Genomic DNA, 63148 nt, shown 5'->3' with positions numbered 1-63148 from the left:
CAAGGTTCCCATACACAGATATCCTGAAAACAACTGTTAACATGACGAGGGATTTTGTAATTGGGCTTGTGGGACACTGGCTTTGTCTGCAATGACTGCAAATTCCTTTTGGAAATTATCCCAAATGCTAATGAAAAGAAGCACCGCAACATGCAGCCGAGACCCCGTTTACAGTGTGAGGCCGGGCCCCGCAATTTTGTCCGTTTACTCTGCCGGGCTCGGCCGTGCTTTTGATTCAAACCTTTCAATATTTTGTCGTAGTGGCGCTCTGCTTGTAAACAAATGTAATTTGGTATTGTCTGGTTTTCAGACCCTTTGCCAAATGAATTCCGTGGTGACGAAGTCGCCGTTCGGGCAAAGGCATTTGCCGAAGGGAAAAATCCTTTGCAGGACAAACCACCTTAAACTATACTAGTTTTTGACGTTGAGGGGGTTAATATCCTGAATAGCGAAAGATACAGGCAGAGGGTTTGGAAGCCAGACTAAAATTGGCCGCGCAATTGGCCGCGCATTTGGCCCAGTTCGCGTTTACACCAAGAAAAGGCCGGGCTCGGCCGCGGCTTGGCCGCGGCCGAGACCACCTCCAGAGCGAGGCCAAATGCGAGGCCAATTTTGGCCTTGCATTTGGCCTTTTGCGCGTTTACACTGAAGCGGGGCTGGGCACGGCCGCGGCCAAGCCGTGGCCGAGCCTCGCACTGTAAACAGGGTCTAAGTGATAAGGGCATGATGGGAGAGATACGGTGGTGTTTCATGGCAGTTTTCATCTTTCAAAGTTATAATCATTTCTTGTCCGTGCTCTCTTCACCTTGCTTACTTTCTAAGTTATCTAGGATCTGATCTACCATTAGTTTTTTTTATGGAACAATTTGTAATATCCAAGAGAACATGTCTATGTCAACATACCGGTAAGTGACCAAAATGCAACAGTATGTTTAGAGAACTTTCCATAGTCTTGCATTTCCTGCAGAATAATCACAGTCTCAAAAGAGTATCAAGTACAGTGTATCTCTCATTTCTAAAGCAGTACTTAATATCATCGCTGATTGTGTAATTCACACATTTCATTTGTTCCGTCAACAGTCACAATAGGAAGATCATGTGTATTGTAGATGCAACTTAATTTCATTGTGGCAAGGACTTAATGTCAATACTGACATCAGATATGACAAAGTGACAAAAGAGTTGAGCACATTTGTTTTCCTGTGCTTATACACCCTGCCTATTTCCAATCTGTATTTTTGGTTGCACAACAATCTTTGTGGTACAGTGTATAAGAAGTGGTGAAGGTTTATTGTTACCCCAAAATATACAGGGAAAAATGGTAACTGACATGGACAATTTCTGAGACACCTTGCTGTTTATGTATCATGGCTGATGTCACCATGAAGCTTCAAGGGGTGTGCAATTGTACAAGACTGAGGATAATACCAAATGATGTGAAATCATGGCTTCACATATTACAGGGGAAAAGGCTTTCTTTCTCATTTATTGACAGAAGTTTCCCCTACGTTTTTTAATGTTCATGTTCGAATGGAATATTCAGTGCCAGATTTATGACATTTGGATGGATTCCAACATGTAACGGTACCTTTTTAATTCCCCAAGTGCTATTTGTGCATGACTTTTTCTGTATCTGTATTCGATCATGTATTCAGCTCTCTTTGTATGTATTGTATGTAACTATTTGTACAAAAAGATTATTTGCCGATTAATTTATTCAAAATAAGTGTTATATCAAATGTTTATGTAACATACTATTTTATGAGTCATATCCTTAAGACCAATCATAGAATTTTTAAAGACCTTTTGTAATGAAAATGTACAGATATTAAAGACCATGGTGTTGACATGTTTCGATTCAGATATGATTCCATTGTTTGTTTTTTTCTGTTCTGATTTTTTTTTTCTTGATGTGAACATTGGAGGACTATTTACTGATACTAAAGGAACATTTGTATGCTGTTTGTTCAGCGTACAAAAGATAATCAGTCATTCATGTACAATGTAGCTTTTGTCTCATTTGTAAACCTGCAATCATACAAACACTCAAATACTTCTCAGAAAGGTATGTCAGACATGGAAGACGATGCAAAACATACACAAATCCAATGCTCATCCTCTGAGGTTTCAATGCAAACACTTAATAGACTGGAATGTTTCAAATTTGTCTGGTTTTATAATTTTTGACAAGAAGTAATCACAGAAATCCATCTGTAAAGTGAAAATTGAAGCCATGCTGAATGACATTTAAGAAAGTTATAATCATGTGAATGCCATTTGCTTCTAACTAGTAACTGGAGACATCCATCATAACATGGCACATTATATGACACATGTCACTATATGACAGTTAAAGGGATGATATAGTTCTGGCTGAGATGAGGATTCAGGTTTTAACTTTTTGTGAGACAATTGGAAATGACTTACCGGTATATGAAATATTAAAGATCATACAATTCTAAGAGCAGTTCAGTTTATTTGATGAAAATTGGTTTTGAAATGGCTGAGATATCCAAAAACAAAGTAAAACAAAGTGGTCCTAATAAAAGGTGGGACCCACCTTTTAATAGGAACACTTTGTATTTGGATATCTCAGTCATTTCAAAACCAATTTTCATCAAATAAACTTTGAACTCCTCTTTGAATCATTATGGTCTTTAATATTTCATATAAGTGGTTTTCAATAATCTCACAAAAAGTTAAAACCTGAATCCTCATCTCACCCAGAACTATGGGACAGAAATATTATGAACAGTCTGAGCAGGCATGAACTAAATTGTCAGATCTCAGAAATCAGAACCATCATTACTGGATGCAAACATGGAGCATTCGTATGCTTTACTGTAATAGTGGATATTTTTGCACGACTAATTTTTCGCACTCGGCCGGGTAAGCTGAGTTTTGCATGTTTTTAATTTTGCTGAAAAAGGACATCAACTACTGAAACATACATTGTATATGGCAAGCATAAATATTTGTGTGCTTTTATTTTTGCGCTAGTTTCTGGTTGCATGAAATGCGCAAAAATTTCAACACCGCGAAAATTTCCACTTTTACAGTACAGAGCAGCTCAGTGCCAGGGTAGAGATATTGCAATACACAGTCTGGATTCTGTATTGAGTTGTGGTACACGAAAGAGCCTAGTTTGTAAGTCATTTTGCAGTTCACCTTCAGTGGATGGCATTCCAGTTGTGCTCATTATTTGGATTCAAGCATATCATTTGCAGAAGAATATTTCAAACCACGTTCCCACTCTTGTATCAGTACTGGTAGATTCTCTCTGCTACAGTATGACTTTATAACTTCTTGGTGATTTTCAAATAGAGGAGTTTTGAAAGTTCTGCTTCCAGAGGAACTCGGGGTGGTACGCAGGTCCTTCCACGCAGTTCTTAGTACATGTGTAGACCAAAAGGGTCCCCCAGTCTATGCTGTCCCCAAGACTGTCCACATCCAGATGCCTCAAGAGCTGGGGCAAGACCTGCACAGCCAACAAAAATCCACCAAACATGGTAGTACATCGTATATATACTAAACTGATAGTATAAACATTCAAATGAATGATGCTAAAAGATTTATAAATCTATATCTTGTCCCACTGCAAGTTTCCTGGAGGTTTCAGGGACTGCGGGTGCTGAAATCCTTAATTTTATTTTGCTCAGAACTCACAGTGACCATCAGATATAAGTTTGCAAGTGAACACAACTTTGAGAAGTTTGTAGGTTATTGGGCCTTAATGTTGTCACCATACACACAGATTATGCAAAATGTTGTTTGGTATCATTTGCATAAAGCAAAAATGCAGAAATCTACAAAATTTGGATTTTCATTCTTTTTATAATACAGTATGTGTAATCATTATTATTATTATTCCTACCACCTGACCTGGTTTCAAAGAGGTCCTTCCAAACTAACATGACCCATTATTAAGAGCTCTTTGAAGAAGTGCTTCTAGGAATATTACTCAAATAGTTTTTTTTTTTTTTTTTTTTTTTTTTTTTTTTTGGGGGGGGTGTTTTTTTTCTTGTGTGTTTAACCAGATTACTGTACTACAACTGCATATTGTAGATTTTAAAGCAAACTCCAAAGGAATCTTCAGAATAGTATTTTCAGGTATATATTGAATATTGCATGATATCATCACTTTCAGGCCAAAAAAAAAAAAGAAGAAAGAAAATAAGTAAGTGAAAAGTTTGAAGTTTGTCATTTACAATAATTAATCGCTTTAAACACTGGTGAAGAACTTTCTTGGGAAAAAAAAAAAATATAAAAACCTTTACCTGAAACTCAAACTGCCTTCGAGCTCCACACTGACATGGTGGAATATCCTCTTCTGCTGCTTGCTGGAGTGCAGATACATGCAACGGCTCTCCTCCCTTTTGATAGCGCAGTACCTGTTAGTTTAATAAAATATATTTAATGCACTCTTGTCACTGCTGTTTTGCAAACGGCTCATGCTCATTCATAATGATGACAGGATGATTAACATTACTTGAATTCTTATCACTTTTAGCAGCTATTCTTTGCACAGATGTGTTACACCGTATAGCTATCCCCATGATTTTGTGTAATTTATCAATTGAATATGAGGAATGACATGGAATTGTCTTACTCCTATGGTATGGGAGGTGATCCCTCTAAATGACAATTATTTCTTTTCTGAAAAAAAAAAAACATTTGCAAAAGGTGACTGTGTAAAAGAAAGGAGTTTATGTGAAAGAGAAATAAATAATCTAGTGGCCATTTACAAGAATATTTTACTGTAAACAATTTTTTGAAGATAACAGTGGTAAGAGAACATAAAAACATCAATGTACTTTGGTATATCAAATTATCATTTTAATAAAGAAAGCTGACCGGTAAATACCAAGAGTCCATCAAAAATACTTCTCATCAATGGGCATTTTCATTAAATTTGGCAAAGTACAGTAATATAAGTTTCATGTCACCTAAATGATATGCGGGAACCATGTTAAATATAAAAATAAATGCACAATGTATTCTCTTCACCCAACAAAAGAATGTTCATCACATTCCACGCGATGCATTCTTCAAGGCAGACAGACTTTTTTGCCACAATGTCAAAACCCAATCTATCATTTGGGGTTTGTGTGTTAACAAAGCATTATTGGGACAACCAATATCCAGGGAACATCAGTGTCATGACCAAACCATTATGATAACAGATGGTTTGACATCCATGTACATCCGCCATCTCTTCAGTGAATATCATGACATACATGTACGTTTTCTTGTACTTTAATTCAAATGGTGTTCTTTTGTAAATTGTGGCAATTGCATCCATAACAACCACAGGGAATCTAGTCAGTAGCTGTATCTTACCTGGTCTGGATCACTGGCTATTCTCTTTTTAAAAGCCATAAATTGTCTGTCATCATCTGTTTCTCCCTTTGCCATTGACTCCAGATCTGCTTCCTTGAAGTTATTCCTCTTTAGTTCGCTGATCAAATTTTCTGTACGCTTCACCCTTTGCATTTCTGCAGACACGAGAGCAGAATCCCTTTCTTTGTCATCTGTCCTTCCTTCATCCTCCTCATCACTCTCTTCTTCATTTTCTTCTTCTGTCACAAGTTCATACTCGGGGAAGAGAAACTTGTTGGAAGTGGCAGAAATGATGCCTGTGAAATTTGTATGAGTTACAGCAAAATTATCAGATATATTCTCACATTATATGAACCCAATTCTTAAACAGATGAAGATGTATCAGTAAATGACTTACAGATGAAGATGTACAGTATCTGGATCTGTAAATGACTTGTTGAAGTTTATACTGTTAACATGTCTATACAAAATATTAGCTATAACTGGGAATCACATAATCAAACCAAGCATTTATCACTATGTATAAACTCAAGCAAGGGGTCATACAATGTACAGTTGACTCCTCAGGAACAGGCAGTTTTCTTTTGTTATGCCTTTTACAGTATCAAAATTTTGTTAGAACTTAAATACCGGGTAAACACCACCAAAAAATACAGGTAGAGCTGATCATGTTGGGGCCTGAATTTATGCTTCCTTGTAACCAGAATTTTGTTATAACAATGTTTGTTTTAACGAGAGTGCACTGTAGATGACAGAAGTATAGAACCAAAGATGATCACGAACACTGAAGTTGATTATGAAGGATGTCTACTGTGAATACTGAACTCTGAACAAGATAGGCTTTAGGCACCCTACATGTAATTGTATTGTCAAAGTCATGAAGTTGCATAGACAGATGACTGATTTACATACAATTAAATTTCTTTGTGCAGAGTCAGTCAGATAAGGGTCTACTAAGCTAACGTTAGACACTATGAGTATGAAAAACATGTATATCCGTAATTGATGTACATGAATGTCCACAATTGTCAGAATGAATCTATCAAACGTTTAACACAATATAAAGTTTACCTGTAGGCTGTACATAATGTCAACTAAACACTTTTAGTACCTTGTCCTTTCCCACACGTAGTCTTGTGTCCTGATTTCCAGTCTTGAATTTGGTGATCCTTTGAGCAATATGCTGTTGTATGACAACGTCCACATTTTGTTGTTCCTGCATTGCAACCACAGACTGCGCATAAATTGACTCCAAACTGCTCTGGAGAAATTAAGTCCTCGGGCAGGATCTCTATTTCGTCATCCGGAGGCTCGTAACTGAAGTACGGATTTCTCCTTGGCAACTGGCATCTAAGAACAGTGAAAGGAGTATTACGCTCTTGATGGCATGCTGGGTTTCTGCAACAGAAGATGTAAACGTAGCGGTGAAAGCAACTCTCAATTTCTACCTCTGTTAGTTCTGTGTTTGCGCACGTGTCCTGTTCATCAGGTGGAGAATACACTTCCAGTAAAAATGTCATCACTTTGCCACATTGTCCGCACGACAGGGTGTTGACACCTGGCACATCTGTCAGATTCAACCAGGCCGGTTTTCCACCGACTTTACTGGGGAAAAATTGGCTGGTGAGACGCCATTTGGCCGTCTTCTCCACAAAGCCTAGTTCGACTAGATTGGCTTTGTCTGTTGTATGTATATAGATAGAATATGAATAGACTGTAATGTAATTTCATAAGGCACAGTTTCTAAAAAAAATAATTTTTAGATTTATATTATTTTTTAAATATTATTCATAACCTATATTTGGAATATATATCGTATAATTTAATCATAAAAACAAATAGAATTTCCTCTAAGGTGGTTGACGAGTTATTTTTAGAACTGACGACCAAGAAAAACACTGGAAAAAAACTCGCGGACGTACACAGAAGGTTAAATTTACTGCGGGCGAATACTGAGCTAATTTGACCCTACTTCTATTCTCTAGCCACTACAACCAAAATATGGAGCTACCAACATCATCATCTTTTCGTCTTAATACTGGTGATCTTATCCAGCAGGTAAGATTGGTCTTTATACGCATAAATGAAAGAATATATGGGGCCTAAATGTAGTTGCGATGGGACGTCCGTCTGTAGTGTAAACAGGCGTAGGGTGCGACCCGTATTAGTCCCGTACGCTGTAAATTGTGTGTTATCCAAAGGTATATGATTATGATTGCCCCTATCTCAGTATCTGATCTCCATCTTCATCGCATCGTTTGTAATAGAATCTACGATTGTCTTGTCTTTGTTGTTTGTACTGCACCAATCGCTGCTTGGCTATAAATGTATAAATGCATAGATCCAAGTAGTATAGGGTTCCATATAATTATAGATCTAAATTTAGAGGGAAGATGTCGACTAATCATAAAGCCGATTGGATTTTCTACTATCTATTCTAGTCTACTCTATTCTAGTCATTGAATAGGAAAGACATGGTCTACAATTTACGTTTCCTTTTGATTCCATTAAAAAAAAGGGATGACATATGTAGTGAAAATTTATTTGCAGGTTGGTGGCAAAGTTATGAAAGACAGAAGGGTCCTATGTAATTTAACAGGTCTAGATAGAGTAAAATATCCCGTTTGCGGCAGTTTAAGCATTGTTAAAGGGTTTTTCCAACTTGTAAACAAATCAGGCAAATTATTTTCAACCATTTCATATATCATAGACAAGATTATTCATTAACGCAATTGTTTTCATAAAAGAAATTTACCATTGACCAACGCAGTTTTCATGATTTAACCAGGGCAAAACCCGGCACAATTTTTGCCGATAAGGGCGATATGCGACGTAGTATTTCTGCTTGCGGCACGATGTACAATCCCTATGTAATACGTGCGTGCTCCGCGATCTTTAGCTGAACGCCTTCACATGTCTCGCAAACATTGGGTAAGCACCAATTCCCATTGCGAAAGCACATGAAAATAGCGGGCGCACATGCATTGGCCGCAAACAAGATCGCAATTCTGGCGGTGTTGTTGATGTCTTTCTCGTGTTTTTCTCATTTTTTTTCGATGGTAACATCCACTTTCTGAAAAAAATGGCGGCCCACATCGGCTCACGAAAGTTCTATTTTACGTGAGGATATATTTTCAAAATCCATGAACATCGAGAAAACGACAAAAAATCCAGTTTCTTGGACCATTGTTTCTTAGCTGTTATGTTAAGAAGTACTGAAAATTTCATTTTGGATGCGATATGTTGTCATTTAGGTGAGAAAATTTCACTTTCGTCAGAGATCGTGCCCATTTTATCGGTTGGTTTTTGTTGATTGCTAGTGTGTTAGTATATGTGTAGTGTGCATGTAACAGTGCAGTGCTGTGTTTAGCGGTATATTACCGTGTATGTTGTACCTGCCGCGAACAGCTGCACGGCCGCATACTGCTGCACTTACTCTATAAGTTTTGAGTTCTACTGTAGATATGCCAAATATTTCATGAGGTTTTTTTTTTCATGAATTTCGCGTGTCAGCTGCTATTCATGAAATTAAAAATGCAAAATTATTGACTCTAACGCCGACAAGAATGTGACTTATGCGTACATGTATATATTTTACCGTTCAGTACAGGACTCCACGATCCTCCGCAAATTTAACCACTCCGAAATTGTCAGGAAGTCCCGATTCGCGAAAATTTAGGCTCGTGAAATATATAGAGGTTTATGGCGTATAGACATTCTGTTTTGAAAAAACATGGAAAACTTAACAGTCGTATCATCTCCCACCATTCTGTTTTGTTGGATTCTATATGTTATTTCTGTATTTTTTTTCATTTACTTCTTTACGCAACGCCAACTTAAACGTGGATTCAAAGTGCACACTGTTTTTAGCCAGGCTGAAATTAGAGATGGTCTAACCAAGGAGGTTCAAGAGATGGAGTAACAACAGTGTAATACCCTTTGATCCCATCTTCAAAGCCGCCACTCAGAAATAGTTGAAGCATGTGCCAAACAGGATCTGCCGTGCAGATATGAAGACAATTGACTCGTGTCTCATGTTGCTTAAAGGGGAAGGCTAGTAACTGATCAGTGGGAATCAGTGGAAATGCTGGGAGATGATTGTTCCAATCCTTATGGGATTCATTCAAGAGTACATTGTATATCTATTGTTGAGTGAAAATTATTTGCTTCAGAATGGTCTCATATTCAAGTAATGTGCAGTTTAATGCCCCGTCACTGACCAGGGACGCTTACCTGGAAACATTAAACTGCACATTACTTGAATATGAGACCATTCTGAAGCAAATAATTTTCACACGACAATAGATATATAATGTACTCTTGAATGAATCCCATAAGGATTGGAACAATCATCTCCCAGCATTTCCACTGATTCCCACTGATCAGTTACTAGCCTTCCCCTTTAATCACCAGCCACTTTCAAAGGAAGATATATCTTTGTGATGGTAATTACTTTTCGCTATTCCTTCTTATAAAAGGTAGGTGGTACATACATGAGGATAGAAATTGAGCAAAAAATGCTGAAATGAAGATGAAAATTACTCGACTGAGCATACCTGGGCACTTATCTGATATATCTATCAATAAAGAATTATACTTGAAGATTATTCCATATTAGTTTCATTTGTGGAAAAACCAGCTTTCCAGGATGGTACAATTTTAAACATTTTCACATGATACAGCTCTGATTTACACTTCTGCGCAAATTTCTGGACAGAATTGACTTTTGTTTTACATGCTTTATTATTAAGTGAAATTTCATTTCATTTAATAAATTAATAAGCAAAATATGGCCAACATTATGATAACGTTCAAAATGAATCTTCAGATTGCTCAGCAAGAAGGCGGCGTCGAACATCGATCATCAAAGGCACAAGTGCACCTGTGGAATTCTTTTGTACATCAATAGAAATCTGACAACTGTTTGAATAATTACAGCCAGTTAGAACTCCATGTATAAAACCTCATTGGTCTAACTCAACCCCAGCTCTACTACATGTAGCATGGGGTTAGCAGAAAAAATACACTGGGCAGCAAAAGAAAATACATGTACCCACTTCTGTCAAAGGCCGCACACAAAAATTCACCCCCTAGAAATAAACAATTTTTGTACACAGGTATGCTGCAATATCCATTAGTAATCACATACCCAATAGCAAGTGATTATCTTTATTACAAAAAAAAATGACATGCACTGCATCTTGGTCACTGAATCAAAAGTCACCAAATGAAACAGAATGAGCCTTACAAGTTGTAAATGCAAAAATCAATGTCACAGGACATAAAAAAGCAGACACAAACATCAATTTTCAATAATGTATATGTCCTCCTCGTGTCTGGACACATTCCAGGCATCTCTAACTTATGCTCTGGACAAGCTGTCTGGTGTAGTCCTGGGGAAGTTCCGTCCATTCCTCCTGCAGAGCTTGGATCAATGTTTGCCGATTGACAGGAGGCTGTTCCCTTAATCGCTGTTCATTTGTCAGATGTGGCATAATTTTCCTGATGGAAGCTTGCACAGACCAGAGTAAAGTAATGTCCGGTCTAAAGAGCTAACTGATTTTATTCTGAGAATTAGCATAATCAGGAAGGATAGCATCCCTAATTACAGAATACACTCAATCATTTTGACAAAACAGGTGTTCACTTTGACATATTGGTTGTTTAGAAATGTTGTCCATTCAGTGGCCATTTTTTTGCGTGGTGGAAATTGCTTTTGTGCAGTGGCGGATCCAGAGGGGGGCGCAACCGGCACACACCCCCCCCCCCTTTATTTTTCGTGAAAAACAAAAGAAATAAAAAGACAAAATATGAAATGAAACCCGGAAGTGCCACCAGAAATATTAGTCACGCCCCCCCTTTACAGAATTCCTGGATCCGCCCCTGTTGTGTACGACTTTTGATTCAATGACGAAGATGCTGTGCATGTCAAGTTCTTCTTTGTTATGAAGGCATTCACTTCCTTATGTGCATGTGATTGGTTAGGGGCATTGTAGCACACCTGTGTGCAAAAATTGTTTATTTCTAGGGGCTGAATTTTTGTGTGCGGCCTTTGACAGAAGTGGGTATCGGGTACTTTCTTTTGCTCTCCAGTGTAGATCTACCTGCTGTAGGATGCTAGGAATGACCTTTTTATTTTGTACTCAAGACCACACTATAGATCTACAAGAAAAGAACAGTCTACATGGAATCGTGAAAATGTCCAGTTGATTTGCACACAAGAGTTTGAGTTTTTTTCTCCAATTATTTACAATTATTAGTAAAAGCTAACTGGAGTGAAATGGCTAATGGTAATACCTATTTTTCCAAAGTACTGTTACAAAGGCTTTTTAAGAGGCATGAGATGAAGTATGGTTGTTACTTCACATCAAGTTTTGGAGTGTAGTAATTAGATATCCAAGAAATTGAAGCACAATACTGTGTCAAATGTACCTCTCGCTTTACAGCTGTACTTGCATATTAAAATCTAAGGAGGGACTACAAGAATACAATTGCTTAAATTTGTGCGCACTGTATAATGACCCTATTTCTGCAGCCATACAGGAAGCAAACAGTGATAATTTTTACTTTTTCATTCATTAAAATTGAAATGTGATTCTGAAGCCTGAGAAGATTATTTGGTCTCATGTTTTGATATGTTTTGTTTTATTTTTGTCCTCAAATAGTGTAGATTGATGATATAATATAGTATGGACCAATTGATGTTTTACACTGCTTATCACACACTGCTGTACATGTAGATCGGACTGCTGGCTTGGCTGAACAAAGGAGATGAAGGGAAGAAGCTGTACCAAACCATCGCAGGGTTTCGTGTTGGGCATGAGCTGTGGGCTAGGCTGAGTGGACAGGATGAACTTGAAGCATACAGGGTAGGAAACATTGCATGATGCATATTAACCCTGTGATGTGATGTCTAAAGATACAGTGCACTCCCGTTATAACGAAATGCTCGGGACCGGCAGTTGTCTTTCGTTATAACGAAATTTCGTTATAACCGAACAAATACAATATATAACGAAAACAAGGAAACCACGTATATATATCATATTCTGTTCGCTGAATACTCATCATACACTGGAAAGCTATGTGAAATGTGATGGGATAACTGTATTACAATAATAAACGCAAGTTCCCCTCAGAAACTGTGCGTGACACAAGGAGCGAACACACAGTGGTGTGAAGCGTTCACCCATGCAGAGACGATATAATATGCTTGTTCCACTACGTATTTTCGAAAGCAATTCGCATTTCGTTATAACGGAGCACATTTCTTTTGTTTTTCTTTGTCTATGGCGCTCGGAAAAGACTTCGTTATAACAGGAATTTCGCTATAACCGTGTTTGTTATAAGCGAACTTTGTACCATAGACTTTAATGGTGATAATTTTGGGACCAGAAGATTTACTTCGTTATAACGAAATTTCGTTATAACCGTGTTCGTTGTAACGGGAGTGCACTGTACTGTGATTCCCTGTAGAGTTTATACATGGTACACCCTATAGTAGATGAATCTTGTCTTTTCTAGCAGAGTCTGTCTGACTGTCTGTCTGCATCATTAAAGGACAAGTTCACCTTTATAAACATAAGGATTGAGAGAATGTAGCAATATTAGTAGAACACATCATTGAAAGTTTGAGGAAAATCAGACAATCCGTTCAAAAGTTATGAATTTTTAAAATTTTTGTGCAGCAACCGCTGGATGAGAAGACTACTGCAGTGTATGAATAACTTGCGTACAACAATATAAGGAAAATATAAAGAGAATTTCACAAAATTCCATCTTTTGAAAAAAGTACACATTCCCCTGACTCGTTACCGACAAATGTTATGGGCAATATTATTCCCTCTGCCTTTAGAAAGAGGCAAGTCAAGAGCTCTTTTATTATGCGAAAAAAGTGAAAATATGTTGAATTTTCTTTTACATTTTCTTTATACTGTTGTACGCATATGACTCACAAGCTGTAGTAGTCTCCTCATCCAGCGGTTCCAACACAAAAATTTTAAAAATTCATAACTTTTGCATCGATTGTCCAATTTTCCTCAAACTTTCACTGATGTGTTCTACTAATATTGTTGCATTCTCTCAATCCTTATGTTTATGAAGGTGAACTTGTCCTTTAAGTCATGTTTTCCAAAGTTTATGTGTGGTGTATCATAATTGTATCCTTTCTGTTGTTTGGTCTCATCATTTCTGCTCAGGCACAATTCATCGGTGCAGTTGTGGACTACGTCAAGAAGCATCCCAAAGCCAGCCAAGATGATATAGCCAAGGAGGTAGCAAAACAAATCGAGATATTCACCAGAAATGTTGAAAATATGTAACCACCGGTTCAGTGTATAGTTGTAGTATAATAAGTAATATTCAGCTGCAATGTCGATAATTCACAAAATGAGAATGACCGGCGTCAAAGTTTGACAGGACTTCCTCTTTGAGCTTGTAGCAAGATGAGGTCACCTTAATTGCTCTTCAGTATGCCAGTGATGTATGGCTGTATATCAAAGTGGATGTGTGTTTTTAATGGACAGTACAGATGATATACAAGTGTAAATGTATACCCAAGGGTATTGCCAACTTGGTTTTCCATGTGTATCATGTGGTACGTGTACATGAGCAAAGAAACAAGATGAGAGACCAGCAATACTCTCTGTATCAGCTGTGACAGCTGGTACTATTTACAAGTTACTATCATTGATACTTGGTGTGCTAGACAAGCTTGTGAGAATCACTTTCAAGAAAGAGCTTTAAAATCATAGTTATCTAAACACAGATGTAGCCATGTTTACTGAAGGGGACTACTACACTGTACACTTGTACACTCATGTGACAACATGTGCATTCCTTTCGAGGGAGTATCATAATGCATTGCAATTGCATATTCATCATAATAGGGGAGAAACCAAACAATTCCATTGCAATACTTTTTGTTTTTAATGGTAGACCGTAAACTCTTGACATATTGGTCAGCTGTCATAAGGGCATATAAACTTAATAGTGATAACAATGATGAATGCAAAATATTAATTTTCCAGAGAAAGCCAAGTTGATATCTTCTACTATTCACACAGCTTGACTGTCCTTCAAATTGATGATGGTCAGTTTGTTGGTCAATACATGTTTACGAGCTGTCTCTGCCTTTTACCCACCTACTTAAAAGTAAAGTGTCCCTTATTGCAGCACATTTATCATCTTGTGCAAACCTATTGACCATTTCATTTAGGGTGTTTTAATGTACGTTGCAAAAATCAAAGGTAACTATAGCAACAATTTTTAGCCTATTGGCTGTTTGCCTAGCTGCTGCTTTGGTACCCATGATTATTACAACTTGCAATAATTCTAAACCTCTTAAAGAAGTTCAACCCCTATGGTGCTGAAAGGTATAACATCCCAGGAGAGTGTGATTTATTGTATCATTAGTTGGAGTGAGGGAAAGCGTCAATGCATATTAAGACATTCGCTGTGTATGTCAACAGAGATTGTCGGAAGCCTTCCTGGTACTGTCATTGCGTATCTCATTACTGATACATTCTAAGAATTATCCTGCCTGTGTAATGTCATACAGTGTATATCACTTCTCACAGCAGTGAAAATGAACACACAGTGTAAAAAGCTATCGAGAAGTGCTATTCATATGTCTGTGAATTTTGCCCCAGTGAGGGATTCAACATTGTATATTGTATTTTCATTTTATAGTTGATGGGTTGAAGTTTTCATCATCTTTGAACAAGAAACAATGGAACATTGTGTGTTGAATATTCAAAACACACCATTGCAATGCTATTCAATGCATTCTCACATAGTACAGTCAAATTACATGAAGTTCATGCACATTGTGGATATATAAATGAAAGTTTATAAAAGTTACTTTGAAACAAGCACATTAATGTGGGGATATATTGTATGATATACAAGTACATTTTATAGTGAGACATATCATGATTACTGATTACTTTATGCATGTAGTATGACCAAGTGTTTTGTGTGCTATGCCTCTGTCGGATAGAATTTGTATTCATAAGTAGAATCAAAAGGTTAAAAGGATTGAAACTGGAAGAATGGGTGATCTGTAGTGATTATTCTGCATGTTCTTACTATGAAGAAAGTACTATTTTGAATGACAATAGTTAAAAAATACAATACATATTAAAAATTTGAGCAAAATATCTTTAGAAGAAATTGCAACCATTTGAATGTTATTAAATCAGTTGGCATGTTGTCGAATTGGCAATCAAGATAACTACTATAGTCCATGTCATTGTAGATACGCATATAACATTACAAAAGTAATACTGCTTTTTTATAATGAAATGCCATCGATTTCACCCTGCCTTCATGATTCTGATCTACATGTAGGCCTTTATTCCTACCCAATGTACCTGACATTCTAGTGTACACCAAACTGCATTATTCACATCTTGGAAAACACCACAAACATTATCTGTGTGTGAGTTTGGGTGTAAAGCAAGCTGGGTAACAGTGTCTTTTGAAAAAGTTGGGTTTTTTTGTTACCTTCATGACTATATGTGAATGATTTACTGACATTCAAAATGTTTTAATTGCCTCTACAGTCTAGTTTTAATCAAATTTTACCCACTAAACTCTTTCTTGGAGACAGTTTTTTCCCTTCCAAGTCGTGGGCTAATTTTGTTGCAGAAGTTATTGCCTTGTCATTTGACTGACGCCTCTGCATATCCTGTAAATGTAGCTGGTTAAATTCATTCCATCTGCACAAAGTCATAAAGAAATCAAACAGAATTTGTCAATTTGGGGGAGCAAGAGAAATTTTCATCTTCTAAATGTTGCCAATTTAAGAATCACATAAATGTGGGAATTGAGGCTTTTACAAAATCTGTAGTTGACATATTTGTGTATAATGTACTAACCAGAAATGGTTCATATGATACAAATTTATTTCCAATACCTTAAGAAACACAGTAAATAGTGAATAGTGAAATAAAAACAAAATGATTAGGCACCAAACCACAGTAAGATGGGTTGTTTTTGTTTTTTTGTGTGTTTCAAATGAACTCATTCAAGAAGTTCTGTAGGTGGTAATACCCAATGGGAAGCAAGCAATGTGTTCAACATTGTTATGTATGCACAATTCATTTCCTGTACAAATGTACTTTGTATGTTAAGTTTAAAAATATATAGACCAATGTGTATAATATTTTTATGGCCTATTCACACATCATCTCAGTGAATTTTATGTCTTTCATAATTTGCTTGTGATGGCTGTAATTATGATTGTTATAATAGTTTTTTTTATATATCTGTGTAAGTACTTTTGTGTAATAATGTTGTACCAAGGAGGTAGAAGTCTTTTCCACCTCCCTGGTTGTACTGCATCATTTTGTTGAAAATTAAAGGTATATAAACCTATTATGCAGTCGTCTTGTCACAAATATGTCTACATGTACATGTAGTTGTTCTTGTCATATTCGTCATCCAGCACAAACACACACACACACACACACACACACACACACACACACACACACAAAGAATTGTTACGGCTGTCATTAGGTGATTTGTGATCATCATACATCAACAGAAAGCAGTGGACAGCCACTAGCCCGCGTAGCTTGCCCGGAACGGTGTGACATGGCCTTAACCACAGTGGAGTACATTACAGCATGCAGCAACATGCACTGATGTTACTTGATGGCATGCAGACAGTTTTTGCTGCGACAGAAAGATGGCTACAATCAAAACATGTCTCGCGAAGAGTTGCACTTTTATTAATACCCATAAATTACTGGGTAAGTATTGTGATCAGGAATATAACAAATGTAAGTTAATGAGTTCACAACATGGACATGATTCATACAGTCTAAACCTTTTGCATTCACAGCATTTTGAATTTTAGGATACTTGACAGGCTGTTCAGCGAAAATTAACATTAACATTACCAAACAGATGCACAAAAGAGAGACTGGATTGATAAGTACACACTGTACCTGTGTACAAATGAGCAGAGAAAAAGAAATAAAACAGTACATTATCCAAGACAGTTGAATGCTAACTTGCTTTGAGAGAAATAGATACCTAACTGTATGGGTGGGATATGTTATCTATACCACGCAGAACCTTTGGTGCATGTTTCACACACATGTTCACATACAATTATGTCAACCCTGTATCATTCACGATGATCAAAAAAAGTACATCTTATGTGAGGGAAGGTTGATACATGTACTCAAACTGCCCCTACACACAAACGAAAAAAAATTGACGATAATGAAACTTTCACATACACATTTTGACTTGAGAAAAGCTGATGCAAACAACGTACACCACACATACTGCTACATGTATGTTTAATACTACACTTAACTTAATCTACAAGTTATACACACTCTGTGGCATTAAGACTCATTTGCAAAGACGTCCTCTGCTGTATTCCAAACATCACTGCAAAGTAAGTTTACTTCAGTTGTCAATGAGAAGTATAAATTAAAGAGAAAAATCAAATAAGGTGAAGAGAGAGGCCTACTTTGCTAACATCATGCGGTAATTGTAGAAGTGTGTAAGTCATAATTGTTTACATTCTTCACTGCATATATCAATGCAAAACCTCTTCATAGGTCACACAGGTTTCAGTTCAATGTGATTGACTGTAAGAGAGAAACATCACACACAGAATTGAGGTGAATCCTATTACATGTACCATTACGAGATTACATAATTCTATCTATCATTCACTTAAATGGGAAATCAAGGTGTAAGCTTTCTTATTTTAGTAGTTATGAGCACAAGAGGGCAGTATTTAAATCAAGTTATGCAAAAACTTTACATGACAATCTACAATGTGCGATGACTCGTCCACTCCAGAGATAGCTTTATGGCACTAGAATTTGGCTTGTATTCAACCATCTTAATTCAATCCAGGGGCACAACTACATCAAGCATATACATGTAGGTACACAAACAATCAAGGTTTCCTTTTATTGTATATTTTACAGTATACTGTAAAAGTGGAAATTTTCGCGGTGTTGAAATTTTTCGCAAATTTCGCACACAACCTGAAACTAGCATGAAAATAAAAGCACACAAATATTTTTGCTTGCCATATGTTCCGGTAGTTGATGTCTTGATTCTGCGGAATTAAAAACATGCGAAAATCTTCTTACCCCGCCAAGCGCGAAAAATTAGTCGCCCGAAAATATCCACTTTTACAGTATTCCTTGTGAAGCTGATAGTGACGACAGCTTGTAGTAGATTATGGTATCACTGTCAAAACTTGTACAAAATAATAATTTATAAAAACTCCTGTCCAACACAAATAACTAATCTCACTGACAGCAAAACAATCAATTTCTCCCCTTGTACATGCACTTTGTGCCAATATCACATTTAGAAGCAAAATTGATTTAGGAAGACAGCAAAAAAAGGTGAATATTTCTCTCCTGATCCAGGTCTCAATTTGGTAGAAAAACATTATCAAAGACTTTCAACTGACAACTAAAGATATCTAGATGAATATTTGCAGTCTAAGCAGCTAGGCAAACGGCAATAATCTACCCAAAATATTTTTCTTGGTAATCATAGTACTACCACATGAAATAAAAAAAATAATAAAATGAAAATTGCTTGAGATGAAAAAAACAAACAAAAGGGAAGAGAAATCTGTACTTTTATCAATTTTCTTCCACAGGACACTGGCAGAAATGCATGAACTCCCATACAGGCCGATACAGCGGCATTGAATGCACACATTTACCAGTCTCTGATATGTCTACTAGTGAAATTCAAGGTATCTTTTCTTTTCACAACAATCACCATGAATATAAGTTTACATCTACATTTGAAAAAGAAAAAAAAAGAAAGAAAAATGAGCCAGAACAGAAGATAATAAATAATATTTCAAATGTATCTACTTCCTTACTGTGTTTTTGTTTTTCTTTTGTGTGGGGTGGGAGAAGTTGGACAATTTCAAGTATAACACTGTATACTACTGAAAATAAACATACATGAAATATTGATATATTTCATATCACAGCATGGAGCATATTTAAAAGACCTGTAATATGTAGTTGATTGCGTGCAACATTTTGATTTCATCATATACTAAATGCAAAATAAACAAAGCTACGACTACTCTTATGATATGAAAATATTCTTGTTATTGGAAGTATGCTATTATCATGCAATTTTCAAGAGCAAATAGAGTAGCAGCTTTCCAGACCTGAAACATAATATCCTTTTCATTTCTTCTATAATAGCAAAGTCAAAATCAATCCATTTCATCGTGCACTTTTCTGTATACATATTTTGAAAATAACTGGAATATATTGTACAGCACATACATGTATCACATATAACTTTGATAGACGGTATACATATAGTACCCTCAAGTACAATTCTCATCAAAATTTACACACCTAGTATTAAGATATAGACCATTTATATACATAAGAGCACAATCTGTCGCATGACAAAAACAAATAAATAAATAAATCACTCGAAAGGCATAAAAGAAGTATGATAAACCACAGCTAATCAAACAAATTCACTTTGCCGTGACAAAGTTCCTAAAAAAATACAATGAGACATACATAGAATAAAACCAGAGGTCAAAAGAGCAGGTGACACACAGAAAGTAAAACAACAGACATGACCCCCAGCAGCACACAGGGACAACATGATTGAGTTGTGCATATAAAATACACAAATTACTGTCAACAGACTCTAAATATATCACATGCAAGTGCAGTCACACACACAGTCTTCATACTGGATAATCGTTACCAATTTTTTTTCCCCCCTTCATTTGTCTTGAGCTTCAGAGCTTCCTCAATAGATTTAAATATCAATCAAACACATATATAGCTAGGTACATACTTCTTTTGTTCCAATTTGTTTCCCTATGAATATCTCCGGCTGATCTGTTGTGGCCTTGCAAGTGCAGCTGAAGAATATTTGCCAGCATTATGAAAGTAAATGCATGCAAATTCTGCAGCCACTTTGTTCTTGTGTGAAACAAAGCACGTTGGAGCATAAAAAGTCCTATATCACTGGGCTCTCGACATTAAACAATATGGAAGCAATGCAAAAGATGGACATTAAGAAGAATTTTCTGAAGAATTGCACCAATTGATAACTTATTTGCCTTGCCAGTCACCCTGGTCTGGACTTTTTAATAGCCCTGCTCTGGTTTAGGCTTAACTATTGGTGTAAAATGAAGAATTACAAATTAAGGGGAAACAATTCATCCCTCCCCCCCCCCTAAAAAAAAGAAAAGAAAAGATTAAATCTTACGTTAATATGTCTCAACACTTGATTACAAGAATTAACAGCGACAAACATTGGAACCCACAATATACATATTCAACTGCACATGAAAATATTTCATTTCATTTCATTTCTGCTTCCTATTTCTCCATATCAAAATATTGCACTTCATATGAGTTGTCACATTAAAGGGATTACTGTATCACTTGCACTGCCTGAAAACTATTGCTCCAGCAGCTCCAATCCTTTTAGACATAAAAATTCAATTATTCAAATAATCACAAATAGCAGTCATTTTTGTTCTACAATTCTAGCATTTTAGGGCTTGGAATCATTTCTCATAAAAATTTGGATTTTTCTTTATCACCTGACATTTTAGCTTTCACAGAATATTTTCCCTATTCAAAGAGTGACATTTCTGAACAACATATTTCTCTTATTGACAAGAATATCTGTCAAATGATTTATTTTCTTATTGATTTTATGTCTTCCTTTATTATTAAAAACAAGGCAATCGCCAAATTGTGTCTCGCCCATTCGCGTACAAGGAATTAATATTTTTTATAACTCCCAGAAGTTAATTGACCTGCTTATGACCTTTGACCTTGTGGTGACCTTCAATACCCTAAGGGACATTTACCATCCAAGTTTGGTCACAAACGGACAAAGGGATCAAAAGTAATGAGCCATAATCGAAACGCGCCATAAAAACTTAACATTGGGTCCTAAAAATTTGTTGACCCCTTTCTGTGACCTTTGACCTTGTGATGACCTTTAACTCCCCAGGGGACATCTACCGTCCAAGTTTGGTCACAAACGGACATAGGGATCAAGAGTTATGAGCCACAATCAAAACGCGCCCTAAAAACATAACATTGGGCCCTAAAAGTTTGTTGACCCCTGTCTGTGACCTTTGACCTGTGACGACCTTCACCTCTCCAAGGGACATGTTCCATCCAAGTTTGGGCACAAACGGACAAAGGGATCAAAAGTTATGAGCCATAAACAAAATGCACCCTAAAAACTTAACATTGGGCCCTAAAAGTTCGTTGACCTCTGTCTGTAACCTTTGACCTTGTGGTTACCTTCAACTTCCCAAGAGACATCTACCATCACCCAAGTTTGATTGCCATTGTAGCAACATGTGCTGAGTTATGTGTGATAAGAGAGTCTTGCAAGTAAACTTTAACGTATGACCTCAAATGACCTTTGACCTTATCATGTGACCTCTTATGGCACCATAACATGAAGGTACCCCCAGTGCATCTATGACCCAAGTTAGGTTGTAATCCAAGCAACTTATGTGAAGTTATTTGTCAAAAGAGAGTCTTGCAGGTAAACTTTAACATAGAAAAGAGGGTCTTGCACATACCCTTTTAATATATGACCTCAAATGACCTTTGACCTCATCACATGACCTCTGACAACACCATAACATGAAGATACCCCTAGTGCTTCTATCACCCAAGTGTGGCTGCCATTGCTGTAACAGTTGCCAAGTTATGCATCATAAGAGAGTCTTGCAGGTAAACTTTAACATTTGTGACGGACGACGGACGACGGACGGACGACGGACGACGGACGGACGACGGACGGACGACGGACGACGGACGGACGACGGACGGACGACGGACGGACGCCATTTGGATCCCTTAGTCTCGCCTTCACCTCCGGTGGGCGAGACAAAAAGTGACTGTACAGGGAAACTTCACAGTGATTTGGGGAGATTGACTATCCAAACCTAACTTAAGCTTCAAGACCTAAGTAGGTTATAGCGATGGCAAGATTATATAAGCACATGCCAATAATGACTGTCACGATGAAATTTTGACGTTGGCACAGAAATACACAGAAAACTCTGCACCTATAAAAATCTCTACCCCAGTACAACAAGTTGGATGCCGCCATACACCATTAACTTGAAGATAACTGACCCCTGAGCTGACTCTTACTTTATAGCCAGGCCAGTCATTTCCTTTCGAACATATCCTTTGTGCAAAATATACATTCAATGGGAAACTCACCCAACAGCAATGCTACACATTTTCAAGAAGCAGTGAGACAAACATGATAGATTGGCCAAAAAAAAAGAAAAATGATCAAAATCAGATAAATGGGTAGAAATTTTTATCTCTTGAAAACAAGGTCTTATCAGCACCTGCAAGCAGTTGGTTGTCATGTCGCGTTAACAGCATTCCAACACCGAAAATCATCAAAATGACCTTTCTGAGACAAAACAACCTTTCTGATGACATTTCACCATTATGAATACCGGTACAGCCATTACTTCCTCTATTGGCCTAATCTAATTCAAACATTTACTGCTCCGTTTCTTTAATTTCACTGTCGTTGTTATTCTTTTAAATAACACCAAGGAAGTATGGGTGCGTGTTACCTAGTTGACAATACATTCTTTAGCATGACTTGTTATGACAGGGTCCTGTTATATGAAGTTATAATTGATTTAATGGTTCATTTCTGTCATGGTCCATGGCCCATTCCTGTCTATGGCACCCTGTGTGGTAAGGAAATTTATAATCAATCATAGCTTTTGATAAAATGGGGCCCAGGAGACATAAATATTAATGAGTACACTCATGATACAAAACTGCTGTGCAGAAGTCATTTGGCACAAGAACCACCATGATATAGTGCCTGTCTCTGCAGCAAATAGAGGAATAGGAGTCGGGGAAGGAGATGGGCAAGGGGAGGGGTCTGGGGAGGGGTGTGAGAAGGGGTGTGGTCGGGGAAGGGGCTGGGTCAGAGGGTGCCAGGGTCAGTGGTGCTTGAGGTTTTTGGTGGTGATTTCCCAGAGCTGGCTGTCCAAGTTGATGTCACATGACGCCATGATCAGCTCGTTGCCACGGTGATCCACGCATAAGCCGCTGCTGGACTGGCGAATCAGGCCATTGGACTGGAAATGTTGAAGAATAAATAAACAGAAATGAAATTCAGCATTAATGTCATGCTGCAAAACATCAAGACATACCGTGATTCACGCAAGCCTATATTAAAGCACAGGGATATAGGAAAAGCTCCATTTCTATTACCATATTTATTGAAAAGATATTGAGTGAGGAACAATGAGAAAGATCACTCTATATCACTAGTACTCTCCTTTTTATCCATGTAGGAATTCATATACTCTGTGACTAAAGAACAATATTACATGAATTAAGTATAATGCACAGCTTAGGGAGAATGGCAGCATTTGTTCATTTCAAAACCATTTCACCATATAAAAATATCCTGAATAACCCAAAGATTCACTTTGAAAATAGAGTTCAAAACTTTCTCCTTTCTACCGCGTTAATAAGCCCTACCTCATGAAACACCAACAAAGAATAATACAAAATCAAATTCAAATTCAATTTTCTTCTTTTTCCCACCAAGTTGTTTGTATTGCAACTGATTAACAAACTGCCCTTCATCAATGTAAATAAACATCAATCATCAAGTACTTTAGGAGAAGCTATGATAAAAATCATGGGCATACATACTCAGGTTGGACTCAAACAAACGACCTCTTGTTTAACCCGCTGAGGAGGGACTGATTTTGCTGTAACATGCATTTTCCATAGACACCTGCCTGAGTATTCTCTGGACTTGTCTTCAACGGGTTAATAGACAGGTGTCATTCTTTTATCATGGCTACTACCAGGACACTAAATAATCGATATCTATTTACCAGTACGTGATGAAAGACACTTTGTCAATCAGTTGCCATACAAAATTGAAATAATGAGCTGCAGCACCAGTCACAGCATTGTGGCTTCTGGGACTTGGTAGGTTAACCCTCTCAGTGTCAACGCGCCAAATATGCACAAATTTCACACACACATAGCTATGGACAATATATTAATGTGAAATGCAGAGGGTTAAATCACTCACCTCATCATATGACCAGCCCCCTCCTGATCCATCACACCTTCGTATCCGAATCTCCTTGTACTTGTTGAAGGCGCACTGGTCGTGGATGCGCAGCTGACCGTTGTCAGTCACCCGGAAGAGCTGGTTGCCCCCGGCGCCGTGACAGTACGACATCCCGATCCGCCCACCGTCCTTCGAGCCCAAGGAATCGACGCACATCGGCCCCCTCCTGGTTCGAATCTGAATGAAAAGAAATAAAATGGCAGGCACACGAGCCAAAATCAACAATATGTCAAAGGAATTTGTCATGTGCCTGAGGAGTAATGTTACCCACATCAAAAGAATTAATCCAGAAATGGGTTGGCAGCATCAATTTCCCCCAATTTTAACAAGAACATGCAGTTCCTTCAAAATAACGATTCTTGCGTTGAGTTGTTTTTATTGCAATGGATTGACAAATTACCCTTTATCAACGGAAATGAACAGTGATTATTCAGTATCTGTACTCCATCTGATTATCTTATTATTCCATTTTATTCTATCATGGCTCCTACTAAAACACTGAATAACTGGTATATGTTCATATTAGTGAAGGGCAAAGTTTTCAATAAGTTGCAAACAGGCAGTTTCATTCACTACATACTGGGGAGAGGGTCTGGTTTGTCATGGATGATACAAGCACTAATTGCTTTGCTGTTTGCAATTTTTTGACGACTTTGGATAAAGTAATATCTGTCATTCATTGCTCAGTGTTTCCATTACTTTCTTTGGGGAAAATTGTATGTATGTGATTGTATTATGATTGCTTTGCTTATCATTATCATATGCAAAACATGCCACAACAGGCCTAAGAGGATACATACACTCACCATTCATTACTGATGTGGCGGTGTCTACAATGGTTTACTTCCGACTTTAATAGGGATGCAAAAATCTTCATTTGTTTTGACTGCACCTCTCGGAAGCATCCATTTCTGCACAATTGCATACTATGCCCTGTAAATTTGACATCAGACGTGATTTTTGTGGAGCAACATTTCTGGTTTCCTTTATTTGAAATGTGTTTTGAATTCTCACTTTGCCACATGTGGCTGGAGGGCTTATGTTTACCGTGGCTCTTCTCCTAGATTGCCTCTCATATCCACATTTCTCCACTGTACAAACAAAAGATGAGAGACCAATATTGACGTACCTCTCCCCAGTGCTTATTTGCGTGGGGCAGCGGATATTTGTCCACGATGTCTGGTGCAATCTCCGACATGAACCAGCTGAACGACTTGCATTTCTTTTCCCTCCGGAACGCCAGCTGCTTCTCCAGGTTGCCCGGCGACACCAGTAATGATTCCGGTTTACTGCGGTAGAAATACTCCTTGTAATCGTCGAACCAGACCTCCACCACTCGCCGCAAATTCTACAATGGAGAGAAAAAATTAAAAATTTTGATATGAAAACATTGCAGCAGTAGGTGCTGATGTGGAGGTTGATATACAGCCATGGATGGCCAACTGCTGGTCCTACAAACGTAGACTACCTTATAGTTGGACAGGCTGCAGTTTTGCATGGTAGACTTTCAGCTTTGTGCAATAGTGTGTGGAATGCTGGGTGTAATTGAACACTTGTATAATTCTATTTTCAGATCACTGCATCAGGGCAATATTGTACTGTCCAGATATCAAACAAGTCAACAATATATATAACAAGAAGTGACATTTTTGTTTTGTTTTGCTTTGTTTCTGTTCTGTTTGTTGTTGTACTTCTTGCCTTTTCATACAGGAGACTCTACATTATTGCATTCCAGGTATGCATAACACTCAGTTCCAAAACAGAACAAGCCATACACAAGTCTGCTAATATTCGAAAAATCAATGATGAGCAATATTGAACTACTTGTAAATTGCCTTCCAAGTCTTGACTTACTCATACCTTGTTTGCTAAACACACGACATAAAAATGCAGTGACACGCAAACTACTTTGGCCAAGAATACCCCCATCCAGTGGGACTCAAACTAAAGATCAAATGGATAAGTCTATCACTACCATTGGTTATCTACTTGTGAATCATCTCATCAGTATTTTTAGGTGGCGACTGTGATAGGGTTAAAAGCTGCACCCCTTCCCACTCTATAACTACTTCCCAACTACAAAGAACAAAACTGAAGACAAGAGATTGCCATTGAATAGAAATACTGAAAAATAGAAAGATAAAAAAAAAACACAAGCATGTCCGGAAATAAGAGCCTGTGATAACTCTAAATCAGAATTCTGAATCGCTGCCTTAGACCTGAAAGCTTAGGTATGAGTCCACTCACTCTTTCACTTAGCACCAGCATACTGCCATTTGGAGCTGAGTAGGGCACCTTTCCCAAGATCCTGTAGACGTGTCCAACCCGTGAGCAGGGGACCCACAGGAGTGAACCACCACACATCCAAATCTAGAGAGGAGGCAGAAATCCATTCATCATTCCAAGTACAAACATGACAGCATAAATCATTTGTTGATCTCACACAGTTGGATCTCAGGAAACAGAGCGGATAGCTGACTATAAACAAGATACCAGTATGAAATCAGAGGACACAGGACATAGCACGAACCAGAATGAAAATTTAATGAGTTGATTCTTTTTTGTTAAGATTACTGATATTGTGTTCAAAATACTTTTGATCTGCTGACCTCATGGAAGCTTAGAGCTATCCTGTCCATAGGTCTAAGACAGGCTAACCACTGATATCTGTACAGAATACTTTTATACAAATTTATACTAATTTTGGTTTTATCATTTTACCTCCACCAGCGTATATCTAATCTTATTTGAAGAAAAAACACAAACAACAAACTCCAGAACACAAAGGATAAACTGTGAAATGAATAAACTGGTATTTGAAGTATGTGTTGAAAAATCTGCTGTGGTTGAGAATGCCCTTTAATTGCCCTCACTGATCAGTGAGTTTACACATGATGCTATACAGTGGATTATTTTTCAAATAGTGCAATGAATGATTCTGTAATCATTGTCTCTATCCATTAGTTGTGCAATGTTTGAGTGGTATGAGTCTTTAAATCCTAATAACCTGGACACTCATATGCCATCTAAGCTAAAACAGTATGTAGTGTTAGCAGATCAACCCAACGCACAGCAATATCTTCTGCAGCAGAAAATCAAGGAGACAGAAATTAACTCTCCAAACTGACCTGATAATGACCCTTCTACTTCCTACACTGTGACTTCACACAAGACTACCGATACCAACACAGAATGGTGAAAAAAACAAAACAAGAACAAATTTGCATGATAGCCCTATAACTTCTTTGCCAAAGATAGCAAGTCAAAAACAGACAAGGTCTAATTTCTGTGCATACGTGTTGTGCAGGTGTGCATAGATGCAGGTGTGCGTACGTGTCAAGTTTAACATACTTTGAAGGAAAGTTCAAAGTTTTCTCCACCCCAGATTTCCAGTCCCTCGTCGTACGCCCCCAGCTCAAAGAAGTACTTCCTGTCCATGGCAAACAGACCCCCGGCCATTGCTGGTGACCTGTGGGACAAGATATGACATCAGTTAGGACAAAGACTACTATTAATGTTGAGGATGGGCTGATTTTGCGATAACACGCATTTCCCATAGACACCTGCCCGAGTATACTCGGGCCTAGTCTTCAAAGGGTTAACGTAAAGGATTAAAAGCTAAACTGGCTCCCTTCATTTTTAGCCTGAGTTTCAAGTGGTAAGTGAAGAGCATTTCCCTTCTAGCTCCAGCACTTTGACAATAACAGGTAGTCTGGGGTCAGGGAGACAGCAGTATACTGCTATCAATGTGGGAATTTCTTTCCAGCAGCTACAGGGTGATCTTTATGGAAAGCAAAACCACGGAATGACTTAATTCAGAGATTGTGCAAGCTGTTTTTTTTTTCTAGTGAAAATGAAAATAGCGAAAACTGATGAATAAATCAGTAAATCAGTAAATATATAAATGAACAGATAGATAAAAATCAAGCAAATAAGCATGTGAATGAATAAATAAATAAATAAACAAATAAATTAATAAATACTGAATAAATCAAGTGTCATGAATTGATAAATTTTTTGAAGCATGCCTAAGTTTCGCTCTACCTGTAGGGTTCTGTGGGATGATGTCTTCGGCGTTTCTCAAAGTCTGGTAGGGGGAAGTGCTTCCAGTAGAGGCTCCAGTCGAACCCCCCTCGGTCCTGGTCCCCGGTCCCCTGGGGGTACACCCTGTAGTCCATGTTGTCAATCACGTCGATGATGGGGCACACCGCCGTCGTCCTGGCAACAGACCACGGGAGGGAGCTCTGTTAGGTTCGTCGGGGTTAACGGGGTTTGACGGCACCTCGGTATGAGTCAGGCTCAGAAATTTTGTGCCATTGTGGGGGACTGACTCTGACTCATCACACGTCTTGAACGAGGTATTGCATTGAGAACAGCTACAACCTGCTGACAACATATTCTGCTCATTGTTCTAAAATTATTCACAGGGGCTTTGCAGTTTGGGATAGCTTTTTTCTTTCTTTCTTTCTTTCTTTCTTTTCATGAAAGGATTTAAATTTCTAGGAAGAACTCTTGGGAGTCTTGCAAATCAGGGCTGAGCTTTTAGGCCATAATAACTTGGACGCTCTTTGATGCTTCAGACAATAACAGCTGAAGATGAATATCTCTTCTTTCATCCAGAGCTGTCCAGAGAAAGCCAAGACGTACCTGTTGACAGCGATCGGTGTGACGAGGGGTGGTAGCCAGTTGATCCCCACCTCACAGTGAGCATCCAGCCACAAGAGGACGTCTCCTGTGGCGTGCCGAGCTCCGATGATCCTGGTTCGAATCAGTCCCTCCCGACGAGCGTTCCTCACCAGCTTGATTTTACCTCCAAACACAGGGTCATTAATGTAGTTCTCTAGCCTCCACTTCAGGTGTTCTGTCAAATAGAATTCAAATGTTACTGCCATCATGTACATCTCAAGAAGCTCTCAGGACTATGTCATCCTGAAACAAGACTGCACAGTTCCTACCACTAAGAAGTCCCTTAAACTCTGATTCACATGTTCAAACAAATTAGAATTGATTAAAGTTGCATCACTAAAGCAGCCTTTCAGGATTGTCACTTCACATGACTTGACAATTCAGTAGAAGGTAAAACACTACAAAGGACACATAGCTACTACAAATGCAGATTTTTACATCACTTTACATGAAAGCACATTGTTTTCTGTTATCAAATTGTGCCTGACTGCTTCATAAAACATTACATAGATAAAACTTAATCCTGATTTTTCTCTTGTGTTTGAAAAAAATAAATTCAATTATTTCATTAAAGGGGATGGCTAGTAACTGATCAGTGGGAATGCTGGGGGATGATTGTTCCAATCCTTGTGGGATTCATTTAAGAGTACATTATGTATTTATTGTTGTGTGAAAATTATTTGCTTCAGAATGGTCTCATATTCAAGAAATGTGCAGTTTAATGTTTCCAGGTTAGCATGCCTGTACAGTGACGGGGCGATTAAAATGCACATTACTTGAATATGAGACAATTCTGAAGCAAATAACTTTCACACAACAATAGATATATAATGTACTCTTAAATGAATCCCACAAGGATTGGAACAATCATCCCCCAGCATTTCCACTGATTCCCACTGATCAGTTACTAGCCATCCCCTTTAAGTGCTGTCACGCTTTGACTTTGATGAGCTGTCATTCATCATATCATATGGTGAAATCTAAAAATAAAGAAGGTAATGGACAAACAGAAGATAATCACATGAATAATCATTATCATCATGATTATGAATAATCATATACCTTTCATCTCTGCTATTTTAAGAGAGAAAAACAATAACAAATGTTGCAAACTGATGCGCTTTCCAAAACTACATCACATTGAATTTTCTTGAACAGTCCTCTCAAAGATTGAAAAAAAAAAGAAGGATTAACCGTAATGCTTACACACAGGATCTTTTCAATTTTTTTAGTGGCTCTCAGTCAAAACTCTGTGTTGCATGGGGGCTGGGACTCATTTGTGACACCACCCTTTGCCCAGAGATATATATATCATTACCCATACCTGCAGACTTCTGGCAATTTCCTCTTTTTGTTCACTCTTTGAAAATGATTTTGTTTGCAATACATTATCTGGCTCTCATTCATCTCCTTTGTATTCATTTTTTAAATCCATTACCAATCCTGTCATCACAAAAGCATGTAAACTGGGAGGTCAAAGGTCAAGTGATGCGAGTAACATTGCTCATGGCGATGCGAGAACTCTCTTACCTTAAAGGTAAACAGCGCAAAAGGAGCTGTCTCAATCAAAACATGTCAAGAATAAGCCTCATATCAAAGAACAGTTGTATGACAGAGCCACAATGTGTTCCTATGTTTCTTCTATGAAGAATTTCCTGTAAATAGAGCTCTTCAGCTCTTAATGTGCAAAGTTGTCTTTTGCAAATTATCATGCAATTTAATCATTATGTCTCAAGACAACAGCACAAATGGGTCTGGCATAGGGAACCTCATAAGCAAATTTGTCCCCCCCCCAAAAAAAAAACAAAAACACAACAACAACAACAACAACAAACCAAAACAAAACAAAACAAAACAAACAAACAACGACAACAACAACAAACAAACAAACAAACAAAACACCCCAAAATACATGTATACATATAACAATCCCTTATCCCTGCACATCATTTGTCACCAGCAGAAACAGTAAGTACACTGTATGATAGAAAAGACTTTTCATGTAAAAGAATAGATAGATATTAGATAGATTGATACATAGATTGATAGTTAGATGATAGATAGATAGATAGATACATAGATAGATACATTTTGTAGATAGATAGATAGATAGATAGATAGTATAAATAAATAAATCAAGAAATATCTGGCACAAGCCATTTTCCTGACGTATCTATGGATTTATTTCCTCTGAGGACCCAGTGAAGAGTTACTCCATCAATCTGTTCAAACTAAGTGCATTTCAATACAGTGTATTTCGAACTATTTCTGAAACCATAAAATTTGACTAGTACTCCAAATAATCTTGAGAAAAATGGATAACCACAAAGATCCCCCAACAGGACACTTGTCTTTAAAACTTAACGACGAATTGAATTCATATACCACCGTGTACTCAACCATCATTCAGACTCTTAAGTCACAATGTCATGATTTCCCCCACAGCAAAAAGAAGATTATCCTGAAATGATACCATACAGTGTATCTTTTTTCTGCTTTTTTTGTGGGGGTGGGGTACAGTGAGAGGGAAGAATTTCCATTAGGGGAAGTACAGACGCTATCTTTTGTAAGAAATTTTATCTGAATTGAAAGAATCCCTTTTCTCCCTCTGAATCTCGACCCTTACATCTTTTCAATCAATACTGGCTTTTTCTGTTCCAATATCAGGGATGCCGGTGGGGATATCGTACGGTGATATCTTGACTGCAAGCTTTGCGTTTTGCCCAGTCATTTATTCTATGTATCATATTTTGCTACCGTACAGCAGAAAGTATAGAAGACACTCCTGCAATTATTATGGCTAACTCCAAAAAGGCGACCAGCAATGGATTAGAAGTGGGTATGGGGGGAAAAAAGATGCTGGAAAAAATGTTACTTTAAATACTACAGTAGGAATCAAAGAGGCCCAACATGAACACGGTTGGTGGTGGGGGGGGGGGGGGATGGAGCCACAGTCTAAGTAAAATCCAATATGTTGATAGTTTTACAGGGAAACCATCCTTCTATTGATTCTGACCAAGAAGCAATTTCCCGGCGGACCCCAAACGACGAGCGGCTATGGGAGGATGGGTTCACAGCGCATCTGCTGCCTGGTGACATTTAACGCGACACCACTTTCGCTAAGAAGCGAGAGTTCAGATTACGATATCACCATCCCACAGGATCTATGACACCGTCCATCATTCTATGGCCTCACTAAAGCCATCTTTCATCTGGGATGAGATAAACTCTGGTTTTGCCAGACGTCACAATCTGAACCAATTGCGGACACATGAATCCATTGGCTCTGCAATTTTTGAGCCGAAGAGTAAGCCAATAGTTTGCCTCAACCCAAAACACTTACTGTGGGCTGTTTAGGCATTACCACTAAGCCCAAGTTTGACACCATCACAAGCTGTCATGAATACCATGAGTTTCAGGTACAATCCAGAATATATCCTGACATACAGCTGTATTGGGTGGACTAATGCCCTAGCAACCTACTGTGAAGATACAATTTATAGTTCGAAGGGGGCTTATTTAGAATGCAGGAAGAAATTATTGCGTAATGCAGCGACATGGGAACAGGTGTAAGGATGATGACACACTGGAAAAGTTTGCAAATCTATAAAACTTCAAATCTACCAAGATGATTTAGCCTGATAATGTAAAACTAGAAACATTCACAGCATGAAACTTGCGCATTGCAACCGACAGCTTCTTTATGGCATGAAACTTCTGTGAATTGCTGACCATGATGGTGTACAGTATTACACTGTCATTTTACTTTCATGAATCTTGACTCCTTGCAAAATTTGTGAAAGTTTGATGTTTCAGGCAAAAATTTCCAGTTAGACAGTAATAAACAGGGATTTGTGACCTTTTCTGAGCTGTTGTTTGTCTCTTTGTTCAGGCCATTCCAATACCTATTGCACACATGATACTGTGTGTGCACACCTAAAAAGCTGTTACATTTAACCTTTTATTCATATGCATTATAAATTAAAATACAGCTTTTCATTTAGCTAAATTATGTGGCTTTCACATCTTAAAACACCTACAAAGATATGATCATTATAACTTCAAAACAAACATACAGCAGTTACTCCCTTGTTTGGTTGTCAGAAAACAAAGGTAAATGCTGAGATGTGAGACCTAAGAAATTTTGAGCTCAATGTTTAAAACATCCACTGTAGACCATCACCAACACAGCTTGATTCTGCCATCTTCAAGAGCAGAGAACCTTGTATCATGGGAGGATCAGCATAATTAATTTGCCACTTTTATTGGTACCCTTACAGGAAACTTATTTCCATATATATACTTGATATGCTAAAAATGGCCCTATTTCCCAGTGATAAGGAATCCTTTCTACTATTCTAGTGTCTCCACCTTTAGCTTCCTGCTGCACCTCAAGTGCATGCTCATCAAATACGCACAGCACGGAGCACATCGTATGCAAACAGACCGTATCTGGGCAATTACCCCCAGAGGGCAATTACCCCCCCCCCCCCCCCCCCCCCCCCCCCCCCCCCCCCCCCCCCCCCACCCCCCCCCCCCCCCCCCCCCTCCGGCTAAATACTGGTTAGTGGTAAGGTTAGAGTAAAGATTAGGGTTAGGGTTAGGTTTAGGGTTAGGAGTTTGGGTTAGGGTTAGAATTAAGTTCAGGATTAGGATTAGGATTAGGATTAGGGCCAGGGGAAGGGTCCAGGGTAATTGCCCAGGGGGTAATTGCCCTACACCCAAACAGACATGCAAATAAGATTGGAATCTGTCATGTTCTTCTTGTGTTTTGCTCAGCATCTTCAATTTTGCAGCTTAAATTTATATACTTTGCAGAGTTCTCAAGAGTGGCAAAATGCAAACAAAAACAAAGATGTGCTATGAAATATTGTAATCAATTATTTGTAAGATCGCAACTGCCGATCTGTATTCTAACAGACATGTCGGAAAGAGGAACCAGCCGGAAATTAGTTGCTAGTGGTGCATACACGTGCGTGCCATGGGGCTACAGTTTACACGGAAGACCATACTATAGAGAGGGCGATAGAGCAGTGAGATCAATATGCAACAGCTGGAGAAATAAATCAATACATATTACAGTCGAGAAGAAAATCACAGCGAGTCGCACCTCCCATTACGTAGCAGACCAGCATATTCAGTGCAGGATGCCGGTACTTTCCTTTACACTGCACTATCATTCATTTTTGTCCACACACAGGTATTGATACAGGACAGTTCTAGAGAGTTAAAAGTCTGTCTAAGTTTGTCTGAGAAGAAAGAGTAAAATCTTACAAGCACAACAGTGAATACATGATCAGAATCAGATTAAAATTAGGGAACTCATGAAATTGTGAAGCTTCCCTAATTTTCACATAAGAGTTCTTGAACATTTAATATACAACTATGTGAATGAGTGAGTTGATGATGTCATCACCTCATGACTTAACATACAATTTTCACATGAAATCCTTACATTTACACTTTATAATTTTAGCAGTAGCAATAGTAGTATAGCAGAAATAGCAGCAGCAGTAGTATTTAGGAGTAAAAGTGTTGCTTCTGGAATATTTATACACTACTTTTTTTACAAATAACTGCAACTACTATCTAAATCCTCTTACAACTATTGTGACTGCTTTTTTAATTGCTTTCACAACTACAACTTTTTTTTTTTCAAATGATAGAATTTAAGGAAGATTTCTCGAAGCAACATAATTATACAGAGGATGGATGAAATACATAATTATTACTTCAACACAATATAAAGCCATTTCTTTGGTACAGACAATTTAAAGAAATATCTGTGTTTTTTCTCTTTTTAAAAAAAAAATATTCAAGTAACTCCTTACTAGCAAAAATATGATGAATGAATATAGTACAATTATAATGTTTTCTACTATCAATGCACACTCATTATGAATGCTATACTATTATCCAATGGATATCATGCCGAAGACTATTTATAACATTTTTATTTCTATCATGCGCGCAAGGGTACACAATAATGCAGACAAACAACTACAACTTGAAATTCTGTGAGAAAAATAAAACAATGTGGCAATATGGTACTCTAATATTTGGAGCAATTCCAGCGAACCACCTCACAATGCCATCAATCAATCTCAGCCACCTGTGGCACAAGCTTTCAGTCAGCAGTCATCCACTTCTCTTAAACCCTTTCAGTCCTGCAGGCAACATGACCACATGTAATATCAATAGGATTTTATGTATATGGCTTTGAGTGGGTTAATACTTTCTCTCTCTCTCACACACACACACTCCTCAGTTGGTGGTGGGGGAATTATATGCTCACCTTTTGTACTGAAATCATCAACAAGGACCACCTCGTGAAGTAGCTGGGGTGGGGTGCGGTTGAAGACACTGTGGACAGTGCGCATGAGGGTAGACCAGCCCTCGTTGTGGAACACGATGATGACACTGGTGGTCGGCAGCGACTCCGGGTAGTGCCAGTGTCTACATCTGAAATTATCGCAAATTAAGTCATCACAATGACAATGATTATGATGATGATAATAATAAACAAAACAACATTAATAATATTAGTGATAATACAATAGTAACAATAAAGATAGTAACAACAACAGCTACAATAAGATTTATGATTTAACAAATAAAAGTAAATGATGATACAACTACTACTACTACTACTAATGATAATAATAGTAATAATAATAATAATAATAATAGTAATAATAATAATGATAATAATAACAATGAAAATAAGTCATAATAATGATCACTATATCAGCATGGAAAATGATGACACAAAATTATGCAGTCACAGCTAACGATGAAATTGTTGAATGTGTCAGGACACTTTAACTTGCACACTGAATGTAAAATGCCTGAGACATGCAGAGAGGAATAAACAATTTTTGAAGACACAACTCACAACTAGTCCTGTATATTCAGTTGTTGCAGCTATTGACAATCGGACATTGTATAAAATATTTTTCCTCTGACCAAAATGTTAAAACTAAGTATTACTAATTTTTCTTGACGAAAATATTGTCAAACAGGAGAACTAGTTCTAAAAGGTTGAATATCTACAAAACAAGAGATGGACAAACAGCACTTGCTGCAAGTCTATTTTGAAAATAAGCTACATCTACGAATCCTAACTCAATTCTTAAAAATACCCTCAGGGCATGAAAATGATCCTTCCAGATTTCTCACTTTGACAGTCTCTTTCTTCTGATTCCTCAAATCTCTTTTCCAGGAATTTTTCTCTTTTTTGTACACATTTTTTGTGGAGCATGTTTTGAGTGCTAAAAATAAACCATTGTAATTTTCCTCCGACCATCGTTTGCCTTTAACCGTACTCTAATACTTCCTGGGCAACTGTCAATGGCCTGCCAATGGTTGTCATGGAAACGGGTGAGAATTGAGCTGCCTTCAAAAATTGATACATCCTTTGGAATCTTATTTGTGTGGCATGATTCCACGGGGTATTGTGTACATGCCTTCATCCCTTCTGCTCATGGTTCATTCACTTACGAAGCAGCTAAACAGCATGATCTGAAGCTATTCTGAGAATCAAGGCCAACTATGTTCAGTAAAATGACACTCCACGGTTGACTTTAGTGAATAGAAATACTCAAAAAATAAACATCAATGTATTTTCATTAAAATAGAAAATAAAACAAAATTTTATTGAGCTTAAAACTGCATGATGCGATGTACAGATGTCACCACTAACATTTCTCCCATAGGTTTGTACAGTCATATTGCAAAAATCTGATGTTGTGCAGTGTTAGGTTGAAAACTTCCACCCAACTACAACCTCCTCCCCATTAAAAGGCATTGCTACATTAACACAACGTTACAATACTTGAATACTACTTCAGAATAAAATTCATTATTTGTAAATCAGATTTCACTGCTGGGAATTAATTAAAAATTGTGTAGTGATCAATAAAAGACTCAGTAAAGGCAATGTCATGTTACTGCTACCTACAACACATTCTCACAAAAACATGAGAGTTTTGATTTGAAACAAAACTCTTTTTCCATAGTTTTCATCAAAGTCACTATATTTGATATGTTTGTTCTCTCTGTGGATGAAAACATGACGACATGTGCTAACAGTTTTTCCTCCTGAAAAAATTAATTTAAGCACCGAATCAAGTTTTAAACAAAACTCACTCAAATAACTTGGCAGATCAGGGTAATACCTTTCTACGCTTCAAAGATGTTTTATTCAAATGAGAGCAGACATTGCAATTAACCATTTCTGTGTTAATGAGTCAAATGTGCAAAAAAAAAAAAAACCACAACAACAATCACATACAAACCTATGGCGAGGAAATAAGTGTGGCTGCAGAGGTTTAGGATTAAACTGTTAAATTTAGAAACCAAACTATGAAAGGATTCCAGTCCATTGCTGTCCATCTGTATGATGTCGCAATTTGTTCAACTGATTGACATGGGTTCGACATTCCAATTAAGGCTTTCCAAAGGTTACATTTTGTTGTTCTACAATCTTTTGATAATGTCATGATAATGTAACACTGTTTAGCTTAGACCATGTGGGACACGCAACCATCAAGTGTTCCTTCATGCTTGAACAAAAAAGGCAATCGCTTTCAAAACAACCAGCCCCCATTCTCTTTAACCCTTTGAGGACGGTTTGATTTTGCTACAATACGCATTTCCCATACACGCTTGCCTGAGTATACTCGGGACTCGACCTCAACGGGTTAAAGGTGAGACTTTGATTACAGCTAAAGGGCAAACCTATCTTCCGACTTACAACCTCCCCCTCCCCCCTCCCCCCCCCCCCAAACCTAACCAAGGAAAGAAAGGACAAGAAGGAATCTTGACCAAGCACTTTTAGAGTGCACTTCACAAAACCACAATTGAAGACTGATAAACTGCAGCTCCACAGTGTGAGGCTCACAGTGTACTGAATAAGTTTCATGGGAGGCAACTTTAGTTGAGGTCACACATGGTCTCCTTTGGTGCACTCACTCATTGTTTGTTCATGCATGGGTAAAGAACTTCCAACTTCACAGACACAAAGTGCAATTTGGGACAAGCCACAGAACCGGGGTTAACAGGTGACTGCATTGGGCACCATGCGGATGAAGAACATATAAAATAGGTCAGACTATCTCCATCTATGTCATCTGACTCCCCGCTCCTTTCTCACCAAAATGTGCAGACGGTCCTCAGAGAGGGCCTCGTTCTCCCTTTTCAAATCCCTCCCCGCAAAGCACCATCACTCTTTTATTAAACACAATCGACAGATTATCCTTGGGGTCCGCCAACGCGCCACGGGTGGTGTTGTCTTTCCTCCATCATGCATATTGGACTGGTAAGAAAAAAATGGCTTCTTTGCCATAGCATACTAGATGTTTTACTCAGATACTGCCATCATTAGGGGCACCAAAAATTCACTAGGAATGATTCCAGCATACCCAATGTAAAATCATATGAAGAACTGATTTCACTGCCTCTCTCTTTGAAATGTATAAAACCATGATGACCTAACCCGTTGAGAACGAGTCCCAGTATACGCAGGCATGTGTCTATGGAAAATGCATGTTGTAGTAAAGTCAGCCAGTCCTCAACAGGTTAATATAGACAAGGAAAGAAGCAGAAACAAAAGTAAACAGGTGCGGTCCACAGGAATGCCCATCCGAAGATGGGTGAAAAGGAAGGAACATTTTTACTCCTAGATAACACCAAATTTGCAAACATGAGGATTACAATGCTGATAATGCCAAATGTACTACGCAAGAATTTTGGTGAAGAATTGGTGAAGAATTCTGAGGGTGAAGGACTACATTACATTGTCATCAACACTGTAAAAGTGGTTTCTTTCGCGGTGGTTTTATTTTCGCGCTTTTTGCACTCTGAGGTTCAACCACGAATTTAACATCACCCCAAAATGTTTTGAAAAAACGCACGAAATTAACCACGCAAGGAAATGTTTTGAACTTGCCGCTTGTTACAATGCTATTGTGCACATGCACACACGAAGATTCCGCGCATTGAGTGTATTGATGGTAAACACACACACAGCGATATCGTGCAATGTAGGTACAAGCATGTTATAAAGTACTCAAGAGACGGGATTTCAGGTAAGCCTGCATTTAATTCTAATTTCTATTTGATAGATAAAAGAATAATTGGATTATAGTTTTGGTTTTCATGTGCAAAATAAAACAGTTTTTGCTGACTGTGAAGTCACAGATTTTGCCGACCGCGAATTTAAACACACGCGAAAAAGTCAGCACCGATGGAAACTGCGGAAGTATCTGTACGCGGAAGAAACCACCTTTATAGTACAAAATTTCTCCAAAGATCTCCATCTCTCAGACATGTCATCTTTTTTATTTACAATTACAGTCAAACCTGTCCATAACAGCTACCCCAGGGAGACAAAAAAGCGGCTGTTGTAGACAAGTGGCCACTATACATTGTAGACAGGGTCGTTAACATGGCTTTTCTCTTGGGGGGAATTGTGTTTAGTGGTCACATACAGCAGGTGGTTGCTATAAACAGGTTTGACTGCATATTTCATTGTACTCACTGTGGACTCCTGAGGTCAGGGATATTCCTGTCCAGTGAGATCTTGTCGCTGACGTACTGGTTGAAGCCATACTCCTGTATCAGCTGGTCCACTTTGCTCTTCTCTTCAGGGAGCGTTTTGACTGGAACTCCCCCCTCTCCCGGTCCAGACTTTGAAGAACGGGACATGGGCTCATAGTTCCCTACACAGCAAGATTCAGTGAACTGAAGGTAAATCAAGTATCCTGACACTTCAAATGACACAAGCTTCAGACTTTATATTAAAGCATCTCATCTTAATGATGTCGGTTACTATAATACAAATATCAAGAAATCAGAGATATAGGAATCAGTTAAGAAAGGTTGTCAATGAGTAAAAGCCATTCACTTCATACAAGTGTCATTTTAATGATGAAATGAGACATACATGGGACTAAGGACAAAGGTAACAACTGCTTACACACAATACCAAGTGCTGTCAACTGAAGACACACAGAAATAGGCAATGGGCCAATGCCAGTAAAACTGTGTAAATAAATTTCATTACTTCAAATTTCTATAGTAATTTGCACAGTGATAAAATCAATATTTCATGATTACTGTATTTTCAACACGATCAAATATGAAATGAAACATTTAGTCTGCATGTGTGGTTCCACAACATAAATCTTCAACTCCATGTACGGTACTACTACTACCTGATGGAACTCACCTAAGGTTCCAGGCCTGAAGAATGCACCTACTACCGATGGTGCCTCCATGGCAGCATGATGGCCATTATCCCGCTCTCCTCCTGAAACGTCATGGTCAAAGCGCTATGATAAAAATTAGGAACAAAAGGTCAAGATTAAAAAGTACTGTCATTTTCTCAGATCGCCAGAGGTTAGTAGAACATGTCATGATAAAACTCTACTCCGACATAAACTGTGCTTTTGTATTTGTTTTGTTTTTTTACTTTTGTTATTTGTTTCTGTCCTGCCTGTTTTGTAATATCTGTTAACATTTCAAATTTCTTCATATTTGCCCTTTGTAAGTTTTTTAGTCAATTGCATAAGTGGTTCACTGTAAAAAAGCTCTGCTTTTCGGTGGACCCATCAACTTTTTATCCCCAAAGGCCCGAATTCACGAAGGAGGTACAAATGAAACCATGGTTTTAAAACCATGGACAAAAACCATGGAGCGCCAAGTGTCGCACGGAATATTTCGTTATGAAATTGGTTATTTCGTCAACAAAATGACAGCTTCGTTAACAAAATGATCATTTCATGGACAAAATGTTCATTTAGTTACAAAATGTTGTCATCTCATTACAGAAGAATCATTTCATCGACAAAATGACTGATTTTGTAACGAAATATTCCATGCGACACTTCGCGCTCCATGGTTTTTGTCCATGGTTTAAACCATGGTTTCATTTGTACCACCTTTGTGAATTCAGGCCTAAGAGCATAGATAATGTGACAAGTTTGGTTTGAAACTGTGTATGTACAGGCTTTCAATTTACTGATTACCTCATTTTTACTGATACAGTCAACTAGACTGTGTACTGAAGATTATCGGTAATATTTTTAGATTATGTTACAATGCTCTCTTGAAGAAGAAAATGAAATGAAAATAAATTGAACTAAACTGAACTGAATTAAATCTAATTGCTCCAAGTATAGATAAAATGAAATCTATGTTAACTCTTTTTTCTTTTTCTTTTATATTGCACTGTCCATATGAGAAATATAACCTGGGATAATAAATGAGATATGAGCTGCTATATATTGTCATTAAATTTATGAGTAAATCACTCCAAACAAAGTTTATTAGATTCTCACCAGATCTAACAAGATTAATTGCTTTAAATAGATGCAGAGGATTTTGAAAACATTTGTCAAACTATGTACCAGTTTCCTGTAACAGTATAACGTCCATGACACAACATGAGTTCACAACCTTTTCTCAGACAGTTCAGTGAGTAATAGCTGCGTAATATTTCCTACACTCTGACTTGATCACATGTTACTAAGTCATCCTATTATTATCTAGGACTCAAGCAAGCCTTTACTGATGTGGGTGGGAGGTAGTCCAAAGGAGAAATTAACTAATGGAGGTTTTGCACAAAGTCATGTGTTCCAGATCTCAGTGATTAAGAGTGGCTTCTCTTCAAAGTAGGTTGGTCTCATGACAGGGACGGGAATGTCTCGAGGTCTTTGATGAAAATATGTAAAAATTTCATGGAAAGTTTCCAGTTCTCCATGCCAAAGCTTCCTAGCAGAAGCTGAAATTTTCTGGTTTCGTCCAATCGAACACATGCACACACACACACACACACACACACACACACACACACATGATTATACATGACCATGAAATGTCATGCAAATCATAAGATCAACATGATGAAGTGCTATGGAGATGAGAATAAAGCTCTTCCCTCCTGGTAAAAATAGAATGGACTACATGTATACCTGGTACCACAAAACAACAAAAAGTATCAAACATATTACACATTGCATACTGTGCATTACTTATACAGGGAGAACAAAGTTTTAAAAAGCTACACAATTATTTCATATTACATTGTAGTAGAACCTGGAGTGCTTTCACATTGGCAAAAAATATCGTTTGTTAACCCGTTGAGGACGAGTCCCGAGTATACTCGGGCAGGTGTCTATGGGAAATGCGTGTTGTAGCAAAATCAAACCGTCCTCAACGGGTTAATTAATCTAGGAAACATTTTTGGAGCAAAACATAGACTTTTTGCAGACGTGTCTGCATGCAATTTATATACTTGTCTAGAGCTCCTATACACGTTTCATACTGTATTTAAGCTGTTATTTTCGCGAGGGTTTAGTTCTGGCAAAGTTTGCGAATCACAGTTGGATCACGAATCAAACAAAACACAGAAATGTCGCCATGCTCTAGGGTAATAGTGTATTCATGATAGCATAGTCAATTCGCGAAAAACTAAGTCTGTGACCTCCTCATGCGTGAAAATAACGTACGCAAAAATAACAGCATATACCGGTATACAGGAAGTCACATTCTGAAAATGGACAGACCTTGAAATTATCAATGACAAAGTTGTCATGTGGAATGTCTATTAGCAGTCAGCTGTCATGAAGGATATTCATCTCGGTGCTAAATAAAGTTGTACAACCATAGGGAATGTTTCTGAAACATGGTTTCAGACGAGTTATCCGCTAAATCTGAAACCCACACTGACGAGGCAACAGCCTGGTGATCTCTGTAGAGGAAACGGTTTGTGTTTCAACACCATTATTGATATTTGAACAGCTGACACAACAATCTCACACACATACACAAAAGGAGCTCACAGACTTTGATCTGCCAGACTTTCAACTGTGGTTCATACTAGAAGTGATATTTTCGATACAACTGAAATTTCTAACACTGCAGGAATACAAAATATGTCATACATGCATGACTAACGAGTTGGACTACTATTGATACTGATGCCATTGGAGGGAGCATCTTTTAGGTAAATGGGTTAAAAAAAAAAAGATTAGACAGTCAATTCCATGAGTAACACTCCACTTGTGGCACCTTGGGTGTTTCAAGACTTCAAGAGGATAATATGTTTTTGGTGCTTCCAAATGTGTTGTCTTTTCTTTCTGCACATGTTTGTGGACATACTGACATGGTCCATGCAGACATACATACACATTGTCAATTTGTATATACACTACATGTCTACACAATGAATATTGACTGTTATTTAAAACAAAAATGATAGAAATTCAAGGTCTTCAGGCCACTGTCACTTCGACATACCATACAAGTGGCTCTTTCCACTAAGTTCATGGAAAGTACAGTGTATTCATTTTAATCTCCACATTTGAGGCATCATTTGGGGTTTCATATTAACTAGTCAATGCAGAGAATAGATAAATGAGTACACATTGTATAAAGAGTGCCATTGGTCACTTTTATTATACTTGCCCTACTGTACATTCTGGTAGCCATGCCTCCTATTATTACACAATACTTCAAACATCATATGAAGTAATAAAACATACTTGCATGTTCAGACAGTTTTCGAAAGCTGGAGATCTGCAGTAGAACTGATAAAAATCAATTTTATGTACCATGAGATTCACACCCAGGTAGATCAAGATTTTATACATCATAAAGTAAAACTATCCCACACAGTTGTCACAACAAATTGCAGTTTCAAGATTACTGTAAAACATGATATATTTGCGGCACGAAATTTTTGCGAACTGGAGCCGACGACCTTTTTCGTGGCATGAAATTTTCGCGAATTGCCACTGGCGTTCAATGCATACAGTGTAGACAAGAAATTTTGCATTTTAATTTCGCGAATCTTGGCGCTCGCAAAATTCGCGAAATTAAAATGCATGCGAGCATTACTTGTTTTACATTAATGCATCTCAAATTTATTCAGTTATGCTGTCACACAGATCTCAGTGATTAAGAGTGGCTTCTCTTCAAAGTAGGTTGATTTCATGACAGGGACGGGAGTGTCTCGAGGTCTTTGATGAAAATATGTAAAAATTTCATGGAAAGTTTCCAGTTCTCCATGCAAAAGCTTTCTGGCAGAAGCTAAAATTTTCTGTTTCAGTCCAATTAAACACATGCAAACACACACACACACACACACACATGATTATACATGACCACGAAATTTTTGCGAACTGGAGCCGACGGCCTTTTTCGTGGCATGAAATTTTCGCGAATTGCCACTGGCGTTCAATGCATATAGTGTAGACAAGAAATTTTGCATTCGCGAATCTTGGCGCTCGCAAAATTCGCGTAATTAAAATGCATGCGAACATTCCTCGTTTTACATTAATGCATCTCAAATTTATTCAGTCATGCTGTCATACAGTGTATATGCCAAACTATTTAAACACCGGTGTACAAAGAAAGAAGTAATAAATGTGAAGAACAACCTTTTACATTCAATTTTTGGCAAGTCACTTATAAAAAATATAAAAAAGAGAGACTACCGGTATCTACCAGAGGAGTAATTTCATACCACCTATTACAAGGACTAGAAGAGTTGCTCTTCTTTTGATTTTTGTGTCAGACCCCCAAATTACTGTACAGTGCTCGCAAGAACCGTTACCATATAATGTGAAATTGCGATTGTGCGTGTCATTCAAAGAGAAGTTTTGATGAAACATGAATACAATGTATGTCACAAATGATTAGATATATGTAAGAAAGGAATAAAGTTCAACACTATGGCTTTGAGTCTACTTTATCTGCTGTTACTAAGTTTGTGCTCTACAGGTCAATACACCATGCAATACAGCGCACCTTTCCATTTTGAATAGTATCAACATAATGCACTCTATTTATTAAAAACTGCAATATTCCATACCCAACAACCCTGACATTTAATGATAAAAATAAATCTGAAAAGATTATGAATACTGTTCAAGGAATTTTTACCTAGGGTATCTCATTTGTACGATACGAGCAGGTGTTCGCAAAAGTAGGAAAACAAGGAGCAAGAAAAACAAAAAGCTTTTTCTTTCCTTATAAAGCACATGTAGGAAGGTTCTTATCATATATCTAGGAATAGTAGTTGGCAGGAATTAAATACCTGGTATCATCAGTGACAACAACCCACCCCCATCACAGTGAAAGCAAATCATTTTGTTGAAAACAGGTCCATATACAACATATATTATGCCATTATCACAAGATTCATCAGGTCTTTAAACTTTAAATTGGCCTACATGTATGCTAGGGTGATTGCACTTTCACAATTTACACACAAGGTCTGTGAGATTGTTTCATGCCATTGTTTTGAAACAACTGCCGTACTGAAACACAATTTCCTACCCAACTGCATACAGTGTTACATGTAACTTGAACAGTGTAAAGACCACATGTTAAAACTTCCAAATCATGGCAGCACACTACTGCATCTACATGTATGAAAGTATGTAGTCGAATGCAATTTAGTAGGTTTCTTTCCCCATGATTACTAGTATTCCATGGAGATGTGCTTTATGCTAATTACAAATTTGACCTTTTTTGCAGAGAGGACCAATCATCGACCAGTAACATGGTTTTTCTGGTACAGCGGGAGGGTGAATTAAAGATTATCATCGCTTGCCATTTTATAAGTTCCAGTAGTTGAGCTCTTGATTCCACAGAATTAAAAACATGCAAACTTAGCGTATCTAACCCGCCCAAGCGCAAAATATTAATACTCACGTGAAAATATCCACTTTTACAGTAAATAAAAAGTACCATCTTTCAACTCAAATTACTACAGAATTGCAAGAATAAGAGCAAATTATCACATTTTTTAATCTTTTTTATTTTTTATTTTTTATTTATTTATTTTCTTTTAAGGAGATTACCAATCACTGACCAGTAACATCTGTCATGGTTTTTCTGGTACAGGGGGAGCGTGAATTAAAGATTATCATCGCTTGCCATTTTATAAGTTCCAGTAGTTGAGCTCTTGATTCCGCAGAATTAAAAACATGCAAACTTGGTGTATCTAACCCGCCCAAGCGCAAAATATTACTCACGTGAAAATATCCACTTTTACAGTAAATAAAAAGTACCATCTTTCAACTCAAATTACTACAGAATTGCAAGAATAAGAGCAAATTATCACATTTTTAAATTTATTTTTTATTTATTTTTTTAAGGAGATTACCAATCATTGATCAGTAACATGGTTTTTCTGGTACAGGGGGAGGGTGATTTTATAAGATTATCATCTGGCAGTGAGATTTAAATACAATGACAGGAAGGGTGTCTATATTTCATTACATCCAGTCTAAACTCATTGCAAGTCATGCAGACTGCAGATCATATTAAACACTGCTCAGTGCAGTCAAATAATTTGTGAGAATGTTTGATGTTGGCAGTGATGACATTTGATAGTCCTGAGTGCTTACAACTGATTACATTTCCTGCCACATAGACAATGAAGCCAATGGGCTCCCTACTATTTCATTTATATCATGAAGAAAATGGTAAGACATAGAATGATTCACATGTAACCCAGTATTAGAGCAATATGCCTAGTGAAAGGCAACAACAAAATGTGTGGTCATTTGCAAATCCTGAGTTTAGGAAATACAATAAGTATATTTCACTTCACTTCTAGGTTATCACTATACACAGCCCAGTCGCTGTAAAAACGCACTTCGCATGTCGTCTGGTCGGGCTACTTCTTAGTATCACTTTCCTTCAACACCATTCCCTCCCCCCCCCCCCCCCCATTTCTCAGTTTCAAAGTCTGAAATGAAACTTGATATGAAGATTTGCAGAGAATAACAAGAAAAAACATGTTTTTCATGAGTGAGGCATAAATTCTTCAGAGTGAAACCACAGGACTGGAAATCATTATATAGCAACACAAAGAATACCAAGGTCCCTTTCCACATTGAAGGGAAGGAAGTTGGCTACTGCAAAATCACAAACATTTGCAGTGCAAATTTTCATAAACTGCCAACCATTGAAAATTACCTTGTTGTAATACATGTACAGCTGTACTAGCATTCAGTGCATGGTATAGAACAAAACTTTTGTGTATTCACACATTTAACTTTAATGAATCTTTGCTCCTAGCAAAATTTGTGAAAGTTTCATGCACACCAAAAATATCTGGTTTTACAGCATGCCTAGCAATAAAGTTAACATCATATTCCATAAGTGCATGATGTAAAGTTTGTGTTGAGGTGAAGAGAAATATGAAGTATTCAAATTGTTGGGACAATATATTGCTCAGCTCTTTGAAAAAAAAAATGTACTCAGTAAAGGTAGACTATGGGCATTAAATATGTCTTGAACTTCACAGATCTTTATAAAGTTTTGGTATAGATGACATTTAGTGTGGAATCCACATCATGTTCAAGTTGGTTTTCCCAACAAAGCAACATCTAACAAAGAATAATTATGGCAGTTTTATTGAAACCAGATCTATGTATAGTTAAATACAAATGTAGGTTATACACATGTGATATATACTTCAGGGCTCAATGCTAACTTTGTTTGTTTGTGTTTTGTTTTGTTTTTTCTGGTGGCTTCTTCAGACCACTGAAATCTTTAATTTTGAAATTTTGGTGGCCCAAAAATGAAATATATTGAGCAAAAATAAAAGGAAACATAACAATCCATTTGAGTCCTAGTTGCCCGATCGGGTCACTGCTAATGTCAAGCATTGAGTACGAATGTGAGTATGTATACATATACATACATATATTAATTAATAAAATGTCAATGGGATGAGATGATGAAGTCATGGCTTCCCAAGTGTCCCATTCACTCTGACCTACAAATGTATATCCATATCTTCACCAAATTTCATTTTTAATATGAGATCAAGGAGAGCAACTTGCATTTTATGCACATCAAATTTTTACTTGAGCTCCAATAGCCTGGCAATAATGACTTTCAGCGGGATAGAGCCGTAGTTGCTATTGTGGACCACAATTATGATTTTTGTGATATTTTTGTGCAAAAAAGTAACAAACAATGGAATAGTTGTCAGTTGACAACATCTTCATTTCTTAATTTTTTTTTTTTTTTGAGTGAACTGTACGATCCATATCCAGGCATCTGTATTTCAAACTGCTTTGCCAGTCAGTGCAAAGTGAACAGTGCATCAAGAAAAGAAAATATTACAAGATAAGAAATATACAAATTACTATTCTTTTTTAAAGCTAGTAAATAAACAGTATCAATTTCCTTTTACAAAATCAAGTTTTACTGTGTTCAAAAAGTAAACTTGACATTCATTAGGCACATTAGGTTAACCATCTAAGTTCCAAAATCAATGTTCATATAATCATATTCTAATTCATCTGTCTTACATAGAGAGGTGATGAAAATCTGTGTGCAAGACTATCAAACAAAGAAAAGAAAAAAAGAAGGCCATGATAGACAAACAAGTCTTCTCATATGCTGCAGCATGCACCATTGACATAAGGACATGGTTTACTTTTATTTCTCATTTACATCGTTTGTTATATACTGCAAAACACTAGGAGTGTTTTTATTGTTGCTGTTTTGGTTTCTTGCTATAACAACAACAACAACAACAACAACAACAACAACAACAACAACAACAACAACAAAAAACCCTACAAGATATCTTAAAAATCAAATATCAGCATTTATTTTATGCAGTTATTAATCCAGGTACATTACCAGGGCTCAAAATACTCTGAGGCCATGAGGTAAGGCCAATGGCGTGATGCCCCACCAACTGGTCGCAATGACTTTCCAAAATTCAGAGCTCGTTTAAGACCACTCCTGGCAGTGACCCTTCTCTGGTAAAAGTAACTACTATGAAATCTATTAAAGTTTGAAGACAAAAAAGTAAATTTTCTGCGTCTCTGCAAAGATCCTGCATTAACACACACATAACTATATTTTTCTTCAAGAATGTGGTCTAAACTACTCCATTTCCCCTAGCATTTTCATTAAATAAATATCAAGGTACCACTACGTACAGTATCACATCCTAAAACAATTGGTAACTTTTGTTGCCAGTCAAAAACACGCCAATCAAATTAATGTTGGTGAAAGAGAAAAAAAAAAGTAAATAAAGTTTGGCCTTGATGCCCCCATAACTAGCCCAGATGCTTCCTCAAAAAAAAAAAAAAATGCATAAATAAAAAAATGAGAGTCAAGGCCAAAGTGGCCATGAGGCGTGACCCAAATAAAATTGAATTTTAATTTGACTGCTGCATTACAGATGTAAAACATAGAGTAGAACCCTTCTATTTGTATTTGTATTTTCTGTGTGGTCCACTAAACAGTGATCTGGTTTGAGCACATTGATATATAATTCAGACTTAATTGAGTGAAAGATATGTTTTGCAAGCTGATGACATGACAGCACTCACAAAATGTGATTATTTTTTTTTCTTTCTATCTCTCCCTCTCTACTCTCTCTACCTAGTTAGTAGTTGGCATGTTTAAATTTGCAAGTCCCACATCTCTCCCTCTCTACTCTCTCTACCTAGTTAGTAGTTGGCATGTTTAAATTTGCAAGTCCCACAACATTTAATGTCACAGCCAACTGTAACAAAATACACTAAAGACAAAAGTGACAACAAAAGACCACTGAAAGGAAACGAATTAAGGGTGGGAAGTGGAAGATTAACGGCGTCGCCGCGGCATCTTCCCAAGTATTAAAGTAGTAAAAGATTCGTATGTATGTGCTACATAAGATGAACGTGCAACCACACACAAATACATTCGCGTGGGACTGAGGTAACAATGAAACGGCCAGAATGAAAATCAAACCTATACTCAGTACTTACCTCTTTCCGGTGTTTTTTATTTGTATCAAGGCCATGTCTATCATCATCCTCAGACATTTCCGGGATGAAAAGAAGCGTTCTCAGCATGAAAAATATAGCTACACAGAGAGTCAGCAACAGGACACACCTCTTCGCCCGAAACCTCATCTTGGCTACCTACTGCCTCTCTTTCGACCACTGTCGCGGCGACACATGCACACACGTACAGACGTTGTACGTACACGATCACGACGGTGCGATGCGGCGCGGCACGCCACGGGCTTTCGGTGTGAAGTTCTGCACTCTAGCTATGGCAGGAAATCTGCGACGCGATGATAATGAATGGATGCGTGCGTTGGTGGAGTCGGCTGGGGTTTTACTGGCAGCTGGGCTGCTGGAAAAATAACCACCGAGCATCAATCCTAAAACCACACACACTATGAAGGGCCTATGTTGTGTGTGGTTGTACTCTGATTCGTCCAGAATAGTGTAGGGAATTATACGTCTGTCGAAGCACTTTACAAACAAGGTCAATGTCAAGAGAGGATAACGGTGATTTCATGAATCCAATGGCTTTATAATGATCTTCGTATATGGCCATGACAATGAAATAGAGCCATCAGTTAGCATCTATTATAGCATAGATCATTTACCCCCTCCCTCCAGCTCTTCGGTTATCATCCCTCCTCATCCTTCTCCTTTCCTCCTCATTATTATAATATCTTCTCCTCTCCTTTCTGCATTTCTTCTTCCTCCACTTCCTCAGCCTCCTCCTTCTCCTCCTCCAAATCCATCTCTTCTTCCACAACTGACAACTTCTGTTGCATCTTTTCTCCTCTTCATCTTTATTCTTGTCCTATCTATACCAAAAACCAAATTAAATTTGATAGAACGTTACTGTTTCTTAAGCACCTAATACAGACAGACGGTAGAATTCGATTCTTAAAGAGAGTTTTGGGTAGATTAAAGGGGATGGCTAGTAACTGATCAGTGGGAATCAGTGGGAATGCTGAGGGATGATTGTTCCAATTCTTGTGGGATTAATTTAAGAGTACATTATATATCTATTCTTGTGTGAAAATTATTTGCTTCAGAATGGTCTCATATTCAAGTAATGTGCAGTTTAATGTTTCCAGGTAAGCGTCCCTGGTCAGTGACGGGGCATTAATCTGCTCATTACTTGAATATGAGACCGTTCTGAAGCAAATAATTTTCACACAACAGTAGATATAATGTACTCTTAAATGAATCCCACAAGGATTGGAACAATCATCCCTCAGCATTCCCACTGATTCCCACTGATCAGTTACTAGCCATCCCCTTTAAGGAAGTTTATCAGCAAAGTTAGTTGAGACGCTGACTAATTTGTAGCATGAACTCACTGACATTATGTTTGAGGCCCAACAGCATCGCTGAAGATATTGTGCTTTATACACTTTATTTTACATTCATTGCAAGATTCTGTAGATAATGAAATAGTTTCACGAATAGTTTTAAATGTTTCATCCCGTCAACGTGCGGCAGTCACTTTTGTAAGAACAATGTATTAAGGCTTACAGTTTTCATGGCCGTAGGCCTATGTCTTCCGTGACGACTGATGACATAGCATTTCTAAGATGGTATATGAAGAGTTTGATAGCGAGACGGATTAAGTGCCTTTTTTAATTCTAAAGAAAGTCCATAATCAGATAGAGCAAAATAAAAACCTTTCCAATGATATTTCACTTGTTACAAGGAACATTCTTGAAGATATACGTTCCACTATTTTCCTCTGTTTTTGAAAATATCTAAAATTAACACGAATGTAGTTAATTCGTTTTGCGATCTAACTCTTCATAATTATCATGTCAATACAAATTACATGTTACAATATTTTTTTCAGATTGAATCAAAGCGGCTTCATGAAACCTCAATATCTTCTCCGCTGACGAACATCTGGGTTTACTACAGTAACTCTTCGCACCGACAAAGGGAACCTATACGCATTTTGCTTTATAGGTGGCGCTAGACTCGAGGCCCCAATTCGTGCCCAGCAATACTATGCCCGACATAGCTCACCAGAAATCGAACGGGTGAACGTTCAGATGTCAGAACTGAAGCTGAAATGATATTCCATGTAGTTTACCAGACATAACTTTTATTCTTTAAACGTGCTTGATAAGACAACAAAATTATACTTAGTGCAATTCGGAATCGATGTACAACGGAACAGACAAACATTTGCACGCTTTTATTGATTTATTACCTCTATTGTCGTATGTTATTGGTAGGATGTCATTGCGTTGAAAGATACCTAGTAGAGTTAATATAAACGAATACACAGACAAATCAATAGTAGGCCCTACCATGTACATTTTTAGTGTTAAAATCTTTATTTCCTCATGTTTTGACTTCAGCGACTTGAGGTGGAATTTTTTCGTTAACCCACTTATTTATATTTATACAGATATGGCAATTAGTTTTTGCAAAAGCTGTTCTTTTCAAATCACGAATGAATTAGGAACAACCATCGACTACGTGAATGAAATCTGCGAGATACTGCAGAAGAGCAACGCAGAATATCAAACACAAAGGGAAGAACAATAATCAAAACAGAAAGTAAATTGGATAATATAGACCAGCAAAGAAAGGGGTATAGGAAAGGCCCATCTCATAGAATGTGATGAATTTATCTCAGAGAGGGCTTGTTTGAAGCTTATAAGACTGCGTTGTTACAATATACGATCAAAATTAGTTGATATATTTCATGTCATATACAGTACATTATGAAGAAGAGGAGAGTATACAGGTCACATTCATTCCCGCAATGCTGACCCCTGTTAGGGGACGAGACGCATCAATTACTACACACCGACGCAGAACTTTGATATTTTGATTACTATTTCCTTACTTCTTCTGCGACTCTCCATACCATCATGACTGAACCAAGAAATTTGATGCTACGATATTGAGAAGACGTTTGAACCGTATCTTGGCAACTTATGCGTCTTCTTCGTTTCTTGCATCAAATTGTTTATGTTCAGATTTGCTTTGATAAATTAAGGTCTTTGACCAAAACGTCAGTCCAATTTTTTGGCTCCTGCGGTGTTCTGTATACGACTGTTTTTACACTTGATATCTATTTGCTACACACCGACGCAGAACTTTCATATTTTGATTATATATGTATATACAATATATATATATATATATATATATATATATATATATATATATATATATATATATATATATATATAAATTTATGAATAAACATGAAATAGACATCACGTGACAAGAGTCAGATGTCGTATTGTGTACATTGTAATATGAGCTACATTTTTTTTCCTTGTTTCGGGACCTCCGAGTATAAAGTCGCTTGTGAGGACTCATACTATATCGACTGCACGAACATCACTGTACTAATATGGTGGCACTAACCTGTCTCTGGCCAAAATGAAAAGTAAACAGCTCAGACAAAGTTGGTGCCTTTTAAGCCATCCGTCTTTGTCATTCTTACGCTCAATATTTGCCGAAATATATTTTCCTTTCACTCTCGCAAAACGTTACGCGCGGTTACCATGGTTACGTCGTTCAGCGTGTTTGCCCTTCCCTCTTGGCCCTTGTAGGCGTTCTATGACTGGCATTACACACTCCGGCAAACACACCAAAACCCCTCACAAGTTCTCTCTCTCCCCTCTCTCTCCCTCTCTCCCTGCAACGTGCAGATACGCGCATAATACCGTGTATGATGAAATATCATAATTCTCTATACATTCTTGCCGTATCTCTGTTTTGATTGTTTGTTTGTATGTATGGTTGGTTGTTTGTGGCTTCGTTCAAGGACGTTGGCAAACACTGATTTTTTTTTTCCGAAGTATTCTGCTCTGCTGTTGGCCGTGCTTTTCTTGAATTAATTCCGGTTAACGGTGATGATAATTTGTCGCACGTTAAAGAACGAAAATAATATATGAGGAAGCTTGGAGGTAAGGTTCTAGACCTGACCTATAGAACTCAAGGTGCGCTAAGCAGGTGGTCGTTGGTTTCCTACCAGGCTCATATCAACAGTATAGATTCAACAGCGAAATCTGACACGAGATTGGAGACCTGGCGGCATTTGATGAGCGAGAGCTATCTGTTGGGATATGCTTCCTTGTTTAGTGATGACATAAGGTTCTTCACATCGAACACTCGAGTGTTATACGGTGAGAAAGATGGATGTCTAGCTCATCATATTGAGTATGATTCAAAACTATGGCGTTCGAAAGCAAACGTTATCTCAACATGAGCCTTTTTATTTATACAACAAGGTAAGTGATTCGTATGCTGCAAAGGTCTATCACTGTCGAGTTTTGGTTGAAATGAGCAGTGCTGTATTCAACTGAGAATTAGAATACAAGGAATAAGAAGCCATCTAACATTTTGTTACATGTATGTGTGCGTGTGTGTGTTACTTTGTGAAGTAAGGTAACAAAATACATCTTTTTGAAATCCTTTCCAGCGAGTGTATGATACTAATTGTTACTCTTTCCTCATGAAAGAAAAAAATACTGAGATAGTGCACACTTGTGCATTATTATACAAATAAACATCATGATGGGTAAACTATTTTCAATTGACGGAAAACTTGTTTGGTTTGTAAAATCATCGAGAGCGTATGATCGTGACCCATTCAGAAACAGCTCAGTGACCAACATCAGCTGACCTCTTACATAAGAATAGATAGGTGTCATTTCCTCGTTTGGTTGGTAGATCTTTCCTTGACAGTGTCTTGTGTGAGGTTTGTCTGTTTTTGAATCGTATAGCAGTTACCACTTACTTCCTGTCAGGTAACAGAAGCCATATATACCCATATGTATATTATTACCATCCCCTACAGCAGGTCGAGGTGTAGACGTTGACAGAAGGGAGTGAATCTACAAGCAGGCAGGTCGCGACGATTTGCGTGATTCGTCGTGTTACAAAAATAAAAGGGAACGCCCGTTCACCGAAATAATCGATGAGGCTTTGTGCTACATGTGGGTGCTCCAGGATCACTGTTCGGCCAAGCGAGCTTCACAATGAAGTTCAGTTTATAGCTCAATTCAAGACAGGTTTAGCAAGGATCATGCTCATGCTTCGATGCCTATTGATTGTGTCCACTCCCGGCTATACATCTGCCAAGTTTTCGCCCAACGCGTACGCATTTCTCCAGGTGGCTTTTTCGTGCAAGATGCGATCACGAGACAACTACAAATCTGGAGTCGGAGCTCATGGACTGAAGTGAATTCGGAACAGGGAGCTTTCTTTCCATCTCCCTGGTCGGACGTTGCATCGTTCTCAGACAAACACGGGAGGAAACGATGACCGATAACCATGGCAAGAAGGTAAGCATACTGTATTATCCTTGTGCAATTCATTTCCGCGTTGTGATAGATTAAGTCCCGAAAAATTAGAATAAAAGCCTCGATCAAATTTCAAGGATATCGCGCTCATAATCAAGACACGACATGATTTTAAATGATAGCCATACTACAACCGATGTATGTCTTGAAAATAGAGTATCATTATCGCAGAATTATCGGGTAATGATTATTGGCCTATACACTTTACTGCCGCGGTATGCACAACAAATCGACAAATGAAAATGATCCATAAGCATGATAAGAGTCTAGTGAAAAGCAAACCTTGGGCCCCCTACTGATGATTTTGCGCCTTCACCTTTGTGTGGAGATGACTATTTTATGACAAATTCTGAAAAGAAAATAATCTAAATTAAAGGTTAGGGTCCTATCCTGAAATGCAAGCGGTGAGGAAATGCACCTTCATAGACGAGTTTAGAATTCTGTTGATCCATGAAATATTGATTAATCGTGGATATAACCCAAGTTAAGCCCATCTAGACGATTGTATGCAGCTATAGGAATAGACAGGCCACTGCAGGAGATCGTTATATTTGGTAGTGATTCGAGCTAGATAGCGTCGTGAAAAACGCGACCTTGGTTTTCTTGATGGAGACCGAGGTGGCTCAAAGGCCGAGTTGCCCCGTAGGCCGAGTTGGCACGTGTCTATGTAAGTTATACCGCTACTAACACATGGATCCTAATAACACATCAGGCAATCTTATACCTCGTTATACCTGGGACCTCGTGTAGAGACGCAACAATACGAATATAATTCTACTTTTTATTTTATATCTAGACATGTTAATGAGCTATATAGTCTTTTTTTTTTCACTTTCTTCATTATTTTCGAGTGGAGCGTTGTCAGTTGAATCTAGAGTTGGGGCGTCTACGAGATGGAAACAGGCAATGAAAGATCCAGACCAAAGTTAATGGTGCAAATCTAAATAATATTGTTCTGTTACAATAAATTGCAGCATTGCTATTTGCCACTTTACAATTACATCCGCGTTTATCCATTTCTTTTTCTAGCTGACGTCTGTCGCAATTTTGAAATGCTTGCAGTTTCATGGGGACTATACTTGACATACATATCAACACGTTCGGAGAATGCTGTAATTGCATCTATTACATCAGTAACAATTATTGCAACGGTTGCCAATTTCAGTAATTACAGCTATTAAAGTAACAATGATTGTTTGTTTGGTGGCTGGTTGTCATAGCAATAACTCAAATTGTCAACAAGTCTTTTTAGACTCAGGCGTCCAGCGAAAGTTATGACGCTGCTGTGCCCTCTTTCATACCCATAGATAGATGAATATCTAGTAAATGGGCCAAAGGGGAAAGATATACGTACATGCAATATCATACTATGGTTTTTGTTGTTTTTGTTGCTGTTGTTGTTGTTGAAAATGCCAGAACGTCACAGACGATTATAACGTATTGTTAGCGATTTTTGACAAGAATTTCATCGACATTTCACATTGAAGAAGAACTTTGAAAAGCTGAATTTTATGTTCCCTTTTCCCTTTCTAATCTATGGGGCATTATTCTCATTCATGGAAGTAATGTTAGTATGAGTTTCAGCCACATCTAGTTGCCGTACGTAGTAGTTGACCTCTCTCTAAGGTCTAGATTGTTTCTCTATGGTTCACACAGTCCCTGGTTCACGTGAGCCCTTTCAACGTTCACAGAAGAAATCGCGCAACGAACAGTGCATCACTGATCCCAAACACATTTTGCTTTCTCTAATAAGTCCGCCCTCCCTCGCCAAAATCCAGCAAGGTTTACATTGTCCTCATTGAGTTAGGGAATATAATGTATAGTTGACCCAAAAATCTCATTATTATTAAAATGACTATATGCCCGCAGAACCGGAAGTCGTTATCAGGTTCAGGTGGTGTCCAACTCGCACGGCTCATTAATAAACCAGAACGACTTAGGTACTATACAAGCAGCTCGTGCGCAGGGAGGTGGCTCCCTGTTGTAGGAGATCAAGGCAGATTCAGTATACATGTATTATATCTCTTCATGAATTGTACAACCTGTGTCAAAAGATCTAAGCTAAAGACTAAACCGTGCGCGCTTATTTAGTAACAAAAGTGTGTAGGCCAAATGTGGCAGAAAACAAAACAAAACAAAAAGCAAAAAAAGACAGAAGAGCAAGAGAGCATCGTAGCATGTCTTGTGTACAAGTTCTACCATGATATAAATACATGATATTATATAAATACATGCGTGTGTGTGTGTGTCAATTTAATATCATACAAAATTTGATGTTCTGTACGCACGATTTCAATAAACAAAATGATTTTCACAGTGAGAATTAATTCTGATGTCTTGCCACAAAGGAAAATTATAAGAATGAATCTATAAGGAATACCATGGTCAAGACCCAGATGTATCAGTGGTAGGACAGTGTCTTGGGAAAGTTAAGTGTAACTATGCATTATTATTTTTTTTTCTATTCTCATCCTGAATCTACGTCAACGAGCATGTCTATTCTCCTGTTGTAAAATGAGATATTCCAAATATTTGTCCGACAATTGTGACATCCCCGGACAAAGTCAATATTGATTCCGTTTTATCACGCCAACGTCTACCATTAGACACGGCTGTTTGCGATGTATAATGCCCTCGCATGCACAAGAGCAGAGGTTTCCACACCTAATATTGACCCTTTTTATGCGTCAATCATTCAACATTCTTGAAATATCCAATGCAAGTGCGTGATATAGAAACCTTTTTTCGCTCTCATTAACGAGACATAGATTATATTTGTAAGCATGTATATACAATCATTCTTCATAACATTACCTGGTCTTCAACAACAACTTTTGACATCTTGATCTTTTATGACTGGAACACCAATCATAATCTCTCTTCAGGCATGATGTCTATCCATCATTAACTGAATAACCCCGTACGTGCAAAATACGTTATATGGTATGTGTACAGTCTGGCACTCCAACCCCAACTCCCCTCCCCACCTTCTGTCACTCATTCTCTCTCAACAATGTTTACTCAAACCTGTCGAGCAAAGGAAGTTGCACTATAGGACTGTGAATGATACCTCCTTGCTTGTAATACCAGGATAGGATGTAATGTGTGTTTTCACCATGTATCACGAATAATGCAAATCAGAGAAGTCGACTTACATTGTAAACGCTTTTCAGGTTTGGTGTATGATTAAAGGTAGGCCTACAGTTTACTTTTGGGAGCAGTGATTTTAAAAATGTTCGAGTTATCACATTTGATGCATATGTGTAGTTCAGCTGTATCGCGAAACATCCTACCATATGAAAATGTTGCAATAAAGCCTAAAACATAAGGAGATATCACTATTTTTCTTACTAAACCATAACTGTAGACGGTTTAGTTTAGAAACAATTCTATTCTAACTGTTGTTCACATTTTGTATATTTAACAATACTTAACATTGATTATACTTATTAAGTTAATTACACTGGTTGTTTCTATCCCTAACTCACATTTCAGAACTACTGAGTATTTTGAAGCACTAAAGCTGGATGTTTGTTTCATCTGCGAATGGTAAATAATGCCTTTAAATGTGTGGGCGTGTGAGTATTTGTGTGATATCTACTTATGTTTTCACATCTGTATCTAAAGAATTATTCGACCAAACATCAACACTGCTAGATGAATAAGATGTGGAGTTATTCTGATCCGCGTATTCATAATCGCCATGTAAGGCGATTTGGAAAATCTGCTTCAACACTGACGTATGTCACGTATTGTATTCCAATCCCGAAATACCTTCGCAAACAAGGTGTGAATGAGTTTGCACTGTCGGGGCATTAATGTGTGAAGTGGTCCGAATCAATATCAATCCACATAATAACAAATAGTCTCGAGAAGTTTAGTACACGGATGACGTATGTACATATTTGAGGGTATAATAGCCAGTATAGTATTTGGATAATAGTGTTCTATTTACAGTGTTATATAGTATGTAAAAGGTGAAATCATAGCCCTACTCCCCCCGCCTCCAACATAGTCAGGTTATGTAAAAGCGAAAAAATGAAAGCAACGAATTGCTCATCATGGTAACACAATACACTACGCGTACTCTGTTTTATTTTAGTTCAAGTTCGTTCAAGTTCCAATTTTATTTTATTTTATTTATTTATTTATTTATTTATTTATTTATTCATTCATTCATTTATCTAGCAAGACTGTGGCGTGATTATTTTGAAGTTAATTTCGTCTCGGAATATTGGAATATTACTTTTTCTCTCAAGGCGCGCGGTCAGATTATAATATACCATACGAAGTTTTAATTGTCCTTATGGGAAGCAGCTAACAAATATTAACCAGACTTGAAGATAAATTCAATGACTGTAGGTAGAGAAAAATGCACTGAAAACAATATCTCTCGCAACGGGTCGTCGTCGAACATTGATTTTATATGCCACGATATTAATTGACATGGTGTCAAGTCGAATGACCCAAAAGCCCTATTTTCTTGTTTTGAGCTTCCGAGTATCCCAGGTCATGAAAAAAATTTTCTCCTTGACATTCAGTTTACTCTCAATTCCCCAATTGTCACATCAAACGTATCGTTTGCTCCTTTTTTATTGACTGTGATTAGAGCATTTTGCATGTTGCTGCATGTATAGCCAGTATAAGTAGTTTCATGATAGGATTTATAATTGTCTCTAAATATAGATGGACAGATTTACAGATAGATATAGAAAGATAGATTGTTAGATGGAGAGAGAATGAGATAGATAGATAGATAGATAGATAGATAGATAGATAGATAGATAGATAGATAGATGGATAGATAGATAGATAGATAGATAGACAGACAGACAGACAGATAGATAGATAGGTAGAAACATATCAATACCTATAGATTGGCAGGTGGAGGATGGGTGTATATGTAGTGAACATATATTTTTCTATAGTGTTATATGTTTTCAGCTGCAAGCATACATTAACATTTTATCAAGTTTCTAAGTACAGTATTCATTCCTCATTTCTGCTGTCTCGTAAAGTGTAACGCTTACATAGATTTATTTCTGTTTGAGTCTTAAGAAGTGCATTGGTCCGGAAAATAGAAATTATATTTTCGTTCAGAATTGAAGTTGACAAATGACATTGCTGATGGAAATCAATTTCATTTCCCAAAGAAAATGCCACTCAAAGAGGCACATTTACTGCAGAAAGTAGTCGAAACATCAACCTTTTTATTGGGTCATATTCATAATTTTCATGGTAATTTTGGCGAACATAATCAGGTTGGCATCGCTATAGAAAACCCTAACGCTTGCCCGTATAGGTAAAGGCAAGACGCGGTTTGGACGTTTACATGGTTCTTGCATATTGTGTTCTACACAGGTCATACTCCGATCGATGAGTCGAGGAAAACTTGCTATCAATTACTTTTATTGTGCTACTACTTCGATGTGGCCGGGAATGGGAAATTAGACGAGAATGATAATGTGTTCAGTATGAAGACCTTGTAAACACAAAGCGCACTGAACTGAGCTGTGATCGAGTGGCATCGCGCCAAAATAGATTAAAAGGTGTTGACTGTTTTCACACCTTTTCAGCATTTGCGAGCAGATATGGCGTATGGTTCCACATCTCAATATAACATTATCTAATATCATATCTATATTTGTTTAGTTCATAGTTAGTCATTTATTTATTTATTCATATGTTTATTTATGAGTGTGTGCTTGTGTATGAAATGAAAACTTACTAAACCAATTCATCACAGACTGATAAACCACACTGTGACCATACTTGATAGCAAACACATTAGTGTCAGATTTGCCCATCGTCTTATCATGGAGCGCTTGATTACTCCATCTCATCATCTGCATTCATCAAAATAATGGTGTGATGTCGACCTTCATTTGAGTGGTAGATAGAGGCACTTCTTTTGGAATCATTGTACCGAGGAAGTATCGAAAAGATAAAATGCTGGCTCACTACAAGTTGAATTGACGCCCTCCCGCATGATTCGATCCATAGTCACCGTCATTCCACCAGTTAAAGGGATAGTACAGTTTCAGTTGAGATGGGGTTTCAGGTTTCCAACGATTTTGATGATGATTTTTCTTTAGATAATGAGAAGCCTCCCATGAAATATAAAAGAGCATATAATCGAAAGAGGAATTCAAAGTTTATTTGATGAAAATTGGTTTTGAAATGGATGAGATATCCAAAACAGAGCGATCCTAATAAAAGGCGGGACCCGCCAGTCCTTTTTCAAAGATCGATTTGTTTTGCTTTGTCTTGGATATCTCAGCTATTTCAAACCCGGTTTTCATCAGATAAACTTTGAATTCCTCTTTGTGTGCTCTTTAACATTTCATAAAGTGGTTTCTAAGTACAATGTATCTTGTAAAAAGTTAAAGCTGAATCCTCACCTCAACCAATACTATAGCATCCCTTTAAGATAAACACCTCCCTGTTTTCACTTCACCTATGGAGACGAGAATGTATTATGATTATTATTGCAATGTAATCGGTTAAAATGAGATGAACTTTGAAGGACGCCCTTTCTCGCTCCTAAATGACGCAATGTGACCCCACGAAAGATCCGCATTTTGCTCAATTGTCGAAAATGTCGATAAGAGACGACATTGTGCGGAAACTGGAAGCACCTGCTAAATAAATCCATAACTCTCACCACCACCACCACCACCACCGCATCAGCCATGTGGAAGTATTTGCTGGAAGAGAATCGATCTGTTATATACTCTCCGGTATCTCTAAGTTATACAGGAAAAAAGTTGAATATTTTGAATGCTGTTGTTGTTGTCACTAAGTTTGCACTTGGTCTCCACGTCATATCCGAGAGGTCACATGACCACGGGTTTCTCCTCCCCCCCCCCCCCCCCCCCCCATCCCAAGCGGGGATCTACCATTTACAACTCTAAACCTGATAGGTGAGAATATAATAGGCTAATATTAGATGGTTGATTCACGGCATCGTGTTTACTTGCCACTCGAGGCAACAAGCGACGGTATACATCCTTGAGTGCTCTAATCGTCAAGTGGACAGCAGAAATCGGGGTGGAGGTGACAAACAAAATAGTTTCGTCGCTGCTCGACTAGACCAAACTTATTTTTCCGTCATCACGAAGTCAGTCTGGATCCACGCAGTTGGATGAAAGTCGCCAAATCGTGTTTGCCATCCGTCGCCGATTTTTTATCGCTGCTATTTTTCGTGAATTTTGGGATATCTTTTCGCCTGTGGGCTTCGCAGTGGGCGTGGCTGACAATTTCCATCACTATTCGTAAATGAGGAGATGAGAGTCTGCAATGCGTACAACACGCGATGCGAGGGTAACACAGAATGGATCTGTGATATTGTTGAAGTCCACGGTTGCAGACAGCGTGATTTTGAAAGCATTCAGTATTTTGGCAACGCCCCAAGCGGTCATCATCTTTAAGGAGAAGGAAAGGATGCTCAATCTTCTTGTCTTGCGTGTTTGTCTGGTATCAAAACATTCTGAATCTTTAGGGCAACCCAAGGAGCTAAATCTGTATCTGTGATTTTGATGGATAATTTGGCATGGCTTGTTTGAAGATATACAAATGTACTTTTTCCACTGTCTGAGTTCTGGTATCGCTTACGAAGTATTCAATAACATCTCCAACGGTGGACCAGCGTCCTTGCATTACCCCCTGACGTAAAACTCTCGCCACCCCTCTGTGAGAGGAGTTAAACGTATACTATAACACTTTTCTCGACCCAGTAGACATTCTTCTTCTTCCTCGTACGTCATAACATTGGTTACCTTCACCCGCTGAATTACGAGGTTGTACGTCCTCGCCGAT

At 37.8% G+C, this 63148-nt stretch overlaps 3 protein-coding genes and 1 long non-coding RNA gene across 4 annotated transcripts in view; 2 read left to right on the top strand and 2 right to left on the bottom strand.

Moving 5' to 3' along the window:
• Positions 1-3316: 3316 nt before the first annotated feature.
• Positions 3317-7071, bottom strand: LOC139745608 (programmed cell death protein 2-like). The gene is made up of 5 exons (XM_071656007.1): positions 7056-7071; positions 6452-7021; positions 5341-5636; positions 4278-4391; positions 3317-3478 (listed from the first exon to the last, which is right to left on the bottom strand). The coding sequence occupies exons 1-5, from the start codon at positions 7069-7071 to the stop codon at positions 3317-3319; spliced, it is 1158 nt and encodes a 385-aa protein (XP_071512108.1).
• A 208-nt stretch (positions 7072-7279) lies between these two features.
• Positions 7280-13943, top strand: LOC139744936 (uncharacterized). The gene is made up of 3 exons (XM_071655353.1): positions 7280-7398; positions 12081-12209; positions 13539-13943. Exons 1-3 carry the CDS (start codon positions 7342-7344, stop codon positions 13659-13661), a joined length of 309 nt encoding a protein of 102 aa, XP_071511454.1. The 5' UTR covers positions 7280-7341; the 3' UTR covers positions 13662-13943.
• Positions 13944-23347: 9404 nt separating this feature from the next.
• Positions 23348-40621, bottom strand: LOC139744926 (N-acetylgalactosaminyltransferase 7-like). The gene is made up of 10 exons (XM_071655344.1): positions 40421-40621; positions 39731-39911; positions 35486-35652; positions 29152-29365; positions 28549-28722; positions 27856-27973; positions 26752-26874; positions 25634-25852; positions 24463-24681; positions 23348-23485 (listed from the first exon to the last, which is right to left on the bottom strand). Exons 1-10 carry the CDS (start codon positions 40467-40469, stop codon positions 23348-23350), a joined length of 1602 nt encoding a protein of 533 aa, XP_071511445.1. The 5' UTR covers positions 40470-40621.
• A 13285-nt stretch (positions 40622-53906) lies between these two features.
• Positions 53907-63148, top strand: part of LOC139744918 (uncharacterized) — a 15076-nt gene continuing 5834 nt past the window's right edge. Inside the window, exons 1-2 of the long non-coding RNA XR_011711852.1 lie at positions 53907-54256; positions 54826-55312. This is a non-coding gene — a long non-coding RNA (uncharacterized lncRNA). The remainder of the gene's footprint in view (positions 54257-54825; positions 55313-63148) is intronic.

This window comes from Diadema antillarum, unplaced genomic scaffold (assembly GCF_040938485.1).
Source record: "Diadema antillarum isolate AM-2024a unplaced genomic scaffold, OU_Dant_1.0 scf00000036, whole genome shotgun sequence".
Classification (NCBI taxonomy): Eukaryota; Metazoa; Echinodermata; class Echinoidea; order Diadematoida; family Diadematidae; genus Diadema; species Diadema antillarum.
Note: the sequence above shows the minus strand (reverse complement) of the source record. Positions and strands in the feature narration are given on the sequence as shown.

Excerpts from the sequence above, each read along its gene's own strand:
- LOC139745608 (XM_071656007.1), bottom strand. Across the intron at positions 4,392-5,340 it reads TAGCCAGTGATCCAGACCAG|GTACTGCGCTATCAAAAGGG; the intron begins GTAAGATACAGC and ends TTAAACTAACAG. Across the intron at positions 3,479-4,277 it reads GAAGGCAGTTTGAGTTTCAG|GTCTTGCCCCAGCTCTTGAG; the intron begins GTAAAGGTTTTT and ends TTGGCTGTGCAG.
- LOC139744926 (XM_071655344.1), bottom strand. The coding sequence starts at position 40,469 with ATGGAGGCACCATCGGTAGTAGGTGCATTCTTCAGGCCTGGAACCTTA. Across the intron at positions 27,974-28,548 it reads CATCCCACAGAACCCTACAG|GTCACCAGCAATGGCCGGGG; the intron begins GTAGAGCGAAAC and ends CTTGTCCCACAG. Across the intron at positions 26,875-27,855 it reads ACTTTGAACTTTCCTTCAAA|ATTTGGATGTGTGGTGGTTC; the intron begins GTATGTTAAACT and ends CCTCCTCTCTAG.
- LOC139744936 (XM_071655353.1), top strand. The coding sequence starts at position 7,342 with ATGGAGCTACCAACATCATCATCTTTTCGTCTTAATACTGGTGATCTT. Across the intron at positions 7,399-12,080 it reads CTGGTGATCTTATCCAGCAG|ATCGGACTGCTGGCTTGGCT; the intron begins GTAAGATTGGTC and ends CTGTACATGTAG. Across the intron at positions 12,210-13,538 it reads ATGAACTTGAAGCATACAGG|GCACAATTCATCGGTGCAGT; the intron begins GTAGGAAACATT and ends ATTTCTGCTCAG.